The sequence below is a fragment of the Somniosus microcephalus genome, chromosome 12, assembly GCF_052327205.1.
Source record: "Somniosus microcephalus isolate GS21.2 chromosome 12, FLI_Smic_1.0, whole genome shotgun sequence".
In the NCBI taxonomy this organism is placed as follows: domain Eukaryota; kingdom Metazoa; phylum Chordata; class Chondrichthyes; order Squaliformes; family Somniosidae; genus Somniosus; species Somniosus microcephalus.
Window position 1 is genome coordinate 228429723 of NC_140998.1, and position 72089 is coordinate 228501811.

Sequence of the window (72089 nt, forward strand, 5' to 3'; positions counted from 1 at the left end):
TCCTCCTTCACCTTCTCCCAGCTGTTCCTGCGCGGTAACCCGCCTCCATCACCTTCCCCCAGCTGTCCCTGTGCGGTAACCCTCCTCCTTCACCTTCTCCCAGCTGTTCTCGCGTATAACCCTCCTTCTCGCCTTCTCCCAGCTGCTCCCGCGCAGTAACCCTCCTCCATCGCCTTCTCCCAGCTGCCTCTGTGCGGTAACCCTCCTCCTCCGCCATCCCCCAGCTGTTCCTGCGCGGTAATCCTCCTCCATCACCTTCCCCCAACTGTTCCTGCAAGGTAACCCTCCTCCATCAGCTTCTCCCAGCTGTTCTCGCACGGTAATCCTCCTCCATCACCTTCCCCCAGCTGTTCCTGCATGGTAACCCTCCTCCATCGCCTTCCCCCAGCTGTTCCTGCGCGGTAACCCTCCTCCATCACCTTCTCCCAGCTGTTCCTGCAGGGTAACCCTCCTCCTCTGCCTTCTCCCAGCTGTTCCTGCATGGTAACCCTCCTCCATCGCCTTCTCCCAGCTGCCCCTGCGCAGTAACCCTCCTCCTTCACCTTCTCCCAGCTGTTCCTGCGCGGTAACCCTCCTCCATCGCCTTCTCCCAGCTGTTCCTGCGCGGAAACCCTCCTCCTTCACATTCTCCCAGCTGTTCCTGCGCGGTAACCCCCCTCCATCGCCTTCTCCCAGCTGTTCCTGCGCCGTAACCCTCCTCCTTCACCTTCTCCCTGCTGTTCCTGCACGGTAACCCTCCTCCTCCGCCTTCTCCCAGCTGTTCCTGCACGGTAACCCTCCTCCATCGCCTTCTCCCAGCTGTTCCTGCGCGGTAACCCTCCTCCATCCCTTTCTCCCAGCTGTTCCTGCGCGGTAACCATCCTCCGTCGCCTTCTCCCAGCTGTTCCTGCGCGGTAACCCTACTCCATCACCTGCCCCCAGGTGTTACTATGCGGTAACCCTCTTCCATCGCCTTCTCCCAGCTGTTCCTGCGTAGTAACCCTCCTCCTTCACCTTCTCCCAGCTGTTCCTGCGCGGAAACCCTCCTTCTCCGCCGTCTCCCAGCTGTTCCTGCGCATTAACCCTCCTCCTCCACCTTCTCCCTGCTGCTACCGCGTGGTAACCCTCCTCCATCACCTTCTACCAGCTGTTCCTGCGAAGCCACCCTCCTCCTCCACCTTCTCCCAGCTGTTCCTGCGCGGTAACCCTCCTCCATCACCTTCTACCAGCTGTTCCTGCGAAGCCACCCTCCTCCTCCACCTTCTCCCAGCTGTTCCTGCATGGTAACCCTCCTCCTCCACCTTCTCCCAGCTGTTCCTGCACGGTAACCCTCCTCCATCGCCTTCTCCCAGCTGTTCCTGCGCAGTAACCCTCCTCCTTCACCTTCTCCCAGTTGTTCCTGCACGGTAACCCTCCTCCTTCACCTTCTCCCAGCTGTTCCTGCACGGTAACCCTCCTCCATCGCCTTCTCCCAGCTGTTCCTGCACGGTAACCCTCCTCCTTCACCTTCTCCCAGCTGTTCCTGCGCGGTAACCCTCCTCCTCCACCTTCCCCCAGCTGTTCCAGCGCGGTAACCCTCCTCCTCCACCTTCCCCCAGCTGTTCCAGCGCGGTAACCCTCCTCCATCACCTTCTCCCAGCTGTTCCTGCGCTGTAACCCTCCTCCATCACCTTCTCCCAGCTGTTCCTGCGCGGTAACACTCCTCCTTCACCTTCTCCCAGCTGTTCCTGTGCGGTAATCCTCCTCCTTCACCTTCTCCCAGCCGTTCCTGCGCGGTAACCCTCCTCCATCGCCTTCTCCCAGCTGTTCCTGCGCGGTAACCCTCCTCCTCCGCCTTCTCCCAGCTGTTCCTGCACGGTAACCGTCCTCCTTCGCCTTCTCCCAGCTGTTCCTGCGCGGTAACCCTCCTCCATCGCCTTCTCCCAGCTGTTCCTGCATGGTAACCCTCTTCCATCACTTTCTCCCAGCTGTTCCTGCACGGTAACCCTCCTCCATCACCTTCTCCCAGCTGTTCCTGCACGGTAACCCTCCTCCTTCACCTTCTCCCAGCTGTTCCTGCACGGTAACCCTCCTCCATCACCTTCTCCCAGCTGTTACTGCTCGGTAACCCTCCTCCATCAGCTTCTCCCAGCTGTTCCTGCACGGTAACCCTCCTCCTTCACCTTCTCCCAGCTGTTCCTGCACGGTAACCCTCCTCCATCGCCTTCTCCCAGCTGTTCCTGCACGGTAACCCTCCTCCATCGCCTTCTCGCAGCTGTTCCTGCGTGGTAACCTTTCTCCATCACCTTCTCCCAGCTGTTCCTGCGCGGTAACCCTCCTCCATCGCCTTCTCCCAGCTGTTCCCGTGCGGTAACCATCCTCCATCGCCTTCTCCCAGCTGTTCCTGCGCGGTAACCCTCCTCCTTCACCTTCTCCCAGCTGTTCCTGCGCGGTAACCCTCCTCCATCGCCTTCTCCCAGCTGTTCCTGCACGGTAACCCTCCTCCATCGCCTTCTCCCAACTGTTCCTGCGAGTTAACCCACCTCCATCGCCTTCTCCCAGCTGTTTTAGCGCGGTAACCCTCCTCCATCGCCTTCTCCCAGCTGTTCCTGCGCGGTAACCGACTCCTTCACCTTCTCCCAGCTGTTCCTGTGCAGTAACCCTCCTCCATCGCCTTCTCCCAGCTGTTCCTGCATGGCAACCCTCCTCCATCGCCTTCTCCCAGCTGTTCCTGCACGGTAACCCTCCTCCATCACCTTCTCCCAGCTGTTCCTGCATGGTAACCCTCCTCCTTCGCCTTCTCCCAGCTGGTCCTGCGCGGTAACCCTCCTCCTTCACCTTCTCCCAGCTGTTCCTGCACGGTAACCCTCCTCCTTCACCTTCTCCCAGCTGTTCCTGCGCGGTAACCCTCCTCCTTCACCTTCTCCCAGCTGTTCCTGCGCGGTAACCCTCCTCCTTCACCTTCTCCCAGCTGTTTCTGCGCGGTAACCCTCCTCCTTCACCTTCTCCCAGCTGTTCCTGCGCGGTAATCCTCCTCCATCGCCTTCTCCCAGCTGTTCCTGCACGGTAACCCTCCTACATCACTTTCTCCCAGCTGCTCCTGCACGGTAACCCTCCTCCATCAGCTTCTCCCAGCTGTTCCTGCACGGTAACCCTCCTGCCTTCACCTTCTCCCAGCTGTTCCTGCACGGTAACCCTCCTCCATCACCTTCTCCCAGCTGTTACTGCTCGGTAACCCTCCTCCATCACCTTCTCCCAGCTGTTCCTGCACGGTAACCCTCCTCCATCGCCTTCTCCCAGCTGTTCCTGCACGGTAACCCTCCTCCATCACCTTCTCCCAGCTGTTCCTGCGCGGTAACCCTCCTCCATCGCCTTCTCCCAGCTGTTCCCGTGCGGTAGCCGTCCTCCATCGCCTTCTCCCAGCTGTTCCTGCGCGGTAACTCTCCTCCTTCACCTTCTCCCAGCTGTTCCTGCACGGTAACCCTCCTCCATCGCCTTCTCCCAGCTGTTCCTGCGCGGTAACCCTCCTCCATCGCCTTCTCCCAGCTGTTCCTGCGCGGTAACCCTCCTCCATCGCCTTCTCCCAGCTGTTCCTGCGCGGTAACCCTCCTCCTTCACCTTCTCCCAGCTGTTCCTGTGCAGTAACCCTCCTCCTTCACCTTCTCCCAGCTGTTCCTGCACGGTAACCCTCCTCCATCACATTCTCCCAGCTGTTACTGCTCGGTAACCCTCCTCCATCAGCTTCTCCCAGCTGTTCCTGCACGGTAACCCTCCTCCTTCACCTTATCCCAGCTGTTCCTGCACGGTAACCCTCCTCCATCGCCTTCTCCCAGCTGTTCCTGCACGGTAACCCTCCTCCATCGCCTTCCCGCAGCTGTTCCTGCGTGGTAACCTTCCTCCATCACCTTCTCCCAGCTGTTCCTGCGCGGGAGCCCTCCTCCATTGCCTTCTCCCAGCTGTTCCCGTGTGGTAACCGTCCTCCATCGCCTTCTCCCAGCTGTTCCTGCGCGGTAACCCTCCTCCTTCACCTTCTCCCAGCTGTTCCTGCGCGGTAACCCTCCTCCATCGCCTTCTCCCAGCTGTTCCTGCACGGTAACCCTCCTCCATCGCCTTCTCCCAGCTGTTCCTGCGAGTTAACCCTCCTCCATCGCCTTCTCCCAGCTGTTCCCGCGCGGTAACCCTCCTCCATCACCTTCTCCCAGCTGTTCCCGTGCGGTAACCCTCCTCCATCGCCTTCTCCCAGCTGTTCCTGCATGGCAACCCTCCTCCATCGCCTTCTCCCAGCTGTTCCTGCACGGTAACCCTCCTCCATCACCTTCTCCCAGCTGTTCCTGCATGGTAACCCTCCTCCTTCGCCTTCTCCCAGCTGGTCCTGCGCGGTAACCCTCCTCCTTCACCTTCTCCCAGCTGTTCCTGCGCGGTAACCCTCCTCCTTCACCTTCTCCCAGCTGTTCCTGCCCGGTAACCCTCCTCCATCACCTTCTCCCAGCTGTTGCTGCGCGGTAACCCTCCTCCTTCACCTTCTCCCAGCTGTTTCTGCGCGGTAACCCTCCTCCTTCACCTTCTCCCAGCTGTTCCTGCGCGGTAACCCTCCTCCATCACCTTCTCCCAGCTGTTCCTGCGCGGTAACCCTCCTCCTTCACCTTCTCCCAGCTGTTCCTGCGCGGTAATCCTCCTCCATCGCCTTCTCCCAGCTGTTCCTGCACGGTAACCCTCCTACATCACTTTCTCCCAGCTGCTCCTGCACGGTAACCCTCCTCCATCAGCTTCTCCCAGCTGTTCCTGCAAGGTAACCCTCCTCCATCGCCTTCTCCCAGCTGTTCCTGCACGGTAACCCTCCTCCATCGCCTTCTCGCAGCTGTTCCTGCGTGGTAACCCTCCTCCATCACCTTCTCCCAGCTGTTCCTGCGCGGTAACCCTCCTCCATCGCCTTCTCCCAGCTGTTCCCGTGCGGTAGCCGTCCTCCATCGCCTTCTCCCAGCTGTTCCTGCGCGGTAACCCTCCTCCTTCACCTTCTCCCAGCTGTTCCTGCGCGGTAACCCTCCTCCATCGCCTTCTCCCAGCTGTTCCTGCGCGGTAACCCTCCTCCATCGCCTTCTCCCAGCTGTTCCTGCGCGGTAACCCTCCTCCATCATCTTCTCCCGGCTGTTCCCGCGCGGTAACCCTCCTCCATCGCCTTCTCCCAGCTGTTCCTGCATGGTAACCCTCCTCCTTCACCTTCTCCCAGCTGTTCCTGTGCAGTAACCCTCCTCCTTCACCTTCTCCCAGCTGTTCCTGCGCGGTAACCCTCCTCCATCACCTTCTCCCAGCTGTTCCTGCACGGTAACCCTCCTCCATCACCTTCTCCCAGCTGGTCCTGCGCGGTAACCCTCCTCCTTCGCCTTCTCCCAGCTGTTCCTGCACGGTAACCCTCCTCCATCACCTTCTCCCAGCTGTTCCTGCACGGTAACCCTCCTCCATCACCTTCTCCCAGCTGGTCCTGCGCGGTAACCCTCCTCCTTCACCTTCTCCCAGCTGTTCCTGCACGGTAACCCTCCTCCATTGCCTTCTCCCAGCTGTTCCTGCGCGGTAACCCTCCTCCATCACCTTCTCCCAGCTGTTCCTGCACGGTAACCCTCCTCCTTCACCTTCTCCCAGCTGTTCCTGCGCGGTAACCCTCCTCCATCGCCTTCTCCCAGCTGTTCCTGCACGGTAACCCTCCTCCTCTGTCTTCTCCCAGCTGCTCCTGCACGGTAACCCTCCTCCTTCTCCTTCCCCCAGCTGTTCCTGCGCGGTAACCCTCCTCCTTCACCTTCTCCCAGCTGTTCCTACGCGGTAACCCTCCTCCATCACCTTCCACCAGCTGTTCCTGCGCGGTAACCCTCCTCCTCTGTCTTCTCCCAGCTGTTCCTGCATGGTAACCCTCCTCCTTCACCTTCTCCCAGCTGTTCCTTCACGGTAACCCTCCTCCATCACCTTCTCCCAGCTGTTCCTGCGCGGTAACCCTCCTCCTTCACCTTCTCCCAGCTGTTCTTGCGCGGTAACCCTCCTCCTTCACCTTCTCCCAGCTGTTTCTGCGCGGTAACCCTCCTCCTTCACCTACTCCCAGCTGTTCCTGCGCGGTAACCCTCCTCCATCACCTTCTCCCAGCTGTTCCTGCGTGGTAACCCTCCTCCTTCACCTTCTCCCAGCTGTTCCTGCCCGGTAACCCTCCTCCATCACCTTCTCCCAGCTGTTCCTGCACGGTAACCCTCCTCCTTCACTTTCTCCCAGCTGTTCCTGCACGGTAACCCTCCTCCATCGCCTTCTCCCAGCTGTTCCTGCGCGGTAACCCTCCTCCTCCACCTTCTCCCAGCTGTTCCTGCACGGTAACCCTCCTCCATCTCCTTCTCCCAGCTGTTCCTGCGCGGTAAACCTCCTCCATCACCTTCTCCCAGCTGTTCCTGCACGGTAACCCTCCTCCATCGCCTTCTCCCAACTGTTCCTGCGTGGTAACCCTCCTCCTTCACCTTCTCCCAGCTGTTCCTGCGCGGTAACCCACCTCCTCCGCCTTCTCCCAGCTGTTCCTGCGCGGTAACCCTCCTCCTCCGCCTTCTCCCAGCTGTTCCTGCATGGTAACCCTCCTCCATCACCTTCTCCCAGCTGTTCCTGCACAGTAAGCCTCCTCCATCACCTTCTCCCAGCTGCTCCTGTGCGGTAACCCTCCTCCATCACCTTCTCCCAGCTGCTCCTGCGCGGTAACCCTCCTCCATCACCTTCTCCCAGCTGTTCCTGCGCGGTAACCCTCCTCCTTCACCTTCTCCCATCTGTTCCTGCGCGGTAACCCTCCTCCATCGCCTTCTCCCAGCTGTTCCTGCGCGGTAACCCTCCTCCATCGCCTTCTCCCAGCTGTTCCTGCGCGGTAACCCTCCTCCTCCACCTTCTCCCAGCTGTTCTTGCACGGTAACCCTCCTCCATCGCCTTCTCCCAACTGTTCCTGCGCGGTAACCCTCCTCCTTCACCTTCTCCCAGCTGTTCCTGCACGGTAACCCACCTCCTCCGCCTTCTCCCAGCTGTTCCTTCGCGGTAACCCTCCTCCTCCACCTTCTCCCAGCTGTTCCTGCACAGTAAGCCTCCTCCATCACCTTCTCCCAGCTGTTCCTGCGCGGTAACCATCCTCCATCACCTTCTCCCAGCTGTTCCTGCGTGGTAACCCTCCTCCTCCGCCTTCTCCCAGCTGTTCCTGCGCGGTAACCCTCCTCCATCACCTTCTCCCAGCTGTTGCTGCGCGGTAACCCTCCTCCATCACCTTCTCCCAGCTGTTCCTGCATGGTAACCCTCCTCCTTCACCTTCTCCCAGCTGTTCCTGCGCGGTAACCCACCTCCTCCGCCTTCTCCCAGCTGTTCCTGCGCGGTAACCCTCCTCCTCCGCCTTCTCCCAGCTGTTCCTGCGTGGTAACCCTCCTCCATCACCTTCTCCCAGCTGTTCCTGCACAGTAACCCTCCTCCATCACCTTCTCCCAGCTGTTCCTGCGCGGTAACCCTCCTCCTCCGCCTTCTCCCAGCTGTTCCTGCGCGGTAACCCTCCTCCTCCGCCTTCTCCCAGCTGTTCCTGCGTGGTAACCCTCCTCCATCACCTTCTCCCAGCTGTTCCTGCACAGTAACCCTCCTCCATCACCTTCTCCCAGCTGTTCCTGCACAGTAACCCTCCTCCATCACCTTCTCCCAGCTGTTCCTGCGCGGTAACCCTCCTCCTCCACCTTCTCCCAGCTGTTCCTGTGCGGTAACCCTCCTCCATCACCTTCTCCCAGCTGTTGATGCGCAGTAACCCTCCTCCATCACCTTCTCCCAGCTGTTCCTGCATGGTAACCCTCCTCCATCGCCTTCTCCCAGCTGCTCTCGCGCGGTAAACCCCCTCCTCCTCCGCCTTCTCCCAGCTGCTCCTGTGTGGTAACCCTCCTCCATCACCTTCTCCCAGCTGCTCCTGCACGGTAACCCTCCTCCTTCACCTTCTCCCAGCTGCTCCTGCGCGGTAACCCTCCTCCTTCACCTTCTCCCAGCTGCTCCTGCGCGGTAACCCTCCTCCTCCGCCTTCTCCCAGCTGCTCCTGCTGGCTCCTCTCTTCTTTGCTGCTCCCCACCCCCCACCCGCCCTCATCCTCCAGCACCAAAGCCAGATCTACCAGGCCACCCATGGCTGCAGCAAGACTGTTTCCAAAGCAGAAAGAAGCTGTCCAGCACCAGCGCAAAGTTGTTCGCGGAAGTTAGAATTCACCAGTGGAACACAGAAAATAGCCCCCCAGAAAATATAGAATTTATGACATAAAAACAGGCCATTCAGTTCAACCAGTCTGTAATGGTGCAAATACTCCTGATCACTTTTACCCACCTAGTTCTCATATCATTTTCTCCCCTCTTCCTTCATCATAAGACATTTCTGTCTCAACCACTGTGATAATGCCTTTGTTAGAACATCAGACAAAGGTATTAACACATTCACATGCTGTTATTGGATAGTACGATTTCAGTCAAGAAGGGTTTCTGCTTTCATTGTTACGACTGACATTTCTTTTCTCCGCTGCAGTAATGTAAGGACCACTTTATTTTTTGCCATATTTTAATGAGTTGGCGAGGATACAAATGTGAAAGTGTTCTCTTAAGTTTCCAGAAGTACTTTTATGTATAAAATTAAATAATTTCTTAAATTGTAGTTATACTGCAATTACCAATCTCAAACTGCGCAGAGCAATGCAAAGCCATGAGGTCAGGGTTGCACTGATAGTTACTCATTTGGCCAGATCACAGTAAGATGAGCTACAGAGGAGGTCTATGCCTTGCATCCTTGAGCACATATGTCAAGTTTTGCTCCCCAGGCTATTAATTTTAATGATAAGACAGAGTGAGTGGAAATGTCTGTACCCTCATAATGTTAAAAAGATCCCATTGCAAAGTTCTAAAAGTTCCAAGACCATCCAATCATCCCGCCTGGGCACTTTTGACAGGTTGCTCCATGCCAGGCCAGAGTTACACTGCAGTCAGTGTGAATTCAAACTGGTGTGAAGCAGCTTCCTCAGTGGGATCTCATACCATTTGGTCTATAGTGCACTCAGGCATCAGACTGGGATCTGACACCAAAATTATACTGCTAATTTTGTGTCAGTGCCAACCTGAAACCACTTCACACTGCGATAGAGAAATTGCAGGTTTAGAGTTGCTGGAATGACAACGAGCCTTGCCTGAGCCATGAAAAGATATCAGGCCGAGATTGGGAATAAGCTGCAGCAAGAAAGAAAGAACTTGCATTTCTCTAGCACCTTTCACAACCTGAGGACGGCCCAAAGCACCTTACAGCCAGTGAAATACTTTTTGAAGCGTAGTCACTGTTGTAATGTAAGAAACGCGGCAGCCAATTTGCACACAGCAAGCGCCCACAAACAGCACGTGGCAATTGACCAGATCATCTGTTATTAGTGATGTTGGTTGAGGGAATAAATATTGGCCAGGACACCTGGAAGAACTCCCCTGCTCTTATTCAAAATAGTGCCACGGGATCTTTTACATCCAGCTGAGAGAGCAGACAGGGCCTTGGTTTAATGTCTCACCCGGAATATGGCACCTCCATCAGTGCAGCGCTCCCTCAGCACTACACTGAGAGGGGGAGTCCAGAACCAGGGGTCACAGTCTAAGGATAAGGGGTAAGCCATTTAGGACAGAGATGAGGAGGAATTTCTTCACCCAGAGAGTGGTGAACCTGTGGAATTCTCTACCACAGAAGGCAGTTGAGGCCAATTCATTAAATATATTCAAGAAGGAGTTAGATATATTTCTTAAGGCTAAGGGGATCAAGGGATATGAGGAGAAAGCAGGGACAGGGTACTGAATTTGGATGATCAGCCATGATCTCATTAAATGGCGGAACAGGCTCGAGGGGCTGAATGGCCTACTCCATCTCCTATCTTCTATGTTTCTATGTTTCTATGTCAGCCTAGATTATGTGCTCAAGTCCCTGGAGTGGGCACTTGAACCCACAGCCTTCTGACTCAGAGGTGAGCTTGCTACCCACTGAGCCACAGCTGACACCCATGTCTACTTAACATCAGCTCCAGAAAAAAGGTGGCTGAGGGGTGACCTCGTCGAGGTCTTTAAAATTATGAAAGAGTTTAATCGGATAGACGTAGAGAAGATGTTTCCACTTGTGGGGGAGACCAGAACTAAGGGTCATAACTATAAGATAGTCACTAATAAATCCAATAAGGAATTCAGGAGAAACTTCTTGACCCAGAGAGTGGTGAGAATGTGGAACTCGCTACCACAAGGGAGTGGGAGATGCCTTTAAGGGGAAGCTAGATAAGTACGTGAGGGAGAAAGGTATAGAAGGTTTATGCTGATAGGGTGAGATGATGTAGGATGGGAGGAGGCTCCTGTGGACCAGTTGGGCCGAATGGCCTGTTATTGTGCTGTAAATAATTGTAATTCTATGTCGGTAATTTGTGCCTCTCAAGTTGTTGGTACTGAAAGACTTTGGTGTTGTCATTCTGCTTCATGCACCACTGAGCAACAGGATGGAAACGATCTTTTTCAAACGACTGGGGCCAGGAAATTCAAAAGGAACCAGTCTGCCAACAAGTATAGGACGGAGTTACCTGGAATGGCAGGGCAGGATTGCCAGAGCTGGTCCGTGGGCTACAGGGTGACCGCCCGTGTAATACGGAATTGCCATGTCGGACGAGGCCTGAAGGCCCTTCTCTATCAGGGCACAGACTGTTGGAAATTTTCGCCAGAGTGCCTTCCACGGCCACAGCCCCTTTGCACTGACATAAACTGACCAATGCATAAAGCACTTCAAGGGATGTTTGCAATTACTTTCTTGTCATTGCAAATCAAAAGGAATGTCTAAATAAGCTTTCAGCTGCTAGCAAGTGGGTAGAACCCATGGGTGATGGCATTTTACAAAGTAGCTTTCCAACAAACAAAAATGGTATCGGGACGGTGCAAGAATGAATATTGAAATCAGTTCAATCAATGCTTCATTTTATTACAGGGATTGCGGCTGTTTAAGAGGAAGTGATGGCGTATCCGACATAAAATTACACCAATATTAAAATACAACGTATGAAGGTCAATGTTAAACATATTCTATTGAAGCATCCATCGGGACGTTAACTCTGTTCCTCTCTGAGTGCCCCCAGCGTTTTCTATGTTTTTGTTTTCAGATTTCCAGCATGTTGCTCCTGTTTTAACGCCAACTCGGTATTTTCCTCTTGTGTGTAACCGGCTCACAGAAGTGAGTGTAACGCGAGGCAAGTGGCCCATTGGCGGTGCTGGTATTAATAACTGGCAATAATTACAATTAACACGGTTACTGTCTCACTCCCACCATGAGAGGCTGAGTTCCTGTGCAGTGAACTAAACAATGAAATGAATAGATAAACTGCAAACGATGGGGTTTTTTTCCGAAGGGTTTCTGTTACTTGGTATTCACGTTTTAGAGTTTATGAATTAAAAAAACAATTGCACTGAATTATTCATTCAACACCATCATCGGAATGCAAACGAATACTGAGACTAATGCCTATGTAACAGATTTGAAAGCGTAGTGGTGATTGCAACAATGTAGAACTACAAAATAGATATTAACGCATTTTCAATAAAAAAATACACTTTACTCTCAATGCACATAAGCAATTTATCAGGATTGCTGAACCGTTTTATGGTTTTGATAGATTTAGTTAAACAAAAATAACTACAGTCGGTTTAACAGATAATATTTTGTGTTAAATTCTTACTGGGAGACACGAAGCGAGGTGGCGAGGAGCCGCCACCGCCGCCTTACAGTAATATAGTCTAAAGACTGCATGACGCTGGGTTCATTAAAACTGGGCCAAGTCTGAGAGGTAAAGGGAGAAAAAAATAAACCCACATTCCGGATTATCGTGGGAATAAAGCTCGCCTGCGGTAACCCGGCTTCAAACTTTTACAACGAAATGTCAAAACACTTTAATCCCACTACATGATAAGCAGCAGCACCAGACTCATTCAGAGGAGTCCGCAATACTGCGCTCTTTAAGTTTATATATAACGTGCCTGTCTGCCCAATGGCTCAGTGAGTACATGGCAATAGTCATTAAAATTCCATTCGACAGCATAACTTTCCACTGACGTTTTATTGAAGGTACTTTCAAGTGGCAAACATTTTTTTTCACCAAAATGTTTATTTCACCAATTAGTATTCCTGGTCCCAAGCAACAACAACAAAAAATCTTTGTCTTGCTGCTTACCAGAAAACGATCAATATGAGTTGTTGATTTTTTTTTCTCGTTCTTGTTTTTTTATGTGCCTCCCAAAAATTAAAGACAGCATTAAGCATTCGCCAAAAGCCTTCTTGATATGCACAAGGGCGTTGATCGTTTAAAGCATGGAAACAGGAGTTACAAATTAATCGTTTCCATTTAGCGTCTGCAGTTCCTGGTGACTTTCAGAGAATGCAGGAATACATCGCTACATGCACATTGCCTTTAGAGTGCGAGGGTCCTCCCTGCCCTTCCAACTCAGTGATCTATTTGATTTCAATCTCACTATCCATTTTAAAGTGTTAGATCTAGTATTAACAATGCTTCCAAGTCTTTTCTATCAAAGGTGCAATAAGGAATATAACTTCATATATATGTATATTGTACCTTTGATTAAAAAAAGAGTTGTAAGCATTTTATGCTCGTTTAAATAATATAAATATATATTATATCTTTGATAAAAAAAAGAGTTGTAAGCATTTTATGCTTATTTAAATAATATGTATACCTTTGATAAAAAAATTGTAAGCATGTCAATGCTCATATATTATTATATGTATATATATTGCACCTTTAATAAAAAGAATTGAAAACATTTGTAATGCTTATGTATTTATAAGCATTAAACAGATATATGGATATGTACATTTTTGGTTTTCTCAGTGAACATTTTTGGGAAATCTGTTCAGATCCATCCCCCCCACCCCCCCCCCCCCCCCCCCCACCCCCCACCATCTCCAGTCTCCGGCTGATTGTTACTTGCAGTTTGGTTCTCGCATACCACTGTTGTGTTTACGGATTTTAACTTTACTAGAAATTCTGCAGATGCAAAATAAGAAGCTTGATCAAATGGAAGTGAAGTTAGACTGGTCTGCAAAAACGGCTTCTTGTCAATTTCACAACACGGTAACTCACTACGAATCATTAGGAGAAACCGAGGGTATCAGGGGTTGGGTGAAATTGCAAATCAGCAAACACGCAAAGTCGGTTGCAATGGGATACTTGGCTCTCCTGCACTTTCTAATTTCGGCATCGTGCACATAAACCACCAATGGAGCGTCGCACATAGCAAACGAATAAAACGTTAGCAAAAAAAATAAATCGTGCTTTGTTTGAGTGAATCCTTTTTTTCCCGGTTAGCACATTTGAGTGCAAGACATTTTGATCTGCTTCTGAGATTATCTAAGGCGCGTGTTTCTGTGCCACATTTAAACATTAACTTGGTTGTGTTTTGTACTTGATTGAATAATAAAGCACGATTTTTTTCTGAGTTTTGATTTGAAATCGGTGTTTGGACTTTATGTTTTAAAAAAAATAAGCAAATATTCGTTTTGTTTTCCAACTCGCCAGCCATATCTTGCTTTTCTCTATTTGTTTGTATAAAATAAAGTTTGAAAGCACATCAGAGAGAGCTAGAAGAGTGTGTAACAAGAGAATGGCCAAGTGACCCTTGGAGCTGATTACATGTAATTACCTGGAGCCTCAGCCTGTCCGGAGACTGCGAGGGGGGAGTGTGGGGGTGGGAGGGGGGCACCTCGTTCAGGGTAACTACAATGGCGAGAGGGGATGGGAGGAGGGGTTAACAAGGGATAACACTTAATACTGTAAATATCTTTTCAAATCGAAATAGTACAGAGACTACAATTCTACTCTGCTGAAAGTGAAAACAGAGGGTACAAATTCAGGAACAGTGAGCTATAAGTTTGTTTATAGTTTAAAATAACTTTTTAATTACAAACTTTTTTTTTATTTCGTGAAGCCAATCACTATAAATTTTAAACAGGAAAACTTCAGGCATTTGATAATTAGCAGTCAAGGTATCAGCTATTTTAACTCTCAAATGTATATTATTGCTTGCAAAGCGTTGCAGCGATGGATTAGCGTAAATAGGCTTTTTTTTTCCATCGGCCTACTTCTCATGTGCAAAGCAAATTCGTCAACTCAAAATGATTTCACCAACGACCCGTTTGCTGTGTTGGGGAATGCTGTGTATTAGATCACTGCAGTGAAATCTGAGTTTGAACAAACGAATGACAAATATATAAATACATATATGTATATAATTTTTTAAAAATAAATGTTAAAATGCTTTGGCTTTGCTTTTCGGGTGCAACTGCCCAACTGCCTGGAAGAGCTTGTACAATTTTTGATCCTGGCTGGCACGTCGTCTCTGCTCGTCCTTACACACTTTGTTAAAAGGTTTTGATTCAGCTGTGTGCTTGTGCATTTAGCAATTTACTCGTTACAAACCACAATTTAGACAGACAGACACATATTGGGTTACACACGGTCATGTATATATACCTATAGATTGGCGTTCGTGTATATAAACCTATAGAATGCATGTGGTTTTATAGCTTGGGATAAATAAGTTCAATATGATATTAACATTTTGGTGTATCTATTCACGTTCGACTCGCAGTCACACATTGAGCAGACTCCTGTCCGGGTGTGTTGAGAACTCTGTAATGCAACAGATAGGAAAAAAAAGTTTACTACAAGTCAAGTACATTTTATTTATCTCAATAAAGTTTCACTAAACATTACCCATCCCGCGGTATTCTGTCAAACAAAACAATTACAGATGCAAATATATTGTGATTTACAAGCCCCTCTCCAACATGCGCCCGTCCAGTCACGATGTTAACCGGTTTTTTTTTAATTCTTAAACAAGGAAAAACGAAGTTTTAGGTTTCAAAAGACAGTGTTGCACGTGATAGCACAAATTACAAACGATTGTCTCTTTTGATGTACCCCCGAAGACTGGTTGTGCTAATAGCAACAGTGAGGATGCTGAATATGTATTATGAACAAGTCAGCGACCCACACACAGTTCCTTTCCAATTGAATAAACTGCCACATGCCTTATATCCGTGTTCAGAATAAATACCATAAAAAGCGAAGCATCCTCACCAGCCGGTGCATGAATAGGATTTGCACTTTTCGCTACACCGCTATACTCTGGTTCTGCTGCACCCAAAGCGGACGGCTTCAACCACGCAAAAATAAAAGGTGTTTTTATTGCAATTGCAGAAAATTCTCGTTAGCAGTTGAAATATCTTGTACTGAGATTTTTTAAAAATCAAGCATTGAACATAAAACGGCCCTAGGTATAAATTTACCAATTTCCCCACGCGTTATTAAGCAGAGTTTCAAATTAAAAGACTATTGATATGTTAGGAAGCGAGAGAAGTGGGGGGGGGGGATAATCTTACTGTATGGTAGCGTGCAATTAAGATAGCCCTGACTGCATTTTGTTCACAATCTCCTGGCGCTGAACTGCGCCACCCCACGAGAACAGTCGGCAGCGCATCTCAATAATTCATCCGCACGCAATACCTGCTATCTCTTAAAGGGACCGTTACTTTTTGTATGCCTGTAGGTGGGTTCAGAGAGGCGGATCCTCTCATCCTTGCTCATATTAAGTCAACATTCGTTCTCTGGCCGTTCCTTTAAACTTTTTTTTAAGATACAACAAGACAAAATCGTGCTCTTAAGTATCACCGTTACTAAAAGCACCATTGCGCCAAAAAGTGATGGGGCACGAAATAGAGTCACATCACAGAAGCAGGCCTGTGTGGGTTTTTTCTCCAGCTAGGCTAACCTCACTCACTGGACAGAATTAGGGCATCGATCTCTACAGGCCTGCATTCCACACCTAGATTTCTGGGCGTGGAATTGAAGCATATGGTTGTGTAGATCCACGTCCAAAAGCTGTTCAGCATTGAGCCAAGAAAAAAAAACTGTTAAGCAATCGGCCAAGCTTTTCATCTGAACTATACTCAGAAGAGATTTTTTTTCTCCCCCCTGATTTTTAGAACAGAATCACAATTTTGAATTTTAATTTTGAAAGGCACTGAATTCTATCTTAATTCTGATATTGGCCCGAAGGGTCGAACCTTCCATTATCGCGTTACCTAAATAACAATTAGAAAGGATGTATTTAACTATGCTAAATAGCCTACATATGTGTGTGTGTGTGTGTGTGTCTGTGTCTGTTTGTGTGTAGCTATATATATTAGATAGATAGATAGATAGGATAGATAGATGTAGATAGACACGGACAGATAGATTGATTTTTAGATAGATTTTTAGATAGATAGATAGATAGATAGATAGATAGATAGATAGATAGATAGATAGATAGATAGAGATAGCACATATGATATCTAGCGAGAGAGGATATCTATGTGTATTTATAATGGTTATATTTAAAATCTCACTTTGCACAGCCACCCTACCAAAATAATAGTGTTTCCTTTTTAAGTGTCGTCCCAAGCTTTTTGCCAGAAGAAAAGCAGTATATTTTTCTCACCGTGCAGTATTTTATATATTTTTCCATATTATATATATATTTATTTCTATTGATTGGGGGAATGTGATTATCTTGGTAATAAAGCGAAGGTGGTACGCGCAGCATCTCGCGTTATGTGCATTTTTTTTTTAATGTATTATTATTCCAATCTGGCCAAGTCTGGGAACAAGTAATGTGAATTGGGAAATCGCTTTTTTTGACAGTTACATGTTTACACTTTTTAAAGTTGATAAACTAAAGTGAGGTGATTATGACCATCGCCTCCTTCTGTGCCGTAAATGTCTATGATTCTAGATTGTCCTGCCATGTTTTTAAACAAAACCTGCACCTTTTCGTTACACAAATTAATGTGAAGGAGGTTGCAGCCCAACAAAGATTTCACCGAATACCGATACATCCACAGTCACTCCGATTCTTTTATTTCTTTCTCAATATACCATTTCCTTGAATTCGTTGCAGCCCAGTTTTAATTTGAATTGGTGAAATCTTTAACACGAGTCTCGCTTAGAAAGACGGAACGAGGTTAAGGCGTAAACGCTGAGCTTGCTGGTAGATTGTATATGCTGGGAAATAGTTAACACTTATTGTAGATGGTGCAAGAAATGCACGTGCAGTCACTGTGGCATTGCAGTTTTTTTATTTCTTCGTTAACAGCATTCGGAATGATGTTTCAAGTGCATTGTTTTTTCGAGTAGCAACTGAAAGGGAAACGTTGAATGTTCAATTGCAGAAACATTAGGGTCTCAGCTTGTTCATTCCATAAGTACATTGGGTGTATTTTTGATGAAAGATGAGAATTGCAGCAACGAGTGGCCCATTCCTTTGTGGCTGCGTAGCCCTGTGTGATTTGTAGGGCAGTGGGCTATGTGGCCGGCTCTATTTGCTGTGCAGAATAAATGCTCTATTGCATATTGCTGGCAACACTCTGTCTGGAACAGTCGCGTACGATGCCACAAAAAAATTGAATTTCAAGCAGTGTACTTAACAGAAAACTGAATTTACTCATGGTTATTTCAAGTCCAAACATGCCAGGTGAATTATGCCAAAGATCAGGATTTCTACAATCGGCAAATACTGTTTTTTTAATCCCTTATTTAATCATACAATTCTTTTGTCTCCTTTTTAAATGTAATATTCCGTTTAAATAGATGGTCCACGCCCCTCGCACTGCTACAAGTAACGTTTTCACAATTTTGTTCATTCTCGCTTCACTTCATATATATTGCACATTATACACTTGTTTCCCGTTTGCTACTTTGTATAGCAAAAAAAATAAATGTAAAATAACAAGGATGATTTGTATATATCTTTATTGATGATTGAAACTGCTAAGTAAGGCTTTCTATTGAAATAAATGCACCAAGCTGCAGTGAAAAGCAAACTGCACTTTTTTTTTAGAAACCGGAGTTTGGGATTTTCCCAAACCGTATATACTAAGAAGCCAATTTTCCTGGATGGAGATATACGATAGGGACACTCAATTTGTTCCTCCATCTAGGGTTTTTGTGGGTTGGACTGGCTTAGAAAAAAGAGCCAAAATAATTAAAGCAAACGGCAAGTAGTCCGTTGCGACCAGGGTTTTAGTGATAATTGAGATAAAGATGATTATAGACAAGGCATGTTACTTAGTTAGACGATGACACTCAAGCAGGAATAGAATAAACCAGTGCGGCTTTAAATTACTTCAATTGATGATTCCTTGCAGAAGTACATATTAAAGGCACGAGGCATCTGTTGACGGAAAAGAGTAAAATAGGCCCATCTATGCTGCAATATTTTGGTAGTCTTCATATTGGCCACGACCAATCTCACAGGATGCTTCAGTATCCTGCCAGTTTTATTTTTCCAGAATTGTGACAGAAAATAGGGACGAATACGGAATCAGCTCGCCCACCCTCCTCCGAACTGAAACACATTCTGGCTTATTTTGTCACCAATGATGAGAGAATGAAGTGCCCACATATACTGATGCATCCCAACCTGCATTATAGCACACAGATATAAAACAACAAGCCACCAGATCTTTCCCTGATCCCTCGAACGTCTATCTGCAGAATCCCGTCTCCCTGGGCATCTTAAGGACGCTGCTCTTGGCTGGGCCCGTTTGGAACTCTGGAAAAGAATCAAAGATATTATCCTCTGTGAGGGTTTTACACTTAGTCCACGCCAGTTATTTTCTATTCAAAATCAAATCAAATTTGATGTCGTAATCTATTAATCCAAGATTCGCTCCTTGGCCCAACTCTGGTTAATTTTCGGTCTGGGAAAGGAAATGATGGTTAGAAAAGTGGGTGTTATCTAGTTCTGCTTTCTGTTTTGATCCGTACCGTATCCCCAGTAAAATACTACTTTATTGTCTTTTAAACTATTTCTATCAGGGAATAAAATGTTCTCATAATATTAATGTTTACTTCCCTCGGTGAAAGACATTTAGGTAGTGTCCTAAACCAGTGCTTGTTTTGTGATGAAATGCCTCCCCCCTGTTTAACCACAACATTTCCCTTTCACGCTCCCATCAGATCAGTTACTTGCCCAGTGTTGAATTTGATCAGTTTCCGTCGCGCTAAATCGATCAGCAAAAAAAACAGGCTATACCAACCTCTGAAAACAAGAGTGAAGAGAGAGAGAGAGAGAGGTGTAGTTACTTTCATGCACGCTCGGCCGATTGCATTTTATTAAATAAAAAAAGAGAAATCTAGCTGGTGGGAAGGAAGGAACGAGATAGAAAATAAAACTGTTCGCTCGACATCTTACTACGACAGGTTTTGCACGTATTAATATGCTTACAGGTTTTGTTTGAATCGTCATGAATTAGGTGTCTCCAGGCTCTTGTTCTAAAAACAAAAAATAGTTATCTTTTAACGACCTTTTCAGAAACAAATCTTTCAAGATGTATGCGAAGAATACCTGTTTACGAGATTTTTTTTTTACACATTGTTAATTTCATGATGGAAAAGAAATTGCAAGCCAATCCAAAAGTGAGCCTCGGCAATTAGATAGGTAAACAAGCCAAAGAAGTTTTTAATGCTGAGTCTGGGGATCCTCCCCTTTCGCAGCCCCATTGGCCACCAGGCACTCTGACGACATATATTAACCCAAGCTGCTCTAAAGATGTAGCTTTACATGGAGATCAAACTCGGAAAATCCGGCTGCTGCTCAACCTCGTCGTGACTGGATCAAAAGAAAAATATTGGAGCACGATTGCTAATAAGTGTGTTTGTGTGTGTGTGTGAGAGAGAGGGAGAGAGAGAGACAGAGACAGAGACCGGTGCTGAATCCTTCCCCAAATCCGTCTGAAGAGGAAGAAGATTATTTTGTGTTGTGTTCCTTGATGCTGCTTGCAGACACCGGAGCCCAACACACTTTCTGGTTTTTTTTTTAAAGAAGGCTTCTTTTTTTTCTCTCTCCAAGTGACATTTCTTTAATGCAAAGGGGGAACCCATCCAGGGAAAAGCTGCACAATGGAGGAAGTCGATTGTAAGTAAAGCACCGCGATATTTAAAAGCCTAAAAAAAAAACATCCTTCACTAGAGTTGGTCAAGAACAAACTAAAAAAAAGGTGCAATATCTGAACAAAATATTGCACCGTTTGTGTTTTCTGTGGTTGTATTCTCTCGATTCTTCCAACAAATTGTGGAGAGGGACAGAGAAAGAGACAGGACTGGGGGAAAAATTGGCTTCCAATCGAAAAATGAGTTTAGTTGGAGGATTCCCTCATCACCCTGTGGTACACGATGGTTATCCTTTCGCCGCGGCGGCAGCCGCTGCAGCCGCCAGCCGCTGTCATGAAGAGAGCCCTTACTTCCACGGCTGGCTCATCAGCCACGCCGAGATGTCTCCCCCCGACTACACAATGGCGCCGTCCTACAGCCCCGAGTACGCGAACGGCGGCGCCGGGCTCGACCACGCGTCGTACGGGGGCGTTTCGTCGTCGTCGGCGGCGGCGGTGGCGGTGGTGGGCGGCCGGCCGACCAAGCGCAGGGGAACGGCCAACCGCAAGGAGAGGCGCAGGACTCAAAGCATCAACAGCGCCTTCGCCGAGCTCCGCGAGTGCATCCCCAACGTGCCGGCCGACACCAAGCTCTCCAAGATCAAAACCCTGCGTTTGGCCACCAGCTACATTGCCTATCTTATGGACCTCTTGGCCAAAGATGAGCAGAACGGCGAGACGGAGGCCTTCAAGGCGGAGATCAAGAAAGTGGATGTAAAGGAGGAGAAGAGGAAGCGGGAGCTGGTAAGGACGATTAAGATTCCTCTTTTATTTTTTGTAAGAAAAAAATCAGGCGTTTTGTCCAGTCCACATTACATTTTATTTTGGACCTCGTTTTTGTTTTCAATTGTGCAGTCAAAAGTCTTAAACCACCAACTGGTTGGTGTTTGCATGCCACATTATTTTGTCACTTTCAAAAAGGCGCGTTAGGCTTCACTGTAAACAGCAAATAGATTAGAGAATGCGGTAGGATTTTTTTTTAACTTTTTTTTAAACACGAAATAGGCCCGGACGAAATGATTGCAGGCACTGTACCGAGTCTCATTTTGTTACAGGGTTTGGGCAGGCCTGCAAAGGCTGGAGCAACAGCATTTTTTTTTTAAAAAAAACAATATTTCACTGGCAGCGAGTTAGTTCTCACTATTCTGAAGTCATTTCCAGAATTTCAATCCTATTTTGTAGGGGGTAGCATTTTCGCAATCTGTCCCTCGTATGGTAAGGTGAAAAGCCACTATGAAAAAACAGTTGTTGTGGGAGGGTACAGCTTTGGGAACATTAGCCCCGAGTTCTGGACATTTCAGTTTAACTCAGTCCGGATTTAAGAAGCTTAACTATTGAAAGAATATTTGCAGCTTAAACGGGCCCTCCCTTTCTCCCGCGCCTAAGGCCAATTTACAGTAACTCTGCCGAATACTATTTCGTCAGTTAGCAATTGTTTTTTTTGAAGCAAGTTTTAAAGAAACTTAATAAATACTATTGGCTTCTGCTACTGACACTGTTCCACGGGCAAAGCTTATTAACACCGAGGAAAATATGGTAAAACGACCACGGTCATAGGCTAAATGTGGAAGGGTTTACTCGAAAAACACATACTATCTGAAAGCTGGAAATATAGATGGCTTGATCGTGGCAGCAGATATTCCACAGTAAGTTTTCTGAGAGGGAAATAGAGGCGGAATCAGCAGATTCTGCAGCAGAACCTAAGCCATAATTGCTTAAAATACCCATTTTGTGTGTGTGTGCGTTTGCGAACAAGTTTTGTGAGCGGGTAGTGTCGAAGAAAGTGTATGTTGCGGGTGCATTTCTTTTTTTTAAATTGCAACGGGGCGGGGTTGCATCCTAAATAACCGTCTTGCATTTTTTCCACTTTTTTTTCCGGCTGGGATTCGGCAGAATGAAGTTTTGAAGAACACGGTCAGCAGCAACGACAAGAAAACAAAAGGGAGGACTGGCTGGCCGCAGCACGTCTGGGCTTTGGAACTCAAACAGTGAAAGTTTGAACCTGAACTTAAGAAGGTGGGGGTGTGGAAGAGACCTTCCAGATCTGTTTCCCCAAGTATTTGTCACACAAACTTACGCACGTCGACAGAAGCTATATATGTTCAGAATCAACTTTATTTATATGTGCAATTTACCCCACCCCAGAGAGAGAGAGAGAGAGAGAGAGAGAGAACGGATTGCTGGAAGAAAAAGCATTTCACATTTGGAAGAGAAAGGCTAAGTTGGTAAGGGGTTGTATTGTTTCATAGTAGATGTGAATTTTTGTTTCTTCCCTTTTTAGTGTTAAAAGTTTATAGCACGCAGACACACACACACACACTAAAAGAGTACTCGATAAAGAATTATGTATGTGAAGTGTATCTTTGGAAGTGCCTTGTGCGTATTTTGTTTGGATATAAATATGCAAGGATTTATTTCCTAACGTTGTATTGGAACGAAAAGTAGGTGTGCCAAAGTGCAATTTGGTCATGTTAGTGTGCAGTTTATAGTCATGTGTTGTTGTGTTGTGGTCATGCAGTATTTCGTTCGTTTATTTTCCAATAATTGTTTGACCTGTGCACTTCCGTCCTGCAAGTGGAGATTAATATTCGAGATGTAAACGTTGTAATTATTGTCAATAAAAAAAAACACTTTTTTAACAAAAAAAACCATATACATATACATTTGCATCATTTCGACTTGAGTCTACCGAGGCGAATAGATTAAATTGAGGGTAGGTCAATGAAAAATTACGTTAAAAAAAATTGAGAAGACAAATAACTATGATATTCGCCCTCGATGAAAGCACGGCTCGCCCGACTAATCAATAAATTCAAGTCCCAATAATTATCTTTAAATGATTGCCTTTCGCAAACGAGGGTCGTTCAGGTTGCAAGGCTGAATGTTTTTTTGCTAAGAGCGCTAGAATTACTTTTGTTTTAGTACTTTAAATCGCAAATGGCAGACGTCCAACACATTAATTAGAACAGATTTGTAAAGATTTCCAAACATTCCCCGGCGCTGAGTAAGCTCCTTGTCTGAGGGACGTGAACTGATCCCTATAGGATTTTTAAGCACACCCCCCCTCAAAAAATTAGAACAATTTGTTATTTAATAAATGGACTGAATCCCTATAGGTTTTTTTTAGCCAAAGAAAATACAATTAAAAAAAAAAAAATTAATGTTAAAGCTCAGGGTTATGGGATGAACAGAACATTGAATAATCAGGAGTTGATAAAATAGGGACAAGCAGTCATCAAATCAGCCTGGTCGGATTGGACTTAAAGATTGACCCCTTTCTGTGGGCCCTACCACAACATGAAGCCTCTATATTAAAAAAAAGTATATTTACTTGAACCTTTGTGGGGAGGCGGAGGAGGCGAAATGCTTAAAATTGCTAAGTTTCAAGTAGGCCTATTTTGTTGGCATTCGATGGCTTGAAAGAGATTTTTTTTTCTCGGCTTTAACTCTCGCTGTTAAGATGGCACTGATAGTTTTGTGAAAGAGAAGATTGTTTTTGAAGTTATGTGGGGTCACCTTTGACTTCTGACAGGCCTGAAATGCAGCCGGTGGAGGAGCGATAGTCAGGGGAGCAGTACAGAAACTCACAGCAGTGTTGGTAACTCCACAAGTAATGCACTTTCTGACCCAAAAAAACCAGCCCTCCTTTAAACGTGTGTGTGTGTGTGTGTGTGTGTGTGTGTTCGGTGTTAACGTCTTAAATGCCACCAGTCGTAAGGAGCCGGTTTGAGCGCTTGCAGGTTTCAAGGCAATTAACAACAACAAAAAGTCAATCGTGCAATTGATCATTTCAGAGCGTTTCCCCCATGCTCAGTAAGTTTCCTAAGTCACTGTGTAGTGAGCCGCAATGTCTCGGTGCTTGCGCGCCGTGGCTGTATCACTATCCCCCCTCTCTCTCTCTCTGTTTTTATGACACGCACCGCCAGTTCGGGTAGGTACATCTGCAATTGCCCATAAAAGATAAGAGAAGCTTTACACCCTGGTGCAAATAGGTTACAAAGGCAAAGGTTGCGGGGTTAACAAAACTGGCTGTGGATGGGGAAAAGTGGTGTGCCCTAAAGGGTCATATTTTATGTTTGCCGTGTTTACATAGAAGTGCATTTGTTGCCAATGCGGTCGATGGTTGCAGTCTGTCTCCCAATTTACAAGGGGACTTTGATGCTCTTTCCCATCCCCTACGTGGCCTTGAGTCACCCCCTTATATGCTCACTGTGCTTATTTTATAAAACTCGCCTAAAATGCTTGAAGATCCCGGTTGAACACATTTTCACCAATTGCAAATAACGCCCCCCCCCCTCCCCAGCGTGGGCTATTGTGATCGAATTCTTGATGGTGGATTGTTAAATGCAGTTCACGGCGGCTCGCTGTCTCTTTAACAAGACACTTGCATTTTTTTTTCATCATCAATTCTCAAAACACATACAATGTTCACACACGCGGAATATATCAGCAAAGGTTTATTCTGAGGAGTAAACTAAAGCGACACAATAGGCGTGTAACTGTGGTCAGTGTCTCCCCAGCCATTTTAAAATATATACATTGAAATCCCCTTCCCCCCCAAAAAAAACTCCACTGTACCCGTGAGGAAATCCATTCTCACTGTCAGCAACAAAGGTGCCCACTTTCCTGGATGCCGAGGGTTGCACCCGAGAGTTAAAATACCAGGCTTCAAAATTAGATATTGTACAAAGTCGTGTAGATCATGGCTTGCACTGTACCTCATGTGTTTATTTTGATTAATCCCTTTTTAAACAGCACTGCTGTTCCTGGGTGCCACTAGGCTGACACATTATGGTTAAGCCTCTGAATAAATAAACAGCAGTCATTTCCTGATGGCCCATATAGCTACTATATTTCAAAAATGAATCAAATATATTCTTTAAAAGAGAGAGATAGGAAGTAAGATTATAGATAGATAGATTATTAGTACATATAATATCTAGCAAGAGAGAGGATATCAATAACATTGTATAGATATAGATAGATAAATAGATGGATAGACAGATATGTAGATTTTAGATAGATTTATTAATAGTACATATAATATCTAGTGAGGAGATATCACTATATATGTAGATAGATATATAGATAGATTGGTAGATAGACTGATTAATAGTACATATAATATCTAGCGAGAGCGAGGATATCAATAACATATGTATAGAGATAGATAAATAGATAGAGATATATAGATTTTAGATAGATTGATTAATGGTACATATAATATCTGGCGAGAGAGAGGATATCAATAACATATATATAGAGATAGATAAATAGATAGATAGAGATATATATTTTTTAGATAGATTGATTAATAGTACATATAATATCTGGCGAGAGAGAGGATATCAATAATAATATATATGTATAGATATAATTGCCAGCTCCTTGTTTAACGGAGACGCTGCCTTCTTTAAAGCAATCATGTGCAGGGTAAAAGCACTTGGGTCCTAGACATGTCGGAGCCGAAGCAAATGTCCGATTTGACGTTAAAAGCTAAATGGTGCAGTGAGAGGTTGTGCGGTAAATTGATGGGCTATCGGGGATGTCAGTGACATGGTCTCGATACAACATGTGGGCTTGGTGTTGCCCACAACATATTTACTCCAGCGGATGGCCCCCTGCATTCTCCACCCTCCCCGCCCCATCCCTTCCCCCCCCCCCCCCCCCCCCCCTTCCACCCTGGGCATCTCTTTTCAAAGAGTTAGTTGGCTGAACGACTAACCCGGGGCTGTCAAGGTCACATTCAGGCTTTTTTTGCCACTCTTATTTAAAGCAGAATCTCTCTCAGCCGCCTCGTCCTTCCCCGCACCTCCACCACCAGTTTAGACCACAACTAACATAACTGAATGCATTTGTGCTGCAGCTGTTACAAGTTCCATCTGAAAAGTATTCCATGCAACCACCATTAGCAATATAGCTCGTTGTTTGATTTGATTGAGGATGTCTTTAATCTTACTCAAGATAGTTCAACTGGATCTCACGTACCAAACATCAGCAATCGTATTCTTTTTCGGAGCCGCTTTAATTGAAGAATTGGATGTAGAATCTGATTATTGAAGGATGCATTTTAAATTTAAGCACGAATTGTTCCCATTCTAATTAATATTATGCTCACTGAGTCGTCAGATTGTAGAGGTGCAGCAGATTAAATAGCCTGCGTCTTGTTTCTGGAAGTTTCTCGTCCATTGCTACCTTACAGTTGCATAAAAGATGTCCTTCAATGTCGCTGTGATGTTAATGGCCTGATGAATTCAATGGGTATATGCGGCAGGAACTCCCGCCTTTGAGCAGACTCGAGTTAAAATTTGCAATCGTTTTGCATTTGCATGGGTTCCAGTATATTAGACAACCCACAGGCCCACAAAATCGACGCAGTTACCCTAGGCAAACCAATAGATGTACATGCCCACAGCACACTGGGGCACAAAGGGGACGACCTGCATGCTATAAGGAAAAAGAGGTGCATAATCTGAAGTGTCTCACGTCGCACGATTTGGGACTGCCTGTTGGCGTGTTTGAGCAAAATAAGGTCGGACGGAATATGCAAACCGCGGCAAATGAATTGACTTGTTATTCGCAGAGAAGTTGAGACGTTTTGATTAATTGGTTTTAAATCATAATTACGTCAATTGGTGGGGCCCTCGAACAACCATAATCTCCCTTTTTTTTTAAAAACACAGGCCTAATATTTTTTTTTTAAAGCCTCCAGCTGGGAGTCTGGATCACCGGACCTGTAAACAAGACCTGCTCCCCTGTAGCAAAGAAAGCAGAATCAGGCCGGGCCACCACAGTCTTACAGTGGTGCCTTTTGTAAAATCGGTTTAAAACGCCGATGAGTTATAGCATATAAACAATGGTACTGACTGCACGCAGCAAATTGCTCAGGAGTTCAAGAGATGCAGGCTGATGCCATCTTCTAAATGGCTGGAACTGTTTTTTAAAATAATGAGAATTGACATTTATGTAAAGGATGTTTACACAGATAGCCTACGCGTTTGACTATAGGGTGATATCGTTACAATTAATCACATGTGACACGTTTAGTAGTGAATGTTACACAGGCATTTGATTTTAAATATAGCACTTTATTATATAGATAGATACAATACTGTTTCCTAATAACTTTTAGTTCTGAATAGGCCCCAGTAGGCTGAAATGGTTGGCGGGTTTTGAATATAAACGCTCCTCGCAACTTACATCATCTTGAAGCTAATTGGAGAAACAATGGTGTCCTATCTCGACCTCCTGTCTCTTGTTTTTGTTGGGGACATCCACAGACTTTGCCCCTCCGACACACAGATCCCTGAAGGCATACCAATTGATTAGCTTTAACATGATATTAGCAGGTCCCAATGGCTCCAATAAGCAGATAATTGCTGATAATTTGTTATCAGTGTCAAGATGGCGTCAAAGATAGACTCAGGGGCCATTCCCCTCCGATTGAAGCCTCAGATAATCCTTGACCTTGGGACGACCTTTGGGTTGATGCCAGGAGAAGAACCAAAGAAATAAAATTGACCTTACAAGCAGGTGGTTCATTCTCCTCGCTTCCATGCAAAAACATTAAAGACAAACATTGCATACATGTAATTTAAGCGGCTGTGCGGCTTCTGACTTGAACACACAGCTCTGTTTAAACCCCAAATCGTTTCGATCCGATAGTTAAGTTGCATCAAATCCTTGCGTGTTTGGACATTTATTTATCTCCAGTTCGGCCCCACTACAAAAAAAAACCCAAAGATTGCAAAGTTGTTAGAATTCTACAACTGGCAAGATTCAAACAATCTTCTATATACGGCCGTCCTCCGACTTTCCCATTTATCCCCATTGGAAAGCAATAGATTCTGTTCCTCGAGGCAGTTTTTCCGACTTTGTTCGCAGTATTTTATATTGTTGGCTTAAAGTTTGATCTTGCGACACCGTACAAGTTCTTATTTCTGGTATTACAGCCATCTGGGAGTGATTACTGTGCTCAGCCATCCCCCCCGGTTGCATTCTCTATCTTCCCAAAGTTGCCTATAGACATGTTGACGTCAGATCAGACGGCCAGGAGCCATCCTGTTCTCGAATTGGGTGCAATCATCCCAACTCCTTCCAGTTGGAGGCATTGGATTTCAAAATACGGAATGCGGATGCGAGTGTGTGTGTGTGTGTGTGTGTGTTGCAGAAATATACCAGTCTAGGCTAAATTTGTTCCATCGCCGTAACTGGGGGAGTGCAGTGCGTGCTATGTCTTCCTTAGCGACGTTTAAAGGCAATTGCAAGTGTTTGTGTGCGAGAGAGAAAATGTGTGCGTGAGTGAGAAAGCGAGAGAGAGAGAGAGTGTGTGTGTGTAGACCAAATGTGTGTATATATATATATGTTTGTGCGTATGGCTTGAGAGTGTGTGGTGTGTGTGTGGTATGAGTGCGTGTGTTGTGGTTTAACGAATTTATGTGTATATATAACGTGATATATATGTGGGTACATATAATGTGTGTGTATACTGTGTGTGTATATTATATTATATACTGTGTGTATATATTATATATATATACTGTGTGTATATATTATATATATACACAAATAGACTAGACGTTACATATCCAATTGTTTAAGCAATATTTTTCTGTGAAACAATTCTTGGGTAAAGAAAATTGACTGAAATTAAGGATTGTTGCGACGTGATTCATATGTTTCCAGTAGAATGTCGGTCTCCACGGTGAGTCTGAGCAGCACCGGTGGCTTTATAGAAGGCATTAAAGAAACGTGAACGACCCGGTCTACATAATCTTGTTATGGTTGGCAAGCTTTCATTCAGTGCAAACGTAGGTGACCTCAGCTGTAGACATAACCCTGTCTGGCAACGTAAGTCTGGAACTGCCACTTTTATTTAAAATGATAAACCGAGAGTCGTTCAGTGGGGCGAGGTAGTGACTATTGTGATATATTTGTGATAGTCAAATGATAGCATAACACTAGCTGCTGTGCATCTCGAAATTCCAAGTTTGTTTTTGAGTTTTGCAAGGTGAAAGAATGACACACACCAATGTGCCCATTTTAAGGGATTGAAAAGCCTCTATACAAGAAGTCTATACCTGGAGGTAGGTCCCTTTGTTAAAGTCCCCGAGTTTCATTACTAGATGTAAGATGGTGGCCCCTTGTCCTTCCTTCCATTTTGAATTGGCTTCCTAAAATTATGAGCGAGAGGGACTGGTTAATTGTGACGAATGAGGTACTCTCCTTAAAATAGATTTTGGGAGCCTTCAGCAATTTGCATTCCAATTATAAAAGAGACGGCAATCAGGTTCTTCTAGTAAATAATGTTTTTGAATGAATGAATGAATTAAGCTGAGGAAAAAAGAAAGAACGGGTACCTTAACTGATCGCTTTGCTGGGATGTCCTTTATCGAAAAACACATTGCTGAACTGATTCTTAGTCTGACAGATTTTTATGAACAGCTTTTGTTAAGTTTTTTAAAAAATGAGCCAAGGTATATGGAAGCCGACTTGTTTTATGGCCTAAAATGTCTACTCTACTGACCACCCAGTATTTGCCTCATATGTAAAATATTGATAGCTATGGCGATAATTACAGATCCGCCAAATAATGTTAACAGTCCGCGTTAATTATACTTAGTTCGACATTCACGTTGTTAATTATATCCTTGGGTAATCTTCTCTAAACTGTCTGTAATTTGGTGAAAGCAGTTAGGGAAATGAAAAAAAGTAAATCCTAATAGTGCATTATCCAAAATTACAGATATCTGGATTTCGTGCAGTGGTATTATTAGGTGTTTGTCTTCAATGAGGTGAAGGCTGACGAAACAATTGTTCATCATAACCGGACTGGAATAGAAACAAGATTGACTGTGCCAGCATTAAGTATGCAAGGAGCAACCCTGGGGTCAGATAACGATTTCCATATATCAGGACGTTGCCAGGAATGTGCTCATAGCGGGGCTGCTGAATATGTGGAGTGGAGTGTACATGTGATCACAAATGTCTGTATGGGTGTTCTGATCGAGTGACCTGAATTAATTTCTATTGTTAACTCGTTAAATGTCTCTCTAAATATATATAGATATACGCTCACTTGAGGCGCCACCTCTGTAGTCATTTAATGAGTTAACAATGGAAATTTTTTATATATATATAGAGAGAGAGAGAGAGAGAGAGAGATTTGTAAGAACAAATCTAATGGGAGCCTGAAAAATTATGAATTATATATTATATATATATTAATATACTTGAGACGCCACCTCTGTGGACATTTAATGAGTTAACAATGGAAATTAAGTTCTATATAGAGAGCGCTATTTGTAACAGCAAACTAATAGGAGCCTATATATATACTTGAAGCGCCAACCGTATGGACATTTAATGAGTTAACAATGGGAATTTACATAAAGAGAGAGCTATTCGTAAGAGCAAACCTAGTAGGAGCCAGAAAGCACATCTATTTGGGCATTGCATCATCCACAAAAACATTGGGTATCATTTGCACTGGTGTATGCAATTTTGGTTACATCTTAATAACTATTTGCGCCAAACGTTAGATTTCCAGAATGCGGTTTGTGATAATGCGGTCAACGGGGTAGGCGAATGAAAATCTAACCGGAGTCCCAGGTCCGTATGGAAAATGCCGAGGGTTTGGCCGGGTGTTAATCCCTGATGGGCCATTGAATGTACAGCCGCGGGAGAGTGGAGTTGGACGCTGTCTAGCAGTGGGTGTATGGTCTGATATTCCGGAGATGCTGTGTTGTGTTTTTGGAGAGTCTGTCTCTAACCTATGGCGCTGTCAGTGTGACAGATCCCAGCTGGATCGGAGGCCTTGCCGCTACTGTATGTGAGATTGGGTTTCCGCACTGTCCTGTACGTCTCCACAGCCCTTCTCCCTTCCAAAGCATATCGTCGCGGGCAAACCAGGCTGGTCTGAAATCATCAGAGGAGGAATTTTATACCCAAACACCCTCACCACGCCTTCGACCCCTCATCTGACCGGACCGGGTTCTTAGTTTATTCTGGGACATTCGCGCGCTCTCTTTCCTGATATTTTGTTTTCAACTAATCAGCAAAATGAATTTCTGTTTCCGAAGTGAGACTCAGATTAATTTGGCCTAAAGATCACCTTTTGTTCTCAGTTCTAAGGTAAGTCGATCGTCGGCAAAATAACAAATTGTATTTCTGCACATATGCCTATGTGTGTGGGTGGGTGTTAAATTACATTTGTTGTGGCACCATTCGTTGCCCTTGGTATTTTCTGATTGTAATGAGTCGCTGTGCTTGACCGGGAACCAGTTTGGGACAGAATCCGACTTTTCTACGTAGTGTTTCCGTGTGTGCATCTTAATCGTGAAACCTCTTCAAATCAGAACCAAAAACAAACAATGGAATGCCTTGAAATCACTCTACTATTACACAGAACTCGCCAGGAATGTGAGCTATTATTTATATATATAATATATATGTGTGTGTGTGTGTGTGTAATGTACATACCATATGTATGTGCAAAATAAAGAAAAAAGAATGTTGCATATACATGTAATATATGTGATATATATGCCATACATGTGGGTCTGTGCGTGTGAAATATACATATATGCCATATATGTGTGTGCAATATATATGCAATATATATGCAATATCTGTGTTTGCAATATACATATATATATGCCACATATATGCAGAAAGGCAAAGGTTAATTTAAGAAAAAAAAGTTCAACTCTATTGTTAAAAACCGTCTTTGTATGAATGGCAAACAATGGCTTGTTGAGACTGAAAGTGAAATGCTTGTTACTCGAGCATTTCAAAAAGAGTCTCGGAGGACAAGTCGTTCAAGCTCCATTAGACGCTTTTCACTTGTGTACAACAGGGACGAGCTCCTGCCAATTTCTCTTTTTTTTTAAAAAATCTGTAACCCACAAAGCCAAAGGCTGCGAGCCGGTGTTGGGGGAAGCTGAGACAAAGCAACAGCCAACTGCAGTGGACGTGGGGGGGGGGGGGGGGGGGGGGAGAAATACCCTCAACATTTAGCCGGTAACTTGCTTGGAATCTGAAGCGGCGATAATGCTGGGCAGGGAAATACATTTGAAAAACAAACTGAAAACATGATTTACATCAGTGTGTGTGGAGGAGAGATGAAGAGATTACACTTGGCAACATAAGCAAAGAGAGTTTCTTCATTTTCTTCCTGGGTGGAAATTTAATTTGATTTTGATGTTAGAACAACAATAAGCGCGCATATTTCTCATTAGAATAGAGGAGCACCTGATTGTGAAAGTGTAAAACAAAATAGTCTCATTAAACATCAAGATACTTCCCGAATTGTCCCCGAAAAACTGAACACGCGGCAGGGAAAACCCCTCTTTAAAAATCGACCTTTCATATTTTGCTTTGCACAACTCGTGTTTTCGACAGGCACGGTGAAACAGATAGGTTCATTGTAATACACGTGCACCTAGCATTTGAACACATTCTTTTGTTACATATTGTTTCTCCCTTGATGTCTATTCAAAAGGCCAGGATAACGAACCAGACCTGTGATATATATATATATTTTTTTATATATATATAAAGACCCTTTCAGTCCTGCGATACGGTGGAGACCTCCCAAGTGGTCGAGGCCTGGGTGTCACAGCCAGTGATTCTGCAGCGTGTCTGTTTTCAGCCCACGGAGCCAGATTCAGTGTTTGTCAATGGATTTTTTTTTGGCAATAACTAAATAGTAAACATTTTGACAAGAAAAGTGGAGCAGCGCATCGAACACCACTTGAAACCCCTTGAAAAGACGGAAACACATATTTCATTGTGGGAGAAAATATATAGGAGGGTTTTTTTTAAACTGTGTCACAAATGTTTTCAGTACCAAGAAAAAGGATTCGTTGATTAATAATTTTGATAACAAGTGCAGCTCGAAGTACTCGAATGAAAGTTTCGCCTGCATTGATCCTCCTTTCGTTGTGTGAGCACTTACATTTCAACTATTCTATTCCATGTTGGTACGGCCACAGGATGCTGGTTTGAAATACGCCCTTAATACTTCATACATAGTATGTCATAAATATTTAAGGATGGGCGTTATAGGAGTGCAATATTCTAACTAATGTTTGAAGTCATGTATATGCAGAATAAACAATAATATTAGTATCTAACAGATGGAAATTTCCCCGCATTTAAAACCCTTCATATTTTACGGTTCATGTGTTTGCAGGTTTTGTGCGACTACACTGTTCAAATTATACTTTGCATTTACTGGCTTTTTATCTTATATAATTTTAAAAACTCCCTTTGAACGAACCGCATTTGCCTTACAGTCTGAAATCTCCGTGGCGGTTTTCCTAAATAATCCAATGTGTGTGCACCGTGTTCCAATTCAAATTTCCGTAAAATGTAATGCAATCGCAGCAAAGAATATAACTTGCAAGGAATGGAGAGTCGTTTATTTCGAATTAAAATAATTGGGTCGGATTTGTTCAGTTGTGGGATGGATGGCTCTGCTGACGGGTCGGTGAATTAGACATGTCTTGCTGCTGTGCTGGGACGTTTCGACACGGTCTCGCCGTTGCAGGCCTCGGAGTTGGTTTGAAGGCCAGAAATATCTTTTGTGCTTGCCTTTCATTTTCTGTAGGAGGCAGAATGTTCGGGGGACTGGGGGAGATCACGGATTGACACTCCAAATTCGGGACGGTGCGTGGCTGTGACTTGATGGGACAGACACGAGCAAGTGGCTGCACAACAAAAAAACATCAGACAGGTTTGTGTCTGGGACTTCTTAGAATCGTTACAGCACAGGAGGAGGCCATTCGGCCCGTCGGGCCCGTGCCGGCTCTCTGCAGGAGCACTTCAGCTAGTCTCACTCCCCCGCCCGTTCTCCATGGCCCTGTATTGTTTTTTTCCTTCAGCTGCTTATCCAATTCCCTTTTGAAAGCAGTGATTGGATCTGCCTCATCAGCCTTTCAGGCAGTGTATAACCACTCGCTGGGTAAAAATATTTCTCCTCAAGTCGCCTTTGGTTCCTTTGCCAATCGCCTTAAATCTGTGTCCTCTGGTTCTCGAGCCTTCCGCCAATGGGAACAGTTTCTCTCTATCTACTCCGTCTAGACTTATTCCAAATGTGGGCCTCGATGGTTTTCATTGCATTGTAAAGGGGTTAATATTTGGGCCTCGTTTGCTGGGCTCGATGGTCAGTTCTATTAGTTCCCTAATAGTTCTGTTGGTTTTACTAAACGTTCAGGACTGACACTCAATGACCCCTCGGTCGTTTAAGTCCACTTTCTATTATTCCATTCGGAAAAACGCTAGACGCCGATAATTGTTAGCATGCCTAATGATATATTGAATACTTTATCTTTATTTGTTCGACATTGGGACGTGGTTCCAATCGGCTATAATAATTATCAAACATCAAGACAGCTTATTCCTCATGGAAGGTAGACAGATGGTGAAATCAATCAGAATTAAAGCCAGGGGTCTTTATTCTCCATTTAAAGTCGTGTCGGGTACCTGGGCAGTCTGGAGGAATAAGGCCAGAATAAAAGAAAATCGTTAGGCTTGTTTTAAATGCAAGTACAGTTTTCAACTGGGGCATTGAATATATTTAAGGTGGAGATAGTCAGATTCGTGAATGGTGAGGGAGTCACGGGTTATGGGGAGTGAGCTGGGAAGTGGAGTTGAGGCGAAGATCAGATCAGCCATGATCTTATTGAATGGCGGAGCAGGCTCCAGGGGCCGAATGACCGACTCCTGCTCCTACGTCTTATGTTAAAACAACACTGGAAACGCACCTTTACGTCCCAATATCGATAAGCACTCTTCGTTTTCCCCGATGGACTGAAAGGTTGTTCGGAGAAGGAATGGTCATTAAAATGAATCAGATGCTGGGTATGGGTGTAACATTACTAATGTCCCGAATGGGTGGATGTGGAAGAAATCTAAACAATTCCAAGAATAACAAGGTGAAAACACGATCCAAAAACAAGGTAGAGTAAGAATGAAAAAATAGACATGAAAAACTGGTGTAAGTTTCCACACAACCTAATTATATCTGGATAATTATAGCTGTACTGCCACTTGTCATTTTAATTAAAAATGCACTGTCCTGTGTCCCGCCTGTCTCGTGTATACTGGAATTTGTTCTCTTAGACTGTCATCTTAGCAGTAAAAATAGGACTGCATCTTTTTGGCATAGGATTGAGGGAACCTTGCAAGTATTAAACCTAATAATCTTTAACTATACTGTACAGTTCAACGGCCTGATTCAGGTCACTGCACTTTGATATTTTAGCAATTCAGCAGAACTTGTGTACCAAGCGCTGTCTCTTAAATGACTAGTTACGTAATATTTCAGTTTTAATAAAGACTGCTGTAACAAAAATAATGTTGACTGATTGAACGAGGTAGTCAAAGGCTCCAAATGACGGTTTCCCTCACTAACAAGAGAAAATGCTTTTTTACTGATTAAGGCAGTGTGGGGTTTTTGAAGATTTCAGTTCCAGACATCAGTAACCTAGTCACACAAAAAAAGATTCTGATTACAAGCAACATTGGAGCTAAGTAACCCGGCTTAATGGGCGTTAGATCTGTAACTTATTATGAAAACCCTGTACTTTGTGATATTTATAGCAGGAACTAGCGGCATCTAGTGGCAAACGTAGGTTATGTATCGCCTTTAGCGTGGTCATTTTATATGTATTTATTATACAACGAGAGAGATAATGGCGTCGAATCCCACTTGAAATTAAAAAGAACATTGCCGGGGCGCAAGCAATTAAAAGTGGAATGCACAAGCAGCTTAAAGTTAACGACTTCAATGACTCTAACGATCACTAACGGTATTCCGATGCGAATTTCCTAATCCGTGCGAAATGTTCCCGCACATGCAAATACCGCTGGCATATCAGTTTTGTTTTGGTTTTATTATTATCTGTAAGATTTTTGGTCGATTGCACGAATTTACTTGCTAATCAATATCAGTATTAAAACGTGATATATTTGGTAAGTAAAACATGTTAATAACTGGCATCAGTCTAATGTTATTAGCGGTGCCTGATAAACATCGTTATCAGATTGGATTGTGATTTTACACTGCACAGTATCTCTCCACATAAGTTTACATATCAACGCGCACGTAAACACAGACATACATGGAACCAGACCATTATAAATGCATGTAGAAATAGATAGATGCATACAGACTATGCAGACTAGACAGACACATGCACACAGAATTACATTCACACACAGGTACAGATATACAGGTATAAATACATTACAGTGCTAAAATACTTCCAAAGGTCAACCTCGTGTAATAGAATTCAAGATCCAAACACGGTATCTCTGCAAACTCTTGATCCAAGGAGAAATAATCCCAATTGTCACGTGCTCGCAAAGTCTAATAACTAGAGACAGAAACGCGTTTTGAAAATTCACTATAAAAAGATTCTGTATAAGTTTTGGTTAATATATTCGTGTTTTGTTTCAATTATTTAGATGGGTGTAGAATGAATAATACCTATGTTTAAATACAGAACTACCTCGGTTCAGACATTGGTATATACAGTCAGACATAGACAGACATGTCCATACAGAGGTAGGGACATATATATGCATATATATGCATACATGAATGTCATTTCAGTTACGGAGAGCAGGTTCAAATTCTGAATTAATGCAGTTGCAGTGAATAAGAATGCATATTTTACCACTTGCAGACAGCGAGATTGTTTTTTTATATGAAGGACAGACTGAGTAACATTGGAAAGGAACTGACAAGTAGAATGCAATTTGAAACTCTTGAGAAATACATCTGGAGGTAAATATAACTCGGAGACTGGCACACTTTCAAAAGGTGCAGCGCCTGTGATGTTCAAACTAACGCGCTCCGCATCGCTTCGGGTTAGTGAGGTGAACGTTAAGAGGTTGTGCGAGGATTAAGATTTAGGAGTAAATGGTGTAAAGTCTGAAGGCGATGTTGCGGAGGGTGGTGGTTAAGCAAGGTTAAGGTTATAGAGCGATAACATTTAATAGGAGAACCCGTGTTGTATAACTTATAGGCAAGTCAGTGTCCTCGGGGTCTCAGGAATGCGAAACACGTCTGCATTCGGCTCCGGAAATGTGAAGCAGGACATATCACCAGACTGATAGAATTTTAAAAAATGGTTAAAAAAATCAGCACCAAGTTTGGTTCTGCTCACCCACATAACAGTCACTGCATTGTTTGTGTGTGATGCACTTTGAGGCGCTTCCCAGAGATATGATGAGGCGCTGCATAAATGGGGCTTTCTCCCAATTCGTGCACACGCATGTTCTAGCGCTTCCTTAAATAAGGTACCTAATTCAAAATTAACTCGTTAAAACTGGACTTTCCCTTTGTGTTAAGCTTATTACATTGTTTTGAAACAATAGACTCAAAATGGACGATCTCGAAAATGCCATCCGGAGTAGAATATGTTGCAGTTAATTATTTCCCGTACATTCTGCATACAAAGAAAATACTGTTCAAGTGCCCGTGCAATTGTTTGTAAACTGATGTCTCTAATGTTAGCGAAAAAACGTGCAATGCATTTAAGACGAGAATCCTTTTTATAAAAAAAAGTCAAGACTACACAAAATTCAATGTGTAGACAATATAAAGTTGGCAACTTTACACAGAGAGTTGGATCCTAATCAACGCATTATTTGCCTAGAGATAAAATACCTTGATTAGGATTATACTGGGATCAAGATCACTATAAACTGCAGGTAAAAAATCCCCCAGTTCAAAGCTTGTGTCAAAGTTCATTCCGTAATTCAACCTGAAACCGAAAAGAAAACGCGAAATGGCTTAACGAAAACTTTATTTTATATACTTCTAAAGCAGGCTGTTGTAATTAGACGGAGAAGGAGTGGAAAATAAATATTGTTTTGTTTATAGTCAGTAAGCCTGCGATAACGGGGCACCTTTATTCCTGGATCACGAGTCTGCCTTAAAGTGCCATGTTTGGATTCCATGAAACGGGAGTGGAAGGGAAGTGAATTTAGCAGGTTGGAATTGTACAGCTGGATCAGAAACAGGCTTTTGATGAGAGCCGCCTTGTGTACGGGTTGCATTGTATATAGAAAGGGGGGAAAGTGGCTGCTCAATAGAGAACGCGTACAAAGAGATTCATATATAACCAAGTTCCATTAAATAAATAGATGTGGTCATATTGTAAATTTCACGACACTGTTTACACATTACCTCACGTGGCTGTTACAGCAAGGATCAAAAACGGCCAAATCCCGAGAGTCAGGTCGTTCGCATTCGAAACTGATATAATACACATTTTACACAAAAAACTGTTAAGAACACCATATAATCACCGCGGCTCCAGCAATTACAAATCCGCCTGTTATTATTGCCTAAAAAGAATACGAGCGTGACCCTTATAAACCCTAGCCTTACTACTAAGCAATTAATCTAAAGCCAGCGATATACCCCCGCTGAATGTGCACGATACAAGGCAGATATTTTAGTTTTAGGTCTGGATCGGCGAGGTTTGCCCAGCTGAAGGCATTTGTTGTTAAGTCCCACTCTCAAATAAACGCGATTTCACAGCACCTTGGCCTTATATTCAAGTCCAAGAATCTCTGCAATGCTCATAGTGATCAAACAAGGTAGCCGGTTACGGCAATAAACTAAACACTGACAGGCAACCGCTTCAAAGCGTGAGCCTTACTGTGGAGAACATATTCCAGAATAAAAGGGAGCTTTGGGTTTGTTTGGATTTTTTTGTAGAAGATCATTGCCATAAAACACAAAACTGAGATTACATATAGCCCCAAAATGTCTCCTACATTACAACAGTGACTACACTTCAAAAGTACTTCATTGGCTGTAAAAGCACTTTGGGACGTCCTGAGGTCGTGAAAAGCGCCATAGAAATGCAAGTCTTTATTTCAATAACACAATCACTTCCATCTTTTGATATTATTAATATTTACATTTTGCAGTCTTAATTCGCCCTCTGCTTCCCCGTCTATTCTTGAATAAAGACTAGTAGTTCCGCTGATTTGTCTAAGATACTGATTAACAGCCCTTATTTAAGACCCCTTATTTCCTAATTCTTAATTTAAACCTGGGATGTCTCTTTCACGGTCCCAACACGTCAATGGAGCTCAGTGGTGGTGTCGCTAATTCCCATATCAGGATCCTGTTCCCGGAGCTATGCGCGATCGCTTGTTTCCTTTAAGCTAAAACTTAAAAGGAAGAGAAAATAAAACCTTAAGAGCAAGTTACAAACATGTCGCACGAGAACATGGCGCGCCGTGGAGTTTGTCGCTCTCTCAAAATCGAGGGCGCGATCCTGTACTTCTCCCCTTCTGTCAAACTCCTAAGCAGTCTTGCAGACTGGCTTAAAACAGTGGGGTACCCCCTGCCAAGCAAGACATTGCATCGGCCTGGCAGAATAAGATGCTCAACACAAAAAAAACTGACTGAAAGGGCGGTGGAAGCAGATTCAATAGTAACTTTCAAAAGGGAATTGGTGTAAATGCTTGAAAAGGGGGAAATATGCAGGGGCTACGGGGAAAGAGCAGAGGAGTGCGCGATTAATTGGACAGCGCTTGCAGAAAGCCGGCACGGACACGATGGGCAGAATGGCCTCCTTCTGTGCTGTGTGACTCTTCGATAATGGCAGCTCGAAGTTCATTTTAAAGACGAACTGAAAGGGAATATAATAATGTCCCTTCTTAACCAATGCCAAAATTTTAAAAATCCATCCATGTTATTGTCAGTGCGTCTAGCGAACTTACTTCTTCAAACTGTCAGCAGGTCTGTTGATAGCCACACAGGTGTGCATTGTATTTAAGTGTGTCTGTTTCAGCATTTATATATCTCAGTGCACAACATAGCACCAAGTTCACCTCTAGGTATTTATTGAATGACTGCTTTACAGTAACACAAAATCTAATAACCGTTGCTGCAACGCCAGTAAATTCAACGATTCATCTGCAATGAATGAGTCGGCAAGTTCCAATTTCCTCATCTTAGTGGCTCTTGCTCTTTTGCCACAGTTTTCTCCTACGGGTCACCGCTGTACGGGATCTCTGAGGGGAACAGACAGACAGTCTCTTTGTCTTAAGCACGTTATGCCACCGCGCAAAAGGAATTAAAATATTGCTTTCCGAAGTTTATTTGTCTTTTTTTTCCCTCTCTCTCTCCAAGCATTTCGATTAAAGGCAAAAAAAGGGGGCAGGATTTCCGAGGGTGGAATTCCAGGCGTTAATTAGCAGGGCACGGGCGCCTTCCACTGTCTCCGCTCAGAGACCGTAAATTCCTGTAAAATGTAAACAGTTCTCTTTTTTTTTTCTCCTCCACACCCAGAACACATCAGGCAGCATTTCTACAGCGATGGATCTGCTGCTTTCAAATTGCACCTTCTTACAGTCGAAGAAAGCCATTAAAAAAAAGAAAATAAGTAAAGCGAAGCGGAAACCGGATCCCAGTGTCAGAGATGTAAGTGCATCTAATTTGAAAAGGGGCTTTCTTTTATTGCAGGTTATTATTGTCTATTCCACTTTTTAATAACCTCAAAACTTTAAGGAAAACATTTAGGTAAGAGTCTTACCCAGCCTCTCAGAAATAGCTCAAAGAGCTTCACATATAATGAATAACTTTGAAACGCATTGACTGTTAAGCAGGCAACTTGATTCGAATATAGTTCAGGCAGTGTGTCGCTTCATAAAGCGTCTTTCTCTTTAGTTGGGGGACTGGCTTTTGAGCAGTTGGCTATCTCCCACCAAACCTGCTAACAACATCATCTACAGCAACCCGAGTTTATTCTACCGCCTTAAGACAGTAATTGAGTTGAAGTACAAAGTGGAAGAATACCGGCTCTGTACAAAACAGCTATGGTGGTGCGCCACCTACACAGATTTTAGTGAAATCTCCTATTAATTGTACCAACATGTGTTCGACTGCAGGCCTGAAAAGTTCAATGCACTTTGTGCAGTTAGCAGGGCTGTGCATAAACAGGGAGGGGTCATACACCTTGTTATGTCTTTAATAGTTACTTTTATTTATTTGACTATCAATGCATCAGCAACCTGAACTAAGGCACTGTAAGCGCAAAGGAGAGAGGAAAGAGCTGTTTCTGACAACCCGCATCCTGATCTAAGTTTCCTCTTGTTTAAGTTGCCCTTTAAATATCTCAATTCGACCAATCGAATTCAACGATATAGAGAGATTTTTTTCCAAAAAAGGGTGAAGGGTAGACTATTAATTAATCTACCAATACACGTCAAATAATGACTGCACTGGGAAAATGTGATGTAAGACAAGTGGAAGTTTGCTGGGATAAACGGAGAAAAGGGCAAACGATGTGAGGATGGGCTTGACTGAAAATAAGAATCATAGATATTTACGGTACAGAAGGAGGCCATTTGGCCCATTGTGTCTGTGCCGGCCGTGAAAGAGCTATCCAGCCTCATCCCACTTTCCAGCTCTTGGTCCGTAGCCTTGTAGATTACAGCACTTCCAGTGCATATCCAAGTCCTTTTTAAATGCGTTGAGGGTTCCTGCCTCTACCACCCTTTCAGGCAGTGAGTTTCAGACCCCCACCACCCTCTGGGTGAAAAAAGTTCTTCTCAACTCCTCTCTAATCCTTCTACCAATTACTTTAAATCTATGCCTCCTGGTTATTGACCTCTCTGTCAAGGGAAATATCCACTCTATCTAGGCCCTTCATAATTTTTAAAAATCAACGAACTAGGTGGAAAATCAAGGCATGAAAACCTCAGCAAAGAGCAGGTTTAAGAGAGGCTGTGTTGAACACAGCAGCGATAGTGGCCTGTCATTACAGCGCCACCCATCGGACTGCTGTAGCCTTTATTACCCAAGGCTGCAATAAATACAACTAGCAACATAAGTGGGGTCAACTGCCTGGGATTCTGTGTGATATAAAGTTAAAACGAAAATTAACTACGCGACTATTTAACGTTTTTTTTAAGGGTCCGCTCTCCTTATCACTGACTTAACCGGTCCCATTACTGAACATGACGAATTGAGTGGTTGGCTAATGGAGTCATCGTAGAGTAGCTTGTCTTCAACTCAGTTCTAAACTTAAATTAATCTGCAGGAGTCGAACAATGGGTGGGTTTTCCGACGGGGCCTGCTAGAATTACGGTTCAGTTTTCAACACAATCTTTGATTGTCAGAGTGAGGAATGCTTGCAATAAATAAAATCCGAGGTCTGGAGCCTTCCCAGCAACATTAATTAAATAGCAGGTAGATGTGTCGCGTTTAAAATGTCATCTTAAAGGAATGATGAAGCAATAACCGTGTTCCTTTTCAGTCCTCTCCCTCAATTCGTTACTTATTCCCCAGTTATACACTGGCGCAATTATATAAACCCTGGTCAAGTGGGTTTATAGTATCATACCTAATATTTCTATATAAATAAAATAAGTCGAAAGAATATATTGTGTCATTTACCTTGTGTATGGAAAACAATCGTGGATATCTGACACTTATCCCACATCTTCATCCGTGTTTTATCGCTTTTCTTCCCCTTGCAGTTCTAAAAGAAATGTATTATAGTTACAACTATATCTATAAGGTATTCAACAACTATAATTTTGTTATAAATGCAAGGTGTTGTCGTATAGGTCTGTCTCCTACAGCCTCGTTATGTGTTCGCAAGTACATCAAATCTAGCACATTTTTCGCACTTAACGTTCATTCTCCCAGCTCAGATGCAAAAATGATAAACGACTTTTATCTATTAGAGCGAGAAACACACACAAACACACAATAACTGTGTATCGAAATCACTTGAGTTGAAATCCTGTCTGAAATATGCTAGATTTGATGCACTTGCGCCCGCTAGCCTCGACGTTATGTCTGAATCTGTGTGTGAATGATTTTTTTTTAAATCAAAGAATGATTATTACATTCGGCCAAACAAATATGAACCGCCGATAGACTCCCACAGGCGTTGTAATTGAGCAAGAGCAATTTATTCTGCGGCTAAACGCGTTGTAGGGCGTCGATGCAGCAGTCATGCTTTGAGTGCGCCACCGGTCACTGAATCAATGAAGCAGTTTCCCTCTCCTGACTAATGTAAGGGATTTTGTGCAATGGGTGAATTGCATGAATTTAATTAGGGGACGCATTCGGCAGTTCAGAACAAGGCAGTTTGCGATTCTTGGCTTGGTGGCATGGACGCATTTCAGTTTGTGTTTCAAACTGAACCAGCCTCTTGTCTCCATCGAACTTGCCACCGACGAATATTTCGGCCGATTCTGCCTCTGATAAGATCGGTGATACAAAAAAAGAAAAGCGCTCAGCTTCTTTTTGACGAGGTTTTTTTTTGCTTTTATATGTTTCTTTAAAGCATCGCCCGTCTGAGATTCTAACTATTAAGGGGCAGGAAAGCGTATAGTGAAAAAATAAAATAAAATGGAACAAATTCAGATGTGTTTATTTAGTGCGTGCATCTCATTTCTTTCGGGTTCTGTGGTGGCAGTTTTCGGGATTTGTCACCGTGAGGAATAGTCCAGTCGTCCTTTAGTGATTTTAAAAGGGGGGGAAATAGTCGTCTTTAAAGAAAAAAATTGGCATTTATACAGCTTCTTTCACGATCCCAGGACGTCCCAATGCGCTTTTCTTTTGATGTCTTGTCACGGTTGTAATGTAGGAAATTTTGCAGTTAATTCGTTTAAAAAATCCAAGCGATGCTGTTCGCTGTACTTATAAAATACACGATCAAATGCAATATTTCAAAGGAATTATGCTCGGCATAAATTTCCTGTGTATTTTTTTAATGCAATTATGTGGAAGTGCCAATTCGTGCTTTGGTAACTGTATTTACCATGTCCTGGACTTCTCTGGTGATTGATTCAATCTTCATGCCATGTGATTATTATTTACTGACCCTTCTGTTCATTTGGTAGAGAGGCTTCACTTTACCAGCTGAGGCATGTGTCCTCCTTTAACCGACGTTTACAGCTTCGTGACTCTCTCATCGGTGTGAAAAATCCACCCCAAAAATATCTTTAGAAAATCGCGGCATGACAAAATACAGAGGCAATTAACAGGCGTAACATCTCTTGGTCAAGTGTCGCGGTGAAATATTTGATTAAAACTGTCTAATGCCATACTGCAGTCAGGATACTTCCGTTTTGAACAATGTTACATAGAATGTACAGCACAGAAACTGGTCCAACCGGTCTACGCCGCACCATAAATGATCATTCCGTGTATACAAATCATGGACCATGCCTTCTCTCCAATTTCTCGGGAGAAATTTTCCATGGGGTATCTCCTGCTAGAACTTGGGTGGATGGAAACCCTGGAGAAATGGTGCATAGGGGAGGGTATATGTTTTTTTGGCATTTGCACCGTTTCTCCAGAGGTTCCGCCGATATTCCGCTGGCGAATTCCTGCAGGAATTCTAGGCATTGTTCACTGATCAGATTAGTTCAACTGCTCATGGTGATAACTTCGAAACTTTCCCCGTTGTGCGGGCGGGGTGGTGACTGTACATACCATGTCCTGGGACTTTCTGCCCCAGCGCTCTCCAATTAACGGCGGTCTGTAAGAAAGGCATTTTCTGCTTTTATTTCAGATTTCCAGCATCCGCAGTATTTTGCTTCTGTAAGGAAGGGACTTGACTCCGGTTTTCTGCAATAGGTCAAATTAAATCTCGCAGTGCAGGTCGCAGGTCGATAACATCTCAAGTGGATGTGGAACTCGTCCTTTAATACTTCGCATTTTTTTTATATAACTGAAATCAATATCCATGCATTATTCCCCTTCCCCCAAGAAATTAAAATTCGCAGCCCACAGGAAATGTTATAAATAAAACCTTAAACAAGGCATAAAGCTCATTGGAGCATGAAGAATTGATGAAGAGCGACAATTGATCTCAGGAAAAGCTACACTGCTAGACTCTGAATCCCAAACTGCAGTCTGTGTGTATTTCCTTTCATTTGACTCTTCCGTCGACGGAGCTTTTTTTGTTGCAGTTTATACGAATTGAAATACACCAATGACCACATTCTGGGTTGACGTCCAACGGGATACTCGCATCCGGTGTGTGCCCCCTGCCCCCCTTGTATGGGTTGTGGGAGACAGGCTGGTGGAATGGGCGGACATGTGACAGATGAAATTTAACCAGAAAAGTGCAAAGTGATACATTTTGGTACAAAGTATGAGGAGAGGCAATATAAACGAAAAGGTACAATTCTAAAGTGGGTGCATGAACAGAGAGACCTGGGGGTATGTGTGCAAAAATCATTGAAGGTGGCAGGGCAGGTTAAGAAATGGAGGCATAGTGTACAAAAGCAAAGAAGTTATGATGAACCTTTATAAAACATTGGTTCGGCCTCAACTGGAGTATTGTGTCCAATTCTGGGCACCGCACTTTAGGAAGGTTGTGAAGGCCTTAGAGAAGAAAAGATTTACAAGGATAGACTGGAGAAGCTGGGATTGTTCTCCTTCGAGCATTAGAGCAGAGAAGGTTGAGATTAGATTTGATACAGGTGTTCAAAATCATGAGGGGTCTGGACAGAGTAGATCGAGAGAAACTGGTCCCATTGGCAGAAGGGTCAAGAACCAGAGGACCCAGATTTAAGGTGATTGGCAGAAGAATCAAAGGCGACATGAGGAAGAACTTTTTTACGCAGCGAGTGGTTAGGATCTGGAATGCACTGCCTGAAAGGGTGGTGGAGGCAGACTCAATCGTGGCTTTCAAAAGGTAATTGGATAAGTACCTGAAGGAAAAAAATTGCAGGGCTATGGAGAAAGGACGGGGGAGTGGGACTAACTGAAGTGCTCTTGCAGAGAGCTGGCATGGGCTCGATGGGCCGAATGACCTCCTTCTGTGCTGCAACCATTCTATGATTCTATGGGAGCCCATAAAAACCCTCCTGCCATATAGGACTAACCACCCTATTGGCTGGTCTAAATTTGGTTACGGCCATGGACAGAGCGTTCACTTCGTGGCCTGTTAGATTGTTAATCAGCCTGTGAATCCTGCCATTACTTCACTCTGAACTCCAAGGGAAGAGCGGGAAGATACTGATGATGACAGCCGGGAGAGCATCTAATAGAACTCAACATGGGTATTGACCGTGCATCTGATTCATTCATATTCCTACTTTCAGTCACCTATTTAACCAATCCCAACAAATTAGGAACATAAAAACAGGAGTAGGCCATTCAGATCCTCCAGCCTATTCCGCCATTCAATTAGATCATGGTTGAGCTGTATCTAGGGGGTATAGCTACCACTGAGGAAGAATGCAACATAATACAAGACGACATTAGAAAACTTGAGGACTGGGCAGTTAAATGGCAAATTAACTTTAACAGAAATAAACGTGAGGTGATACACTTTGGTAGGAAAAATAGAAGCATCACCTATACCTTAGAAAATAAGAAACTGAATGGGGTAGAGGAGCTAAGGGATTTAGGGATGCAGGTGAACAAATCATTAAAAGCAGCATCACAGGTCAGCAAAGCAATTAAAAATGCTAACAAAGAAATAGGACCCTGATCAGGTCGCACTTAAGAGCACTGTTCACAGTGCCGGTCTCCAGACTATAAAAAGGACAGAGAAACACTGGAGAAAGTGCAAAACAGATTTACAAGGACGGTACCAGAACTGAGAACGCTTGAACAGGTTGGGGCTTTTTTCTTTAGTAAAGAAAAGACTTGGAGGAGACCTGATCGAGGTCTTTAAAATGCTGAATGGGTTGGACAGGGTCGATGTGGAGGGAACGGTTCCACTTGTGGGAGAATCCAAAACTAGGGCCCATAATTACAGGATAGTTACTAATAAATCCAACAGGGAAATAAGGAGAAATTTCTTTACTCAGAGGGTGGTTAGAATGTGGAACTCGTTACCACAGGAAGTGGTTGAGGCAAATAGCTTAGATACTTTCAAAAGGAAACTAGACGAGTACATGAGAGAAAAGGGAATATGCTGAAAGGTTGGGATGAGGTAGATGGAATGGGAGGAGGCTCGTGTGGAGTATTAACACCAGCACAGAGTGGTTGGGCCAAAGGATCTGTTTCTTTACTGTATAGTCTATGTAATTCTATGTGATTCCATCTACCTGCCTTGGTTCTGTGTCCCTTAATATCCTTACTTAACAAAAGACTATCAATTTCAGTTTTTTAAATTTTCAATTGACCCCCAGCCTCAACTGCTTTTTGAGGGAGAGAGTTCCAGATTTCCACTAACCTTTGTATGAAAAAATGCTTCCTGATTTCACCCCTGAACGGCCTGGCTCTAATTTTAAGGTTATGCCCCATTGTTCTGGACTCCCCCCACCAGAGGAAATAGTTTCTCTCTATCTACTCTATAAATCCTTTAAACATTTTAAGCACCTCAATTAGATCACCCCTTAATCTTCGATACTCAAGGGTACAAATTGCCCATATATAAATTGGGAGTCTACATATCAAAGTCTATTGTAATTACTGAGCCTTTCATGAATCTAATTTGGTATAAAAGTCAACACTTAGCATGAAGGTTACTGAGTTGAAAACAACATTTTGGTTTTGTATTGATTGGTACTGAGGTGTGGAATTTCGTGAAATTGAATCATAAAGTATATAATCGTCATACATATTTTGTGTAATTATATTAAAATATTGAACAATATAATTGTTGGAAATATGAATACAGCATTATACAGAATAAACAGTGTTTCCAATTAGGGATAAATCATTGCTACAGTTTGTAATCATTATTCTAGGTTTACAACACAGTGCACAGTTAAGAAATTAAGGGACTCGCATTTGTTTGTTTTGGAATGAACTTTGAACCTTTAATTACAGTAACTAATTACAGGATTGACCCACACCAAACGTACCTTTGCTCCTAATTTGCTCCACCCTTGTCCCTGCAGTGTTTCAGAACTGCTCCTAAAGATACAAATGTGTGGCTGCCCTTAAGCACTGCATGAATGTGGCGATTATGATGGTCACCTTTCCCATTCCCCCTTTCACCAACGCCCTTTAGTGTCCTTTTTCTGAACTATAATGAGAAGGAAAACGGTCCTACAATTATTGTGGGACAGAAATTAGGACTGAATTCTTACAGAAAGTAAAATAAGGCTAGCGTTCGAGATGACGTAATAAAGACTCACTGCACACTTGGTTGTACATAAAGCAAGGCTTTAATCAACTTGTAACAAAACATGGAGGTCTAGTTAGTAGTCACTAGCTTCCTATTTCCAGACTGTCTCTGGCCAAGGTGGGCCCACGCCCGAGTATTTATACTCCTCGGGTGGCGCCCTCAGCTGGCCGTTCAGTAGTACTTCTTGTAGAAGTTGCGATTTATGACACTCAAATTAAAGATCATTTCTAAGACTTAAACGTTCTTCATTTGTCATGGGTCCCGTCTTGCTATTATCGATTATGTTGTCCTATGAATCCTGGCAAACAGCAATAATTCAATGAAAGGGAAATCATTCAATGTAGTTTATATATTAAATAGTGCGTATAAGAACATAACAGAATAACGTAAGAAATAGGAGCAGGAGTAGGCCATTCGGCTCTTTGAGCCTGCCCCGCCATTCAATAAGATCATGGCTGATCTTCGACCTCAACTCCACCTTCCCGCACTATCCCCATATCCCTTGGTTCCCTTAGTATCCAAAAATCTATCGATCTCTGTCTTGAATATAGTCAACGACTGAGCCTCCACAGCCCTCTGGGGTAGAGAATTCCAAAGATGTACAACCCTCCGAGTGAAGAAATTTCTCCTCATCTCAGTCTTAAATGGCCGACCCCTTATTCTGAGACTGTGAGCCCTAGTTCTAGACTCTCCATCCAGGGGAAACATCCTCCCAGCATCTACCCTGTCAAGCCCCTTAAAAGTGTTATACGTTTCAATGATAAATCCGTCAGGGATGGAAATGTCTGTGTGAGCAATGTTTGGGAAACTACCGGGAACAGAGCAGTGGGTGGTGGAGGCAGACTCAATCATGGCTTTCAAAAGGAAATTGGATAAGTACCTGAAGGAGAACAATTTGCAGGGCTACAGGGAAAGGGCGGGGGAGTGGGACTAGCTGAATTGCTCTTGCAGAGAGCTGGCACAGGTTCGATGGGCTGAATGGCCTCCTTCTGTGCTGTAACCATTCTATTCTATGATTCTATAATAACCAAGGGACAGTCTGCATTGCTACATATTGCACTCATTTGACTGACGCTGTTGATTTTTAACAATTAATTATCGGGATGTGAGCATTGCTGGCAAGGCCAGCATTTATTGCCATCCCCAGTTGTCTTAAGACGAAAAAGAGAAAGACTAATATAGTGCCTTTCATGACCTCAGGATGTCCCAAAGTGTTACAGCCAATGAAGGAAATGTTGCAGCCAATTTGTGCACAGCAAGCTCCCACAAACAGCAACATGATAACAACCAGATAATCTGTTTTTTGTTGTGTTGATTGAGAGATAAATATTGGCCAGGACACCGGGGAGCGCTCCCCTGCTCTTCTTCGAAATCATGCCATGCGCACTTTTATGTCCACCTGAGAGAGCAGACGGGGCCTCGGTTTAATGTCTCATCCGAAAGACGGCACCTCCGACAGTGCAGCGCTCCCTCAGCACTGCACTGGAGTGTCAGCCTAGATTTTTGCGTTCAAGTCTCTGGAGTGGGTCTGTGAACCCACAATACTTCTAGACTCAGAGGTGAGAGTGCTACCCACTGAGCCATGGCTGACACTGGCAGAGCAGGTGATGGTGGCCCTTCTTCTTGAACTGCTGCAGTCGCTAATGGGCCCTACATTATTTTCTTATCCTTGTTCTTTGTAGCGTTTTGACAAAACTGAGGGACTTGCTAGGCCACTGCAGAGGGCAGTTAGTGTCACCTATGAGTGTGGGACTGGAGTCACATAGAGGCCATACCAGGTAAGGAAGGCAAATTTCCTTCCCTAAAGAACATTAATAAACCAGTTGGGTTTTTACAACAAAGTAATAACTTCATGGTCACTTCTACTGATACCAGTTTTTTATTTCCCAATTTTTAAAAGTGATTTCAAATTCTCAAAACTGCCAGTTGAACTCATTTGCTCTGGATTATTAGCCCAGCAACATACCACTGCACTGCCTTATCCGTGTGTCTGTTTTTTGTGATTATTGTTGATGAGGTTCTTGCCCATTTGATTTTCAGTGTTTCTGGGACTTTTGTCCTTGTTGACAATGGGACCTGAATTCTACTGGATTTGTTTTCCTGCAATGTACAGGAAACTCTCGTTTAAAAGGCACCTAAATATCCGAAATTCTCTATTAACCGGCAAAATTCACACTCCGAAAACAACACCTCAATAACCGGAAATGTTGCCGGGTCCGAGTCTCCCGCGGTGGCCGAGTTAGTCAGTGGGGGTAGTTCTCCAAACTGCCACTACTCGGCTTCTTGGCGCTGTCGGAAGTCCGAACACCTCAATAACAGGAGTCTGACTCTTTGGCCTAGAAATTCGGTTGGCTTTGCGCCCAGTTTTCGCCCAAAGAGGGCTTTTGCGCCAATAGAGGAGTTCGCGCTGATATTCAGCGCTGCAGTAATGGCGGCGGTAGCCGGTAGCGCAGTGCTGGCACCGATGACGTCATCGGTGTGCGCAGTGCCCCGGTTCCGCCCCGATGCCGGCCCGAATCCCATATTCAGTTGCCGCCGCCTCCTCCGTGGCGGCCGCTACTTACATCCGGAGACCAGGGCCTTACTGCAGCCTTAGTGGGGCGCATAAAGGTGGAGGTGCGGCCGGCCGCTTTTTCGGCGGCCGCCTGCCCGCACCTCCTTCCCCGGCCTCCTCCACCACCCCCCCCGCGGCATTGCCAGCTGCTTTCCGCGAGCCCGGCACTTCTCCGTGGTGCCGGGCTCATTTGCCGGCACAATCCAGCGGCGATCTCCCCGTTGCAGGCACCTCCACCTTAAGAGAAGGAGGAGGCCTGCAGTACCGCAGCCTGCCGCACCGCATTGGGTGGCGCAGCGACGCCTACAGCGCTGAAATTCAGTTTCAGCGCCCCAAGCGGGGGCGGGCACACCCTGGAATAGCGCCCGGTTCCGACTTGGGGCGCAAAAACCGAATATCTGACGGGCGCAACTGGCTCCGCGCTGAGCGCTAACTTTTGGGCGCAAACCAGCTGGCGGGCCCAAACTGAATTTCTAGGCCTTTGTTTGTTAAAAATAGCCTCGGTAGCTAACCCTCTCCGTCATCCGGAATTTGTAATCAACCGGCACCATCCCGGTCCCGTCGGTGCCGGATACCAAAGAGTTTCCTGTATTCAGGAAACGGGGATACCTCTCCCCAAGGCCCAGGTGATCACCACCTGAAGCTTCACTGAGATGTATCCCAAATAGATAGGATCAGAGAGCGTTCACGAGCTCAACTCCAGCCTGATCACTGTGAGAGTGTTCTGGCTACAGGTACACAGGGGAGGGGAACCCCATTCATTTTATACTTCATCTATACTGCTCTCTTACCTTTAAATAATCGCTAGCACAATCTTTGATCTTACAGTACAATCTTCTAATGTGTCATTCTAGTGCATTGCAAGGCAGCTTCCTGCTATCAACTGTATTGACCCTATGCAATCCTGAATGAACCTGTTGCATGTAAAAATCTGGTTACCTGCAAACTTTTGCACAGGGACTTATTTTGAACCAATGGAATTTTATTGACTATTTCCCCTCTCTCGGCTGGAATGCATTCATTAACACACATTTTAAGCGTCCCAAGTAAATTTCAACAAACGTGTCCATCTTGAACCTCTTATAATCCCAATTTTGAGCCCATGTGTTCTTAATTGTAGTTTGTTTTATTCTGAGGGTGTAAAATTGTGCCTATAACTGATGGGACTGTATTTAAAAAAAAGTTGAGATACAGTTAAGGTACAGATCTGACTGAATGGAAGAACAGTTTCGAGGGGCTGAATGGCCTATTCCTGTTCCTAAGTGTTGTTAGATCAGCATCAGTGCTCAGTAAAGGATACCGGCACCAGCCTTTCTCTGGCTTTATTTCAGCTGATTGCACATTGCCCAGCCCTTGTGAAAGTATCGCTTTAAGATACTAAGAAGCTGCCCAATAAGCAGACGTGGACCTCTGCTCAGATTGGCTAACGGTCAGTGCAAGGGAAGAAGGATGACAACAAGATGAGTGTAGCATCAAGGAGCCCTCGTAAATCTGAAGTCAATGGGGATCGGGGGGGAGGGGGGAAACTCGCCACTGGCTGAAGTTATACCAAGCACAAAAGAAGATGGTTGTGGTGATTGAAGGTCAATCATCACAGCCCCAGGACATCGCTGCAGGAGTTCCTCAGGGCAGTGTCCTAGGCCCAACCATCTTCAGCTGCTTCATCAATGACCTTCCCTCCAATATAAGGTCAGAAATGGGGATGTTCGTTGGTGACTGCACAGTGTTCAGTGCCATTCACAATTCCTCAGATAATGAAGCAGTCCATGCCCGCATGAAACAAGACCTGGACGACGTTCAGGCTTGGGCTGATAAGTAGCAGGTAACATTCGCGCCACATAAGTGCCAGGCAATGACTATCTCCAACAAGCGAGAGTCTAACCGCCGCCCCTTGACATTCAATGGCATTACCATCACCGAATCCCCCACCATCAACATCCTGGCGGTCACTATTGACCAGAAACTTAACTGGACCAGCCACGTAAATACTGTGCAGCAAGAGCAGGTCAGGGGCTGGGTATTCTGTGGCGAGTGTCTCACCTCCTGACTCCCCAAAGCCTTTCCTCCATCTACAAGGCACAAGTAAGGAGTGTGATGGAATACTCTCCACTTGCCTGGATGAATGCAGCTCCAACACCACTCAAGAAGCTCGACACCATCCAGGACAAAGCAGCCCACTTGATTGGCACCCCATCTACCACCTTAAACATTCACTCCCTCCACCACTGGTGTACCGTGGCTGCAGTGTGTACCATCTACAAGATGCACTGCAGCAACTCACCAAGGCTTCTTCGGCAGCACCTCTCAAACCCGCAACCTCTTCCACCTAGAAGGACAAGGGAAGCAGGCACATAGGAACACCACCACCTCCAAGTTCCCCTCCAAGTCACACACCATCCTGACTTAGAAGTATATCACCAATCCTTCATCGTCGCTGGGTCAAAATTCTGGAACTCCCTCCCTAACAGCACTGTGGGAGTACCTTCACCACACGGACTGCAGCGGTTCAAAAAGGCGGCTCACCACCACCTTCTCAAGAGCAATTAGGGATGGGCAATAAATGCTGGCATTGCCAGTGACACCCACATATCATAAAAAAAGAATTAAAAAAAAGACAACCTGTAGTCTTGGGTCGACTGCCCCTGTTGATCTGATTCTACTGTCTCGGGTGGTGCTGGGCGATCTGGTGAACAACAGTGGAAAGGGAAGCTATACTGGGGACTGCCCCATCCCTGACCAGTCAGCTAGTCAATCCACATCAGCGTGGAAGTAGGGAGAAGCGAGACATTTATAATTGGGGTAGGTACCTGTAAAACACCGAGTGGAACATAAAGAAAATCGGCAAAGTATTCCAGTCCGCTGTGAAAAATATTGAAAACATGATACAATTAAATTGTCATTAAGACAGTCTTTTTTCCATCAAAACTGGTTAACTTTTGTAACTGTTTTGAATGTCTCCCAAAATATTTATGCTGTTGTCTATTTACAAACTTTTAGGAAGTATTTTACTCGGCAAGTATTATTTTTAGATTTTAAATATATCATGTTATTTATGAGAAAGAGGACATTGTAAATATTCCATCATACTTTAAAAAAAATAATTATTGGAGGACCATTGCTGTTTGGAAAGTTCTAAATGTCGCTGTTATAATTGCAAGGATTTACTCGAAATTATTGCTTTTATTAATCACAATTTTTAATACAAAAATATTAATGCCCATGGAATTTGCTTGGAATGGATGTAGCCACATATTAAATTCATATTTACTCTGTGCTGCAATACACAGGGGGTACGGATATTAAGTTGTAAACATATGATTATGAATTGAAATATTACTTTTTTCATGTGGTGATTTAAGGTGCATTTACTCCAGCCAGGCTCCAGCCAACTAGCACCAGGAGAAAGCTCACTCTCCGGGTAGAATTTAAATGTTTGGAGAGAAGACCGGGAGTGTCTTTCGCAGTCTCTAAATATTTTAATCTACCCTGCGCACGTATATATAGAAAGTGCTGAGGAAATACAGGGTGAATCCACTGTTAAACTGTGTTGACTCTGCACTGAAGTTATGCTCCATACGTCAAACCGGAGAGATGTGATTCCTTCAGAGAGGCAATCCTCAGGCCTTCCGGCTTCAGGACAGTTGAGACTCAGATTAGCAACTCGATTCCCGAATTGCACTTCGTGGTAACGCTCACCTGAAACCACTTTGTACACGCAGGACTGGAGAATTTTAGCTATGAGGAAAGGTTGGACAGGCTGGGGTTGTTTTCTTTGGAACAGAGGAGGCTGAGGGGAGACTTGATTGAGGTGTATAAAATTATATGGGGCCTAGATAGAGTGGATAGGAAGAACTTATTTCCCTTAGCAGAGAGGTCATTAACCAAGGGGCATAGATTTAAATTAATTAGTAGGAGGATTAGAGGGGAGTTGAGGAGAACTTTTTTCACCCAGAGGGTGGTGGGGGTCTGGAACTCACTGCCTGCAAGGGTGGTAGAGGCAGAAACCCTCATCAGTTTTAAAAAGTGCTTGGATAAGCACTTGAAGTGCCGTAAACCTACAGGGCTACGGACCAAGAGCTGCAAAGTGGGATTAGGCTGGATAGCTCTTTTTCGGCCGGCACAGACATGATGGGCTGAATGTCTTCCTTCTGTGCCGTAAATGATTCTATGGTTCTGTGATAAAAGTGAAAGTAGAATCGCCCACTTTCAGTGAAAGGATAATTGCTTTCTTTAAAACATAAGCACTGCTTGGCCGCTATGAGATCAGCGGAATAAGATGATGTAAGTGCTTATTCAAGATTAAAGTGGTAGCAAGTTGAGGTTATGACTGAGCAACGCTCCCCCTTCCTCAGTAACGCACAAGGATACTATTGAATAAGTGGATGGAAAGAATTAAAAGGAAAGCTCCTATTGAGACACATTTGCTTTCTATTTGCAGCATGCACACATGTACATTTGTAAAGTATAATGAAAGAAAAACAGTTATAAACTGGACTCTTGCTGGGTTATGGGTTCCACGGGCACTGGAGAGTGCTCTGGCACCTTGTCCAATTGTTCATTCTTCATGCACGAACCCAGATAGTTTCCACTTGGTCCTGTCCTTAATGAAGGCACTCTTGTAGCGGGGCGGGTTATTGAGCAGAAATCGGGAGATGGTCAGATCAGTATAAGATAAAAAAGCAAAATACTGCGGATGTTGGAATATCAGTTCTGACGAAGGGTCATCGACCTGAAACGTTAACACTGTTTCTCTCTCCACAGATGCTGTCTGACCTGCTGAGTATTTCCAGCATTTTCTGTTTTTATTTCAGTATAAGATAAAATGGGTTGGAGGACAAAATAAAACAACCTGAAGGCCTTCCTTTATGCAAGCCTGGCTCAGTGGGTAGCACCCTCACTTCTGGGTCAGAAGTTTGTGGGTTCATAGTCCCACTCCAGACACTTGAGCACAAATATCTAGGCTGACACTCCAGTGCAGTACTGAGGGAGTGCTGCACTGTTGGTGGTGCCGTCTTTCGGATGAGAACACACTAAGTCTCTCTCAGGTGAATGCAAAAGATCCCATGGCACTATTTCAAAGAAGAGCAGGGGAGTTATCCCCAGTGTCCTGGTCAATATTTATCCCTCAATCAACATCACTAAAACAGATTATCTGGTCATTGTCACTTTGTTGTTTGTGGGAGCTTGCTGTGCGCAAATTGGCTGCTGCAGTTCCCACATTACAACAGTGACTACGCTTCAAAAAGTACTTAATTGGCTGTAAAGCACTTTGGGATGTTCGGTGGTTGTGAAAGGCGCTATATAAATGCAAGTCTTTCTTTTCTATTCTGTCTTATGATTAAACTGTCTCACTGTTTGTCAGGCTGAAGCATTGGGCCCCCTTCCTGTATGTGCCTGGACGGTGCCACCTCCCCCCCCCAACCCCTCAATTGTTTTTTGGGACAAAGTACATGTAAAATTTACTAAGCAATGTTTGCAATATAAAAAAAACTACTCCAACAAACTTCAAGCACATGACAAGACCACTTCAGTACCTATACAAGGAGGACGGGTGAAAATGGGGGTGGGGTGGCGGGGTGGGAGGCCTTGAAACTTGTTCTTAATTGTATTTCTTTTGCCCCCATTACCATTAAAATCATCTGGAATAAAAACATAAAACATTCTGTAAATACCAAGCAGGCCAGTCAGATACTGAAATAAAAAGATAGGTCCGGTAGTATTGGGGAATTTAAATTCAGTTAATTAAATAAATCTGAACTAAAAAGCTAGTATCAGTAATGGTGACCATGAAACTATCGGATTGTTGTAAAAAGCCCATCTAGTTCACTAATGTCCTTCAGGGAAGGAAATCTGCCGTCCTTACCCGGTCTGGTCTATATGTGACTCCAGTCCCACAGCAATGTGGTTGACTCTTAACTGCCCTCTGGAATGGCCTAGCGAGCCACACAGTTGTAACAAAGGGCAATTAGGGACCGGCAATGAATGCTGGCATTGCCAACGACACCCACACCCTGTGAATTAATAAAAAAAACTGTTTCAGGCGTGACCGCTCACCGGAATGTACCTGCGAAGTTCACATCTATTTCTCTTTTAGATGCTGTGCTTCCCCGGAATTTGCTCATTCATCCTAGATTATCAACGTTGATTGTTTATCTGTATAGCTATACTGTAAACGAATGGTTTTAAGAGCAGGAAAAAGAAAATAATGTTAACATAAAAATAGTAAACAATTTATTTTATCCAAGAGCAGCTTTGTGTTGACATCAACAGAGATCTTTTAGGATGGTTTGGCTTGTACCTCAGTTAGATCTTCAACCATCTTACTATTACACAGGATTACATGTTTTTTTATTCGTTTATGGGATGTGAGCGTCGCTGGCAATGCCTTCATTTATTGCCCATCCCTAGTTGCCCTTGAGAAGGTGGTGGTGAGCCACCTTCTTGAACCGCTGCAGTCCGTGTGGTGAAGGTGCTCCCACAGTGCTGTTAGGGAGGGAGTTCCAGGATTTTGACCCAGCGACGATGAAGGATCAGCGATATACTTCTAAGTCAGGATGGTGTGTGACTTGGAGGGAACTAGGAGGTGGTGGTGTTCCCATGCGCCTGCTGCCCTTGTCCTTCTAGGTGGTAGAGGTCGCAGGTTTGGGAGGTGCTGCCGAAGAAGCCTTGGCGAATTGCTGCAGTGCATCTTGTAGATGGTACACACTGCAGCTGCAGTACGCCGGTGGTGGAGGGAGTGAATGTTTAAGGTGGTGGATGGGGTGCCAATCAAGCGGACTGCTTTGTCCTGGATGGTGTCAAGTTTCTTGAGTGTTGTTGGAGCTGCACTCATCCAGGCAAGTGGAAAGTATTCCAACACACTCCTTACTTGTGCCTTGTAGATGGTGGAAAGGCTTTGGGGAGTCAGGAGGTGAGACACTCGCCGCAGAATACCTAGCCTCTGACCTGCTCTTGTTACCACAGTATTTATGTGGCTGGTCCAGTTCAGTTTCTGGTCAATGGTGACCCCCAAGATGCTGATGGTGGGGGATTCGGTGATGGTAATGCTGTTGAATGTCAAGGGGAGGTAGTTAGACTCTCGCTTGTTGGAGATAGGATTACATAGGATATACGGCACAGAAACAGGCCATTTGGCCCAACCAGTCCATGCCAGCGTTTATGCTCCACTCGAGCCTCCTCCCGACTTTCCTCATCTAAATCTATCAGTGTAACTCTCTAACCCCTTCTCCCTCAGATGCTTGTCCAGCCTCCTCTTAAATGCATCTGTACTATTCGCCTCAACCACTCCCTGTGGTAGCGAGTTCCACATTCTCACCACTCTTTGGGTAAAGACATTTCTTTGAATTCCCTATTGGATTTCTTGGTGACTATCTTATTGATGGCCTCTAGTTATGCTCTTCCCCACAAATGGAAACATTCTCTCTGTATTCACTCTATCAAAACCTTTCATAATTTTAAAGGCCTCTATTAGATCACCCCTCAGCCTTTTTTCAAGAGAAAAGAGACCCAGCCTGTTCATCCTTTCCTGATATGTATACCCTCGCATTTTTGGTATCATCCTTGTAAATCTTATTAATCCAAGCCCTTCTCGTCAGGCTCAGTAACTCTTCAAAGCCAGTACTAATGGTCTCATCAACCTTATCCTTTAAAACAGCAACAAAAGACATGGTTAAAAAATCAGCACAAATAGACCAAAGAAAGTTAGAATTCATTCCAATCTTTTAAAACTTATTTTAAGAAAGTGGTACTTTTTCTTTAATAGTGACCCACCTACAATATTGATTTTATTATAACTTACTTAGTAAATAGTACGCGTTTCACTTAAGTTGCTTTAAACATATTGGCCCGGAATTTGTGGTGGGTTCGCTGTCATTACCCCTCTGAAACTCTCCGCAACTTCAGGATTTAGCGAATGAGCATCTAAACGCGGAAATTGTGGAGTTCCGGTCAGTCATTCACTGCTCCGACACAGACTGCACTGTGGAACTCCCCATAGCCGGCAATCAGTGAAACTGACGAAAACTTTTCCGCGTTAGTATCCCTGCTAAATACCCCGTTAAATGTTAAGCCTTGTTGGAATAGGTGTAACTGGGTTTTTAACAGCTTATTGACTGCTAAACAACCGTTCTGGCCCTGAAAAACAAATTTTTATATTTGTGGCATGTCAAATTTCTCCATTATGCTAAAAAAATGTTTTAAAGTTTGTTCATGATATTTCAGCTTCTACCTTAACCCCATGTCTATGTCCCAATCTTTGTTTTGCTCTCTGTAACTTTTTTTAAAGTACAGATAATCAGTGCTTTTCATTTCCTGGTTTGCTGTCTGTGAGAATTATTCAATGCGATTGGCTGCTTAGATGGCTTGATGACGTCACTACTGCACTGTGCTAGGAATCCCCTTTTCAAAGCGCATCAAGATCTCTGACCGCAAATTACGGGCCATTATATAACATATTAACCACGTTAGATTGGTTGAATCCATGACTGACATAGCTCACAGCATCCTTCAAGATCGTAAACGTTAAGCAGGCCAGCATTACTGGGTGCGTTATTTTCCAGGTGTCAGTTGTGCCTCAGTGGTAGCATTTTCACCTCTAAGTCCAAGTCCCACACTAGAAACTTGAGCACAAAATCTAGGTTGACACTTCAGTGCAGTGCTGATGGAGTGCTGCACTGTTGGAGGGTGCTGTCTTTTGGATGAGATGTTAAACCGAGTCTGCCTTCTCAGGTGGACATATGGCACTATTTCGAAGAAGAGCAGGGGAGTTCTCCCCGGTGTCCTGGCCAATATTTATCCCTCAACCAACGTCACTAAAACAGATGATCTGGTCATTACCTCATTGCCGTTTGCGGGAGCTTGCTGTGAGCAAATTGGCTGCCACATTTCCTACATTACAACAGTGACTACACTTCAAAAAGACTTCATTGGTTAGAAAACACTTTAGGACTTCCTGAGGTTGTAAAACGGGCTATAGAAATGCAAGTACTTTCTTTCTTTTTCTTATCCAACTCTTTGTTGTTTAGTGGTGATTAAGATTTTAAAAAACTGAAAATGCCAAAAATCAGAAGCAAAAACAGTAAATGTTGGAAAAGCACAGGACACAGGACCAGTCAAGAGAGAGAGAGAGAGAAAGAAAGAGAGAAAGAACGAAAGAGAGAAAGAGAGAAAGGGAGAAAGGGAGAAAGAGAAAGAGAGAAAGAGAGAAAGTCCTGTCATTTATACAGCACCTTTCACAACCCCAGGATGTCCCAAAGTGCTTTACAGCCAATGAAGTACTTTTTGAAGTGTAGTCGCTGCTGTAATGTAGGGATTAATAAACCTTTTCACATGCAGATGTGCATCTCCAGCATTTCTCAATTTTCTTTCTGACCTTCTTTGCTTGTTTGGCACATTATAATTTCCAAGATACATATTTACTGATTATGCTGCGCTCTTGCTTTGGATCGTAATAAAATTAATAATCTCAGGAATATGACTGTGTACTCTCTATTTATTTTTGGGTGCGTATTGCGGATGTTATTTTAGGACCTTAAACGAGCAACGTGACAGCAGTATCTTTTTTTAACAGGATGTCTTGCTCTCATTTCCTGCACTAAATCCAAGTTTGCTTTTATTATTCCAGTGTTTTCTTGAGAATTATCTGCCAAAAATCATTGGAATTCTGCTTGATCACAACAAACAGGCAGCAGCTGCCACTTTTGAGAACCTTTTCAACCCTCTGGTTAATTCTTTAAAAACTTCTGTTATTGACACAGCGCCACCATTACTCTCTTTATAGTGAGAAATAGCAGCCAGCAATCTCTCGTTTCCCTACACTCAGTACAAACAAATCCTGATAACTGAATAGCTAGTTTGCCAAGAGATATGTTTGTGGCTAAGGATTTTACTTGGACAAGGATTTCTATTAACCTCAGCTAAACGCAGCCAATTTGCATTTTTCGTAGCACAGTTTTAATCCTACGAACTGCAAATCAAAACCAAAAAAAACAAAATTTATGCAGACATGAAATCTGAGGAAAGAGCTTCCAGTTAGATAAATTACTTCATGTACTGATTATGAAATTCTGGAGAGCTGTACAACTTGTGGGTTTTGCTTAGGATTAGTGTCAGACGTGACTCAGTTGCCAGAACTCTCGCCTCTGAGTCAGAAGGTTTTGGGTTCAAGTTCCACTCCAGAGACTTGAGCACGATATCCAGGCTGACACTCCAGTGCAGTACTGAGGGAGTGCTGCTTTGTCGGAGGGGCCGTCTTTTGGATGAGACGTTAAACTGAGGCCTGTTCTACCCTCTCGGGTAGATGTAAAAGATTCCATGGCGCTCTTTCGAAAAATAGCAGGGGAGTTTTATCCCTGGTGTCCTGGCCAATTCCTCTACCAATATCTAAAACAAAAGCTTATCTGTTCGTTTTACATTGTTGGTTGCGTGACCTCACTGTGGGCAAATGCGCTACATTCACTACACTTAAAAAGTACTTCATTGGCTGTAAAACGCCTTGGGACGTATTGAAGTTGTGAACAGCATTATATAAATGCAAATCTTTCTTTCTTTTTAGGATGTTAAACTATGCTTAAATGGGGAATTCTGTACAATGATGATGACTGGGAAGTGATTCGGAATTGTGCAATTGAGTTAAAGTTATGTTTACATGATGTCAGAGGTGATCTGAAGATTTTAAAGTTCTCACCCTTCTTCTCAAATCCCTCCATGGCTTCACCCCTCCCTATCTCTGTCACCTCCTCACGCCCTACAACCCTCAGAGATCTCTGTGCTCCTCCATTTCTGGCCTCTTGCGCATTCCTGATTTAATCACTCCACCATTGGCGGCCGTGCCTTCAGCTGCCTGGGCTCTAAGCTCTGGAATTCCCTGCCTAAACCTCTCTGCCTCTCTACCTCTCTTTCCTCCTTTAAGATGCTCCTTAAAACCTACCTCTTTGACCAAGCTTTTACTCGTCTGTCGTAATATCTCCTTATGTGGCTCTGTGTCAAATTTTGCTTGATAATCGCTCCTGTGAAGCATTTCACTACATTAAAGGCGCTGTATGAATACACTTCGGTGAGATTTAAGGTGGTCATGGAAAAAGACAAGACGGCCCGGAAATAAGGGTTCTAAATTGGGGGAAGGCCGATTTTAATATGATAAGGCAGGATCTGGCCAAAGTGGACTGGGAGCAGCTACTTATAGGAAAATCCACATCAAGACAGTGGGAGACTTTCAGAAGGGAAATAGAGAGAGTACAACGCCAACATGTTCCTGTAAAGGTCAAGGGTGGGACCAACAAGCAAAGGGAACCTTGGATGACAAGGGATATACAAAAATGCATTAGAAATAAAAGGGGGGCTTTTGGCAGTTACAAAAGACTAAAGACGGAAGAAGCCCTAGAGGAGTATAAAAAGTGCAGGGGCATACTTAAAAAAGAAATTAGGAGGGCGAGGAGGGGCCATGAAATAACACTGGCGAGCAAAATAAAGGAAAATCCTAAGATGTTTTATAAGTATATTAAGGGCAAGAGGATAACCAGGGAAAGGGTAGGGCCCATTAGGGACCAAAGTGGCAATCTGTGTGTAGAGCCAGATGATGTAGGCGGGGTTCTAAATGAATTTTTTGCATCTGTGTTCACTATGGAGAGAGACGATGCAGACATAGAAATTGGGCAAGGGGACTGTGACATACTTGAACATATTAGCATCGAGAGGGAGGAGGTGCTAGCGGTTTTAGCAGGCCAAAAAGTGGATAAATCCCCAGGTCCGGACGAGATGTATCCCAGGCTGCTGTGGGAGGCAAAGGAGGAGATTGCAGGGGCTCTGACACAAATTTTCAGAACCTCTCTGGCCACAGGGGATGTACCAGAGGACTGGAGAACAGCTAATGTAGTACCACTATACAAGAAGGGTAGCAGGGATAAACCAGGGAATTACAGGCCAGTGAGCCTAACATCTGTGGTAGGGAAATTATTGGAAAAAATTCTGAGGGACAAAATTAGTCTCCACTTGGAGAGGCAAGGATTAATCGGGGATAGTCAGCATGGGTAAATCATGTCTGACAAATCTGATTGAATTTTTCGAGGGGGTGACTAGGGGGGTGGATGAGGGAAATGCTGTGGATGTGGTTTACATGGACTTCAGTAAAGCTTTTGACAAAGTCCCGCATAGGAGACTGGTCAAGAAGGTAAGAGCCCATGGGATCCAGGGTGCCTTGGCGCGTTGGATCCTAAACTGGCTGAGTGGCAGGAGGCAGAGGGTGATGGTCGAAGGATGCTTTTGTGACTGGAAGCCTGTGTCCAGTGGGGTACCTCAGGGATCGGTGCTGGGTCCCTTGTTGTTTGTGATCTACATAAATGATTTGGATGAGAATGTAAAAGGTATGATCAGTAAGTTCGCAGGTGACACGAAAATTGGTGGGGTGGTAAATTGCGAGGAGGAAAGCCTCAGGCTACAGGACGATATAAACGGGTTGGTCAGATGGGCGGAAAAGTGGCAAATGGAATTTAACCCTGAAAAGTGTGAGGTGATGCATTTTGGACGGACAAATAAGGCAAGGGAATACACAATGAGTGGTAGGACCCTAGGAAGTACAGAGGGTCAGAGGGACCTTGGTGTACATGTACATAGATCTCTGAAGGCAGCGGAACAGGTAGATAAGGTGGTTAAAAAGGCATATGGGATACTTGCCTTCATTAGCAGAGGCATAGAATATAAGAGCAGGGAGGTTATGATGGAGCTGTACAAAACGCTGGTGAGGCCACAGCTGGAGTACTGTGTGCAGTTCTGGTCGCCTCACTATAGGAAGGATGTGATTGCTTTGGAGAGGGTGCAGAGAAGATTCACCAGGATATTACCTGGGATGGAGCACCTCAGCTATGAAGAAAGACTAAACAGGCTGGAGTTGTTTTCCTTGGAGCAAAGAAGGCTGAGGGGGGACCTGATTGAGGTGTACAAAATGATGAGGGGCATAGATAGGGTAGATAAAGAGGAACTTTTCCCCTTAGTAGGGGGGTCAATAACAAGGGGGCATAGATTCAGGGTAAGGGGCAGGAGATTTAGAGGGGATTTGAGGAGGAACTTTTTCACCCAGAGGGTGGTTGGAATCTGGAACTCACTGCCTGAAAGGGTGGTAGAGGCAGGAACCCTCACAACATTCAAGAAGCATTTGGATGAGCACTTGAAATGCCATTGCATACAAGGCTATGGACCAAATGCTGGAAAATGGGATTAGACAGGACAGGGGTGGATGGGCGACGCGGACACGATGGGCCGAAGGGCCTCTTTCTGTGCTGTAAAACTCTATGACTCTATGACTTCATTGCTGGAGATTGCTGAAGCTAGCACTGTACTGCTATGTTAACGGACCTGAACCACCCAATCAACACAATGCAACCAAAAACAAAACAAAATTACACTTTTAACTGAACTGGCGTCAAATATATACAGATAACACTTGAGCAATTCGCCAAAACACAGTCCTCCGAAATTATCATGTGCAAGAGGTAGAAAGAGACGTAGAGACGTGAGGTTTGCAGCTGTTACTGCTGATGAGGTGTCCTGTTGCGAGCGATGGAATATCTTGTTGTACGTTTACTCCTAAGGCTACAGAGGACTAATCCGCAATTATTTTAATCCCATTCATCCTCGCCCATTCGCTACTTCTTCAAGGAGTTGAACTGACATTTTGATTGACATTACTGAGCACCATACTTTCCAGAAGAGTTGTCATGCCATTCGCTTAATAGCCTGGAGGTTTCAAGTGATTAAGCGTTGTAAAGTTTCTTTGATTTGCAGACATGCCTGAGGAAAGCATTCTAATTTGTAGCATTATAACATAATTCCGTCACCTGAATTCAAGATTGCCTTCCAGATTCCATCATTTACATAATTGGTTTCTGGTGGTTATATGTTTAGAGATGCCGGGGTGTTACTTAATGTTACAGAACTACAGACCTGTTAGCCTCACATCAGTAGTTGGGAAAATGCTGGAATCTATCTATCTATCTATCTATCTATATAAAGCGGTTCCTTACGTTTTGTCTGTCCGGCTATACGCTCGAAAGTTATACAGCGTACCTGCGCGCGCGTTACCTCCGAAGAAAGCTTACCCTTCCAGGACGGTCGTAAGTGTATTTACTTTTCGGTCGGACGAAAATTGTTCGCCAAAAACTTTTTATAAGTACTTTCACTTTCATCTTTGAAGGTATTAAAAGGTACAAATGTTGCCCGGCAGCAAATTCACAGAGGGACACAGAGACGGGCCCGAAAGCCTGGGACTCGATTTAAACCGCCCGGCCCAAAACAAGATTCAAGATTCAAGATTCAAGATAATTTTATTGCCATATGTAACTAGTACAATGGAATGCTTACTCCCCACTCACTCCCACAATACAAGCATATAATATAAAAGCAAAAAAATAAAAATAAGTATAAATAAAAACAATAAGCAAATAAGCAAAAGTATAGCAATAACAGTCCAAGATGCAGGATATGATGAATAGTACAAAAAAGCCTCAATTACCACTGGAAATAATAGTAATGTAATATGATAAATATATGGTAATATGAATATAATATATATATTTACATAAACTATAATATATGGGACAGTGCGATTAGCAGTTCAGTAGGCGCACTGCCTGTGGATAGAAACTGTTCTTAAACCTGCTGGTCCTGGTTTGGATGCTGCGGTACCGATGTCCGGACCGCAGGAGGGAGAACAGTTTGTGCCCAGGGTGATTGGAGTCCTGGATGATGGAGCGGGCCTTGTTCCGGCACCTGGTCTGGAAGATCTCCTCGATGGATGGAAGTGCGCACCCGATGATCTTTTCTGCCGTATTCACAACTCTCTGGATGGCTTTCTTGTTCTGTGCAGTGGTGTTACCATACCACACATTGACACCACTCGTCAAGACACTCTCTATGGTGCCGCGGTAAAAGTTCACAAGCCACTGTGTGCTTATGCTGCATTTCCTCAGGCACCGTAGAGGGTAAAGGCGCTGGTGTGCCTTCTTCAGCATAGCCTCAGTATTATGGTTCCAGGCCAGGTCATCAGAGATCTGCAGACCCAGGAATCGGAAGCAACTGACGACTTCCACTGGTGTCCCGTCTATGCTGATGGGGCGATGGTTCCCTCGGTGGCTTCTGAAGTCCATGATGAGCTCCTTAGTTTTGCCAACGTTCAGGGCAAGGTTGTTGTCATTGCACCATCTCATCAGCTGGACTATCTCATCTCTGTACTCCGTCTCGTCATCGTTGCTTATCAGGCCAATTACTGTGGTGTCGTCGGCAAACTTGATAATCCGGTTATTGCTGTGTATGGCTGTACAGTCATGTGTAAACAGAGAGTACAGCCAAGGACTGAGGCAGCAGCCTTGTGGCGCTCCGGTGTTGAGAACCAGAGTGGATGAGGTGTTGTTCCCTATTTTCACCACTTGAGGCCTACCAGTCAGGAAATCCAGAATCCAATTGCAGATGGGGGTGCCCAGGCCTAGGTCCCTCAGTTTCAGGACCAGCTTGGAGGGAATAATAGTATTAAATGCAGAACTGTAGTCAATGAACAACAGTCTGACGTAAGTGTCCCTCCTGTCTAGGTGTTCCAGGGCAGTGTGTAGTGTTAGGGAGATGGCATCGTCCACAGACCTGTTCGCCCTGTATGCGAGCTGGAACGGATCCAAGGAATCGGATATGATGCTGCTTATGTGTGTCATGACCAGCTTTTCCAGGCACTTCATGGCTATGGATGTTAGAGCCATGGGACGATAGTCATTGAGGCCTGTCACCTTGGTCTTCTTAGGTAACGGCACAATGGTTGTCTCCTTGAAGCACACTGGTACAACAGACTACTGCAATGAGATGTTAAAAATGTCCGTGAACACAGGAGCCAGCTGGTCTGCGCAGGTCTTGAAGACACGGGGTGAAACCCCGTCCGGGCCAGCTGCCTTCCATGCTTTCACCCTCCTGAAGGTTCTCCGGACCTCAGATTCAGTCAGCTGTAATGTGTAATCCTCTGGGTGGCTGGGGGTTTTGATGGCCGGCTCAGTGTTCTCCCTCTCAAAGCGAGCATAAAAAGTATTCAGTTCGTCTGGTAGGGAGGGATCGGTGTTGGTGACTCCCGCTGAGCTCCCCTTGTAGTTGGTGATGGCCCTTAGTCCCTGCCACATGCGTCTGGCGTCAGAGCCTGTAAGAGCCATAAAAGCTTAAGAAAATACTTTAAAATAGTGGTTAAATGGCATAATAGTTAATTTACCTGACCGACTTATTGTATTAAGAAACCCCCTATTTTCTTGCTCCAGTAGTATAGTCCGAGACACCCCCTTCATTCTTGCCACAATGGAACAGTCCCTAAGCCACACATGGGTGCAGCCATTTTACAGTTTAAACTGCACGTGGTTGAAGGAGGCAGAAGTTGTGAGGTTTGGAGCAGTACAGTTTTTGACCGTGTTCGTTTATACGTGTTTGCTTTGTAATTCCGTTTGTTAAGTGTTATAGTAAACAGTTTAAAAGACAAAGCTACGTTTGGGAACGTTTTATTTCGACACGTGTCTACTCGTTGTTAAAAACCCCACAGCTCAGTAGCTGCCTGTTTGGAAACTAAGAAGCGCCACTACAGAGCCCCTGCCATACTGAGACTCTAGTTTGTTCTTATAGTCTCTTTTTGCTGCTTTGATAGCCTTTCTGAGGTCATACTTGGCCTTCTTGTAGAGTTCGGTGTCCCCTGATTTGAAAGCGGTACGCCGTTCTCTTAGTTTGTTGCGGATGTCTGAGTTCATCCATGGTTTGCAGTTAGGAAATAAACGGACAGTCTTGGTAGGAATGCATTCATCCACCAGTCTGTTAATGTATCCAGTAACGTGACCTGCGTACACATCCAGGTCTGGGTTCTTGAAAACACTCCAGTCCGTTATTTCCAACCCGCCCTGCAGTTGTAATTCTGTGTCCGCTGTCCAGCTTCGCACCGTTTTTACTGTTGTGGGTGTGCTCTTTAACTTCTGTTTGTAAACAGGAAGTAGGAGTACGGAAATGTGGTCTGATTTGCCGAAGCCCGGCCGAGCAATGGCACGGTAGGCGTGCTTTATTGTTGTATAGCAGTGATCTAGAGTTTTTCCATTTCTTGTCGGACAGGAGATGTGTTGAAAGTATTTCGGCAATACTTTCTTTAAACTACAATGGTTGAAGTCTCCTGCAATGATAGGAACTGCCTCGGGATACCGGTTCTGAAGTTTACTGACCTCACTGTAAAGTTCACTCAGTGCAGCGTTTGCATCAGCTTGTGGCTGAATGTAGACTGCTGCCATGAGAATAGCAGAGATTTCCCTCGGTAAATAAAAAGGGCAACACTAAAACAGCCCTGGCTACGCTGGGCTCCCCCAGCTAGTATATGAATATAAATGAATACTTTGTATTCTGTGCACACGTAAAGCTGAGCCTAAGGAAGATCTTTTGGTTTCCTGCCTTTGTCATGTGCAGTTTTCAGAAGGTAGCTATTGCCTTTGACTCCCATGCAATATGTTTGTTAAGCCATGAAGACGTCATTTACATCACGTGATCAACACCTTCCTGTGGAATCAGTCAACCTGGAGATGGGACTGTTTGAGCAAACACTATTGTCTACTTGGAACTCACCATGCATTTTAGGCCGTTCAAAGTCTAATGGATCATCTGGGCCTTTGGGCTAGAGAGAGAGAGAGAGAGAGAGAGAAAGGCTGACCCACAAACCAGGGTTGGCCAGAATGAAACCGAACCAAAAGAAGTGCAGACGGATATCACACACTGTTGGTTTTCACTGGTACTGGAGTAGACTAAATTTAAAAGACATGGTTGCTTCTGTTGTCATTGTCCATAAGCTTGTGCTGTTCTGTATGTGTCCAATGTGTTAACGTTAATATTACATTTTTGGATCATTTCTGTCCTTATTCTAGCTGCTTTGGCTTCAGAATGTCAGATCACTCTCATAGGTGAGGTCTTGGCTCCTCACAGCCTTGAGAGTATCTTCATTGGCCCTGATATCTATTTATCTCCAGTAACATGGCCAGGATAATGAACAAAAAACCCTTTCTTTAAACATTTCTTCGGCTACTGGGCCTATCGCTTGCTTCCACGGAATCTTTTTTCATGCCTTTGAAGATCAGCAGAACATCACAACATCAGACCTTGTTTCAGAATATCAACTGAATTAATTGAACATAGATGAACAAGTGAATGATCAATGGTACAATACACGTCTATCTTTTAAAGACTTACCCAACAGTTATGGATTTGAATAACTAGCAACTGAATTCAAAAGTAACTTCCAGACATACAGATTTGGTATATTTGGTTTGAATGTGGCATGGCTCCTCCTGCTGTAGCTACCAAAACAACAACAACTTGGATTTATATAGCACCTTTAACGTAATAAAACATTCCAAAGTGTTTCACAGGAGCGTTCTGGAACAAAATTCAACAGCAAGTCACATAAGGAGATATTAGGACAGGTGACCAAAAGCTTGGTCAAAGAGGTAGGTTTTAAGGAGCGACTTAAAGGCGGAGAGAAGGGTTGAGTGTCAGAAAGGTTTAGGTAGAGAATTCCAGAGCTTAGGTCCCAGGCAGCTGCAGGCACGGCCGCCAATGGTGGAGCGATGGAAATCGGGGATGCACAAGAGGCCAGCATTGGAGCAGCGCGGAGACCTCGAAGGATTGTTGGGCTGGAGGAGGTCACAGAGATAGGGAGGGGGGTGAGGCCATGGAGGGACTTGAAAACAAGGATCAGAATTTAGAGAACGTTGCTGGACCAGAAGCCAATATAGGTCAGCGAGCACTGGGGTGATGGGTGAAGGGGACCTGAAGCGAGTTAGGATACAAAAGCAAAAAGTTGCATCATTTTGATCAAGTTAGGCTGAGGACATGGTCTTGAAAGCTGCTGCTTTCTTGTTTAACCTCTTATAAGATTCTGACTAATAAAGGAAACACTACCAAACCCAAACAAGAAATTTAAAAAACAGCCATCTAGGATTGTGTGAGTCTTAAAGTGTGCAAAGTCTCCGTAGTGCAAGAAAGAGAGCCTGGTCACAACTACCAGCTCATAGGGAATGTGAGGCTTGCTTACGAGAAATGTTCTGTTGTGACTGGGACAGTCCATTGGAATACTCTTAAATTAGACCACAGCGAGCTGGGAAAGATACCTGAACCATCACAAGCACGTTTCTTCTTTCAGATTGTGCAATCCAATCTGAATTTGTGGCAGCAATTTCTGCAACAATTATGTATAGCTTGGCGGAGAGATGGGTGGAAACACGGGAAACAGCTGTCTAGGGCTTACACTAATCTTCCACCGAAGTTGCAACGAGAGATTGGGAAAACCACCACAGAAATTAATGCCGCTTAATCTCTGTCATTCCATAGTGAGTGGGATAACACAGCACGAGACAACATTTCATCCAGTAAGAGGCCAATTGCCAGCAAGGTCGTGACCGAGCAGATGGCAGTGTGACCGATGATGGCAGTGTGACCGATGATGGCAGTGTGGCCGATGATGGCAGTGTGACCGAGCGGATGGTAGTGTGACCGATGATGGCAGTGTGGCCAATGATGTCAGTGTGACCGAGCGGATGGCAGTGTGACCGAGCAGATGGTAGTGTGACCGATGATGGCAGTGTGGCCGATGATGTCAGTGTGGCCGATGATGGCAGTGTGACCGATGATGGCAGTGTGGCCGATGATGGCAGAGTGACCGATGATGGCAGTGTGACCGAGCGGATGGCAGTGTGACTGAGCGGATGGCAGTGTGACCGATGATGGCAGTGTGACCGATGATGGCAGTGTGACTGAGCGGATGGCAGTGTGACCGATGATGGCAGTGTGACCGAACGGATGGCAGTGTGACCGATGATGACACTGTCACCGATGATGGCAGTGTGACCGATGATGGCAGTGTGACCGATGATGGCAGTGTGATCGAGCGGATGGCAGTGTGACCGATGATGACAGTGTGATGGACGATGGCCGTGTGACCGATGATGGCAGTGTGACCGATGATGGCAGTGTGACCGATGATGGCAGTGTGACCGAACGGATGGCAGTGTGACCGATGATGGCAGTGTGACCGATGATGGCAGTGTGACCGATGATGGCAGTGTGACCGAATGGATGGCAGTGTGACCGATGATGACACTGTCACCGATGATGGCAGTGTGACCGATGATGGCAGTGTGACCGATGATGGCAGTGTGACCCAGTGGATGGCAGTGTGACCGATGATGGCAGTGTGACCGAGCGGATGACAGTGTGACCGACAATGACAGTGTGACCGATGATGGCAATGTGACCGATGATGGCAGTGTGACCGATGATGGCAGTGTGACCGAGCGGATGGCAGTGTGACCGATGATGGCAGTGTGACCGATGATGGCAGTGTGACCGATGATGGCAGTGTGACCGAGCGGATGGCAGTGTGACCGATGATGGCAGTGTGACCGATGATGGCAGTGTGACCGAGCGGATGGCAGTGTGACCGATGATGGCAGTGTGACCGATGATGGCAATGTGACCGATGATGGCAGTGTGACCGATGATGGCAGTGTGACCGAGCGGATGGCAGTGTGACCAATGATGGCAGTGTGACCGATGATGGCAGTGTGACCGAGCGGATGGCAGTGTGACCGATGATGGCAGTGTGACCGATGATGGCAGTGTGACCGAGCGGATGGCAGTGTGACCGATGATGGCAGTGTGACCGATGATGGCAGTTGTTGAGTCTGTGTTTACAAGTGCAGTTATTATGAATAACACGACACAAACAACAGAGAGTAACTAAACAGGTCTTTAGTGATTGAGGGTCAGAGCGGGAACTGAGATACATATTGCTCCACAGGGTTTATATACCGGTGTGGTCACTACCGATACTACAATGTACAGGAGCTGTTAAAAAGTAGTCCTTCACCTTAAGGTATCCTCTTAAGGTAGTACAGGTTACATACACTACAATTCCTCCCCTTTTAGCTTAACAGTGGACACCCCATTAATACAGTACATGAATATATATACATATATACAATTTACACACGATGAATATTCAAAGGTTCAGTCTCTGAGGAGGCTTCCGGATCCGTGTAGGATAATGCCTTTCAGGGATCTCTTGTTCCCCTTGCTGGGGTGACTCATTCAATTGATCTTCTATGGATTCAACATCATCTAATACAGCCGAGTCTGAGGTAGATGCTACAGGCTCAATAAATTCTTCAACTGGTGTCTCTGCCGCAGACATGGGGTTGACCCTTGTTCTTGATCCCACAAGTTGGTCAGCATGACGTCGTATTACATTCTCCCCAGTGCCTACCGTGTACATCAAAGGCCCCTGCCGTGCACAAATTGTTCCAGGTTGCCATTTATCATTTCTATAGTCCCTGGCCAACACTGGTTGACCTATTTCAAAACTCCGAGTGGCCTTTTCATTTATGTGTTGGAATTGCTTG

At 44.5% G+C, this 72089-nt stretch overlaps 1 protein-coding gene and 1 long non-coding RNA gene across 2 annotated transcripts; one reads left to right on the forward strand and one right to left on the reverse strand.

The window, feature by feature from the left end:
• Window positions 1-17077: 17077 nt before the first annotated feature.
• Window positions 17078-26416, reverse strand: LOC147110230 (uncharacterized). The gene is made up of 3 exons (XR_015080406.1): window positions 25999-26416; window positions 19308-19354; window positions 17078-18632 (listed from the first exon to the last, which is right to left on the reverse strand). It is a non-coding gene; the product is annotated as an uncharacterized LOC147110230 (long non-coding RNA).
• LOC147110231 (heart- and neural crest derivatives-expressed protein 2) lies at window positions 20024-22658 on the forward strand. Its single transcript, XM_086004133.1, has 2 exons — window positions 20024-20754; window positions 21904-22658. Exons 1-2 carry the CDS (start codon window positions 20212-20214, stop codon window positions 22000-22002), a joined length of 642 nt encoding a protein of 213 aa, XP_085860259.1. The 5' UTR covers window positions 20024-20211; the 3' UTR covers window positions 22003-22658.
• Window positions 26417-72089: the final 45673 nt, after the last annotated feature.

What these genes read in the sequence shown, in the direction of transcription:
- LOC147110231 (XM_086004133.1), top strand. Translation starts at nt 20,212, where the DNA reads ATGAGTTTAGTTGGAGGATTCCCTCATCACCCTGTGGTACACGATGGT. An exon ending in AGAAGAGGAAGCGGGAGCTG is followed by an intron (nt 20,755 to 21,903) that starts GTAAGGACGATT and finishes GGGATTCGGCAG; the next exon opens with AATGAAGTTTTGAAGAACAC.